This window comes from Puma concolor, chromosome A1 (genome assembly GCF_028749965.1).
Source record: "Puma concolor isolate L17-30 chromosome A1, mPumCon1.1.hap2, whole genome shotgun sequence".
Taxonomy (NCBI): domain Eukaryota; kingdom Metazoa; phylum Chordata; class Mammalia; order Carnivora; family Felidae; genus Puma; species Puma concolor.
Genome location: NC_141667.1, coordinates 85413290 through 85475431, shown reverse-complemented (window position 1 = coordinate 85475431; position 62142 = coordinate 85413290). Strand labels below are relative to the sequence as shown.

Below are 62142 nucleotides of genomic sequence, written 5' to 3'. Positions count from 1 at the left end.
AGCTCCTTTGGAAGCCTGATGAAAAATTCTAAACTCTCAGTCTATTCCACGATGAGCCAAACTCCAGGTCATGTATAAATAGTGGATGATGGTAATTACAGTGAAGGATCTGAGGTACTATTTATTTCTAACTAATAGCACCCATCAACTTCTTATTAAAGCCCTCTGTCTGGATGCTGAGCTGACTTATCTTACAACTAATTGTCTTTACAAGGAATCATGAAGTATATATAAAGTTTGGTAAGTAAAATCATCTAATTTGACGAGGGACAAATTAAAATGAAAGCATTTGTGTCATAAAATATACTATAGCAGCTTGGTTTCACGAGTGTCAAACGCAATTTCATAAATACACTGCCATAAACATCTTCTGATGAACTTTTTTCTTGTGTTAAGATGAAATTTATAGAGAAAAGCACCATCAAAAATTTTAAAAAGTGTTTAAGGAAGGGGAAAGACCCTTATTCTTTGATTTATTACTCTAAAATGACAGTGCAGATTAAAGGGGACTGCCACAAGCAGAGGTCATTCAAAGGCATTCCTCTTGTATAGTTACTCAAGTAAATCAAGTACAGAAAACTTACTTCCATTCTCTAAGAGAAACAAAGTTGAATCAGGCAGATAATTACATTTAAATGTACTCCCTAGAAAAATTCTCCTTCATCGGATTTTCTCCCTATTGTGTTTCTACCTTAATTTTATTTGTATTCAAATTTATTCTTCAAAATGAAATACTAAACACTAAATCTGGTCTATTAGCAACTAATGGAAAGCAAGCAAGGATTGCTATATTGCTTTGGATATTCATAGAAAGTAGGTCCGCCACATAGAGTAGAACAGGTTGTTTACTGTACAAGAACATCTAACAATAACTGTCAGAAGGCATGAAACCTAGCTCCCACTCCATGTGCCCTAGCAAGATGTTTCTGTATTTTAGACAAAGACAAAATTTCACCAAACTGGACATCCAGAAGTCTGTATTTGTCTAGAGGGGGTGACTTTTTCTACTTTGACATATGGTACACATGGATTATCAGAGGCCTTTGTGGAAAGCTCATTGTTTCATTAGTTTAAAAAAATAAAAATAAACAGGAGTTATAGCCAATCTCAAAAGTGAGTTTAAACTTGTTTGAAGTAAGGGGAAGGCCTCACCTCTAAATTACATAGAACTAGGAAATTTTGGAAGGAATGTCTTCCATAACTGCCTAACGTATAATGATGAGCCAATGCCATTTCCCCTTACCAAGGCCTCTTAACCAAAACAGTTTTACTATTTTGCAACTCTTTGCCTTTTTATGATAATAGTATTTCTGTTATATTTAAATTCTTTCCAAATGTTCACGTATAAATGAGTTAATAGCTTATCTGCATCCATACTTGGGCTTCTGATACAAAGTCACTTACTTCTTCTCTCATTGTCACAAAGATTAAAAATAAAACTGAACTAAGAAAACCTCTGTGGGAGAAGAGAATTTCTAGAATTTGCCAAAATTTTCAAAATGAAGCATTGAAGAACATGCTTTGCCTACTTCCTTACCTTATTGATGTATTAGTGCTAATCTTGCACTAGGTCAGGGTTAACCCCAAGAATAAGCTATTGAGCTTTGTAATATCTTTGTGGTCCTTGTCAATAATAGTGTGGCTGTGATTCTGGTTTCCCAGTCTCAATCTCCAATACTGTTTTTGTAATAAATACAGTAAAATAAACATGGGTAGTTACCAGGCCCTGTATAAAGTACTTTTTTGAAAGTTAATTAAATTTTTATTGACCACCTACTATGTAAAGACATTTGGAGTAAAAAAAATGGTTTTATTAAGAGTTGATTTTATAGATTTACCTATCCTTCCCTATCACATGAAGAGATGTCTAACACCAATATACTTAGTTTCAGCTCTATTTTCTTATGATAATCTCTCACACTCAATGATATAGATGTAGAAAATTATGTTTTCTATGGGAAACATTGGATATTTGAAAATCATCTCTAAAAATACAGAAACCTTTTATGTATTTGCTTATCTTCAGAGTGCTAGTGAATAACAGAAAATCACAAGAGGTATATGACGTATGGACTCCAAAGCAGTATTTTACTATAAAAGCATGGAACCCTGCTGGCATATGTAATTTAATGTGCACCATGCCTCCCCTAATTCAATCAGGTCTCTACATCCCTTCTTTTATATTCCAATTGGATTTCATGTGCTAAAGCCATCAAGATTTTCAGGATGAAATGAATGCTTGTATTAATCCTGCAATTTCCATTTAAAACACAGCATCGATTTGATTAATAAGGTTTGATGCTGAATAATTATATGGCAAATATGTAGGCTATAGGAAAACCACAGATGTGACCACCAGCAAAAGCCTTGTGGGAGAAGGAGGTCAAAGGGAAGCAATGGCCATGACTGAGGTGATGAATTCTTTGGCTTTTCTTTTATGCAATTAACAAGCAGGGCTTCTATTAATTTGCCACCTCCAGAGCCTTGACTGGTCAGATGTGTCTGGGTCAAGGGTCACAGGGGCAGAGTAGGGGTCAGCATCACAGCAGCCCTGAAACAAAATGGGAAAACTAAAGAAATCTAAATGATATGGCTGAGTATACATTCTGTAGTAGGGAAGGGATAGGACGAAGTGCATCTCCCTCACGTTAAGACTGCTGTTTTAGAATAATAAAAATGTTCTCTGCACATTTAATTCAAAGTAATCAATCTAAGGTGCAGTGGTTGAGCATCCAATAAAAGAAAATCAATGTGGTCTCTACAAGGAAAGACAAACAATGCTCGCTTTTACTAAAGGGATTATAGGTTAACATTTATTCAGTGTATTGTAATCTGATGTCAAGTGGTATAAAATCAAGCCAACAATCCATTACCACCCGTTATAGGCTAGGTGCTGATCTCATGCAAATTGACTTTTCGTAGAACTTATTAAATCATTTCTGTGTTCTAGCTATGAAACATTTTTCTATAGTGGCTGGATTCAGTAAATTTAATTTCACCTCTCAAATGAAAGTATATCAAAAAGACAAATATTTGTCACTTCAAAATTAAGGTTTTTCACAACTTTTTTTATGCTCCGGTCATTAATTATATAAAATACATATTATTTTAAATCTCTGTGTAAACAAAGTAAAGAATTTGGTCATGATACCGGACCTGAGTTATTTTTCTCCCCACTCCTCTTATTTCACTACTGCAAACATCATCATGCAAACTCGTCTGTTTTATAATACTTTGATATCAACTGTACTGCATTTCCAAATTCAGATCGAATTTAGATTTCTCTAGAATTTAAGAGAATAATTCATGTTACCAGTACTGTACAGGTTCTTAATTTGGAGCAATTTTTTGTAAAGTGAAAGTCTGTATTTCATCTTGTAGACAGGGTGAAACAGGATATTTTTTTAATAATATGCCTTATAAAGTAGATTATATAGCTTCATAATTTTTGAGTTAGTAATTGTTGAAATTATAATCTTAAATACAGGTAACCTAATTCATAAGTGTGTTGGTCTAGCGTATGCATGGTTTGCTTAGGCAATAAGGATTTATGGTGATTACTGCACCTTTCCTCTCAAAAACGTGGTGATCTTTTGAAGTATTAGAAGACGTTAGTGATCTTTCATTAAATGTAATAAAAAAAAATGGTCAGCAAACCTGTCAAAGTGGGCATTTTTTCTAAAGCAACTGTGCTTATTGTTAGAATTGGGGCCACTTTTAAGTGTGAGGAAAATCATTACCACATGTTTGAAAATATTGGTGATATTTTGCAGATTGCATTACTCTGTAGGCTGGTGCTACTTCAAAACATTTCAGAATTACTTGGTAGTAGAGAGGGAAATTGAATTTGACACTATTTTTATTATAAAAGCTAAGTTTAGTTTTACCACCCTTGCTTTGATGAAATCTTTTAGCTTTTTATTTTTTGGAAAGTAGAAGTTTGCCTATTCTGTATATAAGACTTAAAGACATGTAAAACCTGTTATTTTAAATCTTATCCACAAAATCTAATATACATATTGGTAAGCATATAAATATATATATATATTTATACACACACACATATATATGTAAACTACATTGTTATATTATTAAACTATTTTGATATTAGCATTTTTAACATTAAGATTTAAGAAATTTGTAAATTTCATCACAAGAATGGCTTCCATTATTATCTTTCTTAAATGTTGTGATTTTTTCCCTAATATTTAGATCAAAATATTAGGTCAAATTTATCACATTTACGTGAAGCAGTCTGAACTGACCAAAATTAAATCTTAAAATCTAACAATGACCTTGTAACATAGTTCAATTGACTAGCTATTTTTGTACAAATGTTGAATTAACCCTAAAACAGTAAATTATTTGTATTTAAATTTTTAATTTAAAATTTAATTGAGAACCAAATGAAACTTGAGTAAACTATGTCGAGATACAGTTACTTATATTCATACTGTGCATTCTAAACCTGAATTCTCTCCAGGATGTGAGTTTTACCAGGATTTTTCACAAGCCCTTAATTTCTTGTCGCATCTGTGTTAATAAGGTAGAAGCACTTGCTCACTTCTACTAAGCAAAAGCCACATTGGTTATTTTCCTTCTTCTCATTTTATAGCAAAAAAAAAAAAAAAAAGCTTTAAATAAATAAGAAGCAATTATATACCAAAAACACAAAAACAAAACAAAACAAAACAACAACAACAACAACAACAACAAAATGCAAGTGAGTCTTATGGAAAAAAAATTGGGTTCTTGTCATTTTTATTTGTAAAAGATTAGCTGGCTTTAGGGGATCTAAATAACACAGAATCACTTCACAACCAGAAACGACGAAGATATGAACTCTAGGCTAACAGTAATGGGAAAAATAATTTCAAACTGAAGGCAAAACCACTTCGTTTTGTGCACAATGTCTGAATGCCTTCCCCTGGACTTTAAATAAAAAATGGAAAACATTTTAGCAAATATAGGGAAGCCCTGAGTATATGGCACTGAGAGGCATTTTTGATGTTTTTGCATTTTTGTGCAGGGAGAGCCGTAAAAGGTTGCCAGTGGGGTATTGTAAAACCACAGTTAACAGTGAATTTTAGATAGATATAACCAGTTAAAGGTGATTGAATATCAAGGGTTGAGTAGTGCTTATTATAGCTGCTGTTGGGAGACTTCAATTCATTATTGTAACAGAATGAAAACAGCATTGCTGCTGTCCAGGACATGCTTGTAGTATTGATTGGGTATCTCCAAAGTCTTCTCTTAGGATGCAGAGTGCAGTCAAACATGCACAAACATCACTCAGTTCCCTTGATTCTGTCATGTGCTCCTTGTACCTCACACTAAAGCAGCCTTAAGACACAGGAAAATGCTTCTTTATTTGAAGGCAGACAGGGCTCTAAGCCTGACTCCAGGGGCTATGCAGATGTGGTGACCTTTCTTCCAGAGACCAGATTTCACACTCAAATTGTCATTACAGCTTGATTTTCCCTAGAGGTTCCCAGTCAACTTGTGTGCTCTCTCCATTAGGGTTAAAAGTCAGAGTGGCATCATGCCCACTTTGCATACTAAATAAAATGGAACATAAATAAAAGCAGGGAATGACCCTCCCTCCTGAAGAAATGGCATCATCCACAATGTAGCCAGAGGTAGTCAGGCCCGGTCAAAATTGCACAAAACCAGGATAAACACTTTGGCCAGAATTTCATAGGATCTTATGGCTCCAGCAGTGATCAGTTATCTAGCAGTGATTCAGTTACCTCTAAACTAGAATAATATCCCCTCCTTTTAATTTTTGGAAACAGTAATAACTACTGACTCAGCCTATGTGGATCTAGAAACCCTCTGTCTTTCTCATACCCTCTGGCTGTCTCCATAAGCTTAAGATCATTAATCTGATCGTTCGGGAACAAAAAAGTAAAAAGGAAAGAAAGAAAATTTTTAAAAATCTACAGCCTGTAACACAAAAATGAACTGGTTGGGGGCCTTTAATTAGAATGGCAAAATGTCTACATCAAGAGTATCCGTTTATAAAACAGTTTTGTTTCCTTTGCCTGTGTAGGTTGCCTCAGGACAAAATGACCTTAACAAAAGGCCATGATCTCTCAATTTCATAATGCAGCTCATTTTAAGTTTGTCTCATAAATGAAATTTGCAAAGAGGAAATTTCTCTAATGTCCCAAATGAATCAGCCTAACGTTGCAGAGATGAGAGGTAGTGTTGACCTACTGATATGCTGTGTTTGCCCCCATAGACCTATGCCAAGAATATGCTTTACCAAAGTAGAAGCCTTTCTGCTTAATTAAGTACCTCTTGATTTGAAATGCCAATGCAAACAGCTCCATTTTCTCGTTAAAAGGGGGAGAGATGGTGAGAACTGAAATTGTTCACAAAAATATTTCTTAGGACTTCAGGAAATCCCAGGATAGGGAATGTGAGAACAACGCAGGGGAAATCTCCATCCTATCAGACCTGTAGATTAAAATACCAGCAACAGATCTGAAGCTGGGATATACTCCAACATCCAAACACGAGATCTAGTCATAGTATCTGGATTTGGCATGATGTTTTTAGTTTTTATCTACAGGTTTGGGGCGATTATCTCATTTAAAATGAAGATTTGTATCTGAGTAAAGATGCAATATACCACAGTGATGTTGTAGAAAGACTGGCATCAGAAGACATGGGTTCTAGTCCTGACTCCAATATTTATGGTATAACCTTGAGCTAGTCACTCTCTCTCTTTGAACTTTTTATTTCTAATAGGCAAATTAAGGCTGACATATGCTTTGTCTATTTCTCAGGATTATTCTCAGATTACATGACCTAATTCATATGAGAGTTAGTTGGAAAATTATGAACATGATAGATAGATAGATAGACAGACAGACAGACAGACTGACCCTACTATTATCAGTTTGCCACTAAAAGTTAATGTGCCTAAAATGAACAAAATTCCTCTTGCTAACCTTTGGGCCAATTATGGCTTTCTAGCTCTCTTTTACCTTTTCCCCGGCTCCAAGTTTCCCAGAAACAGATTTTCCATCATGTGCCAAAACCATCTTTAATTAGATGATTCCTAAGTCAAGGTCATCCTCCCTGGTCTTTTCTCCAAACCTTACTCTCCATGGGGTTCATCTCCACATAATTAACATGGCATCCTTCACAACAACCTAACTGAAGAGGGAGATCCTGTATTTTTCCCTTTGAGTCAACACTCTGTTCATGGCTTTAAAACAAAACAAAACAAAACAAAACAAAACAAAAAACAAAATAAAACAAAATTATGATCTCTACTCTGTCCCAAACCACATTTTTAGCTTCCCTTCAATCTGAACCCTTTTATTTCATAGTAATGAAAACAATTATTACTTTTTTCTGATCACGTTCAGAATCACTAAGGTATTTTAAATATGTTTCTGGCCTGTCCCACTAGATTGTAAGCATAAAAGAAGAAGAGTGTGTCCTGTTCAGGCAGTGAGCTTAGTACTACAAATGCCACAATGAACCAATCCCAGCTTTATCATCATGGGATATACGCAGTCTCTGTATTTACAGTGAATTTAAAGATCACTCTCAACTTCCCACATGCTTTCTCAGGGTACATGGAGAGGAGCTAATTCACTCTCCTCCTCCAAAATGATTCTTGAGACTTCCCTGTCTTCCAAAGGCAATCTCATACATTATACACAGTGTTTAATAAATGAAAATTACAGTCTTATGTAGGACTTACCTCTGGTTATGCTCGTGATTTCTTCCACATTCTCATCTAACCCCACCTCCTCGCCCTGTCTTGTTAATGTAAACTGGTGACACCCTTGGAGAACAAGTAATTATCTTTTATTGGTGAAGGCCTGCTATGACCAAAGCCCCTAACACAGATGATTTCCATTCCTCACCACAGACTCATTTTTGCAAATGACAAAGTTGAGACAAAAGGGTAAACTAACTTTACTTATTCCATAAAGATAATAAATACCTGAGCTACGAATTCTTGAATTCTTTATCAGGTCATTCTGACTCTGAAGACTGTAATATATTCCCTCATATCTCCAACAGATTGGCTTTCTTCCCTATGTATTGACTTCTATAACCTCATTTTAGGGAACTCATTTTGACATAAATCTGCATTCTATGATGCCTCCAAAACTCATCATTGCTCACGTTCTAATTCATAATAATTTCCTGTGATCACATTATGCTTTATAGTTTCTCAGAGCACTTTTACATAAATGATCCCATTTGATGCTCATGGGAATCCTGAGGAACGCTGGACAGGTGTTATGCATTTACCATGAAAAAAACAAAACAAGTCCTTAGGTTGAAGGATTGCTCACATCATTACAATTATAAGCAACAAAATCATGACTAGACTTTATGTATTCTTCTCCACCTCCAGAGCTCCAAACTTATAGATTCACATATTATTATGTAGACCTATAATTGTAGTTTAGAAGTTGTTAGTACACATTTCATAGTCAAGAAGTTTAAGGGCTCAAAACTCTTTCTTTTTCTCCTAATTGGACTTAATTTCTTCCTTAAAACCTTATTTATGCCTGAGAGTAGAAACAACATAGTCACACAGGGAAATATAGGTAAATCCCTGATTACTCAGAAAACATTTTATGAGTAAACACCTTTGACTGACTCTCTTTCTACTCTGGGCCTCTCCTTCTTTTACTTTTCTTCCTTGGCCTGGTGGCCCATGTGCCCTCCTGACATAAAGTGCAGACATTTGGCCCAGGGTCATTGGTACCTGCTCACATTGGCATCAGGGAGATATGACTTAGCCAGCCTGGGATTTAGACATTGGCCTTGGGCTACACGGCATTGACTGCTTACTTATGAAGCTCTTCTGTGGCCACATAGTCCATCCTTTGTGTCCCTTTGGTTCCAACCCAACTTTTAGCCATTTCTCTGGACCTCTCAGAAACAACACAATTATAAGATGTCCTCTTGTGCTCCCCAGGGCTACAGGAGGCTTGAGAGCCATCTCATTGTCTTGAACCTTCTTTCTTTTTTTTTTTTTTTTTTAATTTTTTTTTTTTAACATTTATTTATTTTTGAGACAGAGAGAGACAGAGCATGAATGGGGGGAGGGCCAGAGAGAGAGGGAGACACAGAATCTGAAGCAGGCTCCAGGCTCTGAGCTGTCGGCACAGAGCCTGATGCGGGGCTCAAACTCATGGACCGTGAGATCGTGACCTGAGCGAAGTCGGACGCTCAACCGACTGAGCCACCCAGGCGCCCCTTGAACCTTCTTTCTTAAGAAGTAATGTCTCATTGCTGTCCTGCACTACTTTAGAGGACCTCAACATCAGGCTTTTTGCCACCCCAGGGTTCTTTTTTAGGAGCAAACTGTGAGTTTCCTCTGCTATCGAAGACTGGCAAACCCTCCAAGTGTTATTATCATCCAATGCCCCTCTTCCAACAAGCCTCCTTCAGTATCAACTGCATTAATTAATTATGTATTTTAACAAAAGTTTATATGGCACTTATTCTTTGTTCTAAATACTACTATTACAAACTCTATTTTATAGATGGGTATATAAGCCACAGAGAGGATACGTTACCTGTCCAGAATCACACAACTGGTAAAGAGCAGAACTGGGATTTGAACGTTGGCAGTTAATAACGATGGTTAGTAAGTGATTCACAGGAGTATATTAACCAGACCAGAGTAATGAGGACCTTAACAAGATGCCATTTATAAACTTTACTCAAAATGATCTCAGAGAGATAAAGTGCTTCACATAGACTAACTAGTGCATTATGCCTGCTTGGACTATTTGATGTCCCTAAGAACCTTTCTTTGTGGGCACGGTTCTATTTACATGTCAAGAGACACAGATGACTCTTTCAGAGCGAGAAATGGTGATTCTGTTGTATCATATTCTAAAATATAACAGTACCAAGGACAGGTATGCATTTCAATAATAAATGTTTTATATTTAAATTCAACATGGTCATGCAGATGATTACAGTATAGACAGCTCTTATTTAAGTATATGTTACTCATATTAGTGACAGTGTTTTTGGAAAGAAGAAATAAAAAGAACATTTCAGAGAATATATCTGAAGTTTTCTTCAATATCTTAACTTCAATATCATCTCTAACATTTTGTGAAATTAAGCTTAGAGTTGTAGATATGCTTCACAATGAAATTTCTTTTCCTGACACATGAAGCAATCTTTCTAGAAAACCAAAGCTTTTAATATACTTACATTAAAAAAAATCATCTATAATAATAGATAACTTCATCTTCTGAGTAAGATTAAGTTACAGGGCCAGAATTATCCTTCTATATGAGATAAACAAAGAAATGGACAGTTGTTTTCAAGTGATCTCTGTGACAGGAAACAAATGAGACAAAACTTTTGCCCCAGTCATGGCTGTGAGAGAGTTTCTGGCCTTTGGTGCAGATATGGGGAGCCCAGAGGAAGTCAGCAAATTCCCTGAGTTAAGAAGATGGAGGGGAGACACCAGGGAGATGAGGGCAGCTAAAGTTCACAAGACAGAGTATCACAGAACCAGTTCTCTTTCAAAGGGAACTGAGCAGAGAGAGAGCCTGGAGATCTGCAGAGGGTCTGCATAAAGTATTCTCTTGGGTGCTGAGCAATTCATGCTCTGAGGAAACCACACAAGGCTGAGGAAAGAGGCATCTGAGAGGAGTAGAGGTAACAGTGCCCAGCATGACCACAGGGCCAGGCTAGAAAAAACAAGATTCACAGGGAACTGAGTAGAATAGCTAGAAGGATCTTACCTCAGTAGTAGGGTTCCTTTTACTGAGAATTATCTGGGCTAATAAGTCTTAAATGAAAAACATCAAAGGACCAAACTGTTTCTAAGTAACGTAGCTGCATTACGGAACCAGACACAAGAATATTTATAGGAATTCAAAAATATCCAGCACAGAGCAAAGTTAAATTATGTCTGGCATCTAATGAAAAATACCAGTCATGCAAACAAGGAAGAAAATAAGACCCATAAAGAGGAAAAATAAACAATTGAAATCAACCCTGAGCGGATACAGATGCTAAAATTAACAGTGTATCATAACATATGTTCAAAAAGCTAGGTAGGGATATAAAGATATCAAAATACCTGACTCAAACTTACAGAGATGAAAAAAGGTTTAAAAATGAACATTGAGTGTTAGCAATCATTTGTAGGAACTGGAATTCTCATGCACTATTGGAGGGAATTTAAGTGGTACAATCATGGGGCAACTGGGTGGCTCAGTCGGTTGATCGTCTGACTTTGGCTCAGGTCATGATCTCATGGTCCATGAGTTCGAGCCCCGTGTCAGGCTCTATGCTGACAGTTCAGAGACTGGAGCCTGCTTTGAGTTCTCTGTCTTCCTCTCTCTCTGCCTCTGCCCTGCTTGTGCTCTGTCTCTCTGTCTCTGTCTCTCTCTCTCTCAAAAAAAATAAGTAAACATTTTTTTTTTAATTTTAATAATACAATCACAATGGAAGACAATTTTATAATGTGATAAAAAGTTAAAAAATATCTTCCATATGATCCAACCATTCCATTCCTGAGTTCATCTGAGAAAGTGAAAGTATATGTCCATGCAAAGACTTGTACACAATCATTTATAGAAGTTTTATTTATAATAACTCCAAAATGGAAATAATGCAAATTTTCATCAATATGTGAAAGGATAAAGAAACCCTAGTATATCGATATGGAATACTACTCATCCATAAAAGAGGATGAAGTATTCCTTTTCTCAACAAGATGGGTGAATTTCAAAATAATCGTGTTAATGAGAGAAGTTAGACAAAAATGCTGCATGATGCTAGTTATGCTAAATTCTGGGAAATACAAACTAATCTATAGTGACCAAACACAGATTTGGTTTTCTGGGTTCAGTGTGGAGGTTAAGATGGGTTGGGAAGAAGAGATTACCAAGAGCCAGGAGACAACTTGTAGCACTGATGGATATGCTCACCATCTTGATTATGATGGTAGTTTCATGAGTATATACACGTGTTGTAACTCCAAGTTGTTTACCTAAATATATTCAGCTTATTGTATGTCAGTTATATATTAATAAAGCTGCTTCTAAAAACCACATACACATAAAAAGAATGAAAGAAGCAGTTTCACATGAGAAGATTTTCTAGCACAGAGTAGGAACAGTTAAATTTGTTTCACCCTGGGGTGCCTGGGTGGCTCAGTTCATTAAGCATCCTACTTCAGCTCAGGTCATGATCTCATGGTTCATGAGTTCGAGTTCCACATCAAGCTCTGTACTGACTACTCAGAGTCTGGAACCCGCTTCAGATTCTGTGTCTCCTTTTCTCTCTGCCCCTCCCCTGCTCACACTCTGTTTCTGTCTCAAAAATAAAATAAACATTAAAAAAAATTTTTTTTAATTTGTTTTACCCTTCACCTCTTCCTATAATTTGCACTTGAGGTGTTAATTGTATAAAATCAAATTTCCTAAGGAAATTTGACAGTGAATGTGATATTATTTTCCACTATATTGAAAGTAAATTTATAGGACCATTCTTCTCCCTATTAAGTTTTTAAGGAAATAATCAAATGTGCTCAAAAATAAGTCATGCTCAATATTTTACATTCAGGCCTTTCCATCAGAAAATAATGACCTAAATCTCCATGATCACAATATATATTCAATGTCTATGCCAGAATTTATTGGAAAAATATAAAATGTAATTTAGTAACGTATATTTGAAGAAAAAGAAAATATTTTTAAAAAGTAGATGAGGTATAATTATAAGATTGTTGAGAAAATTTTGAGGTTTGAATATTCTTTTATGACAATTTTTTTCTATAATAGAGCATTAAAGCAATTTAGAATTTTACATTATCTTGGGACAATAGGCCTAGGCAATTGTGAAATCTTAGGTATGAAATGTCACTAGGGATTTTCATACTCTTTACCGGAAGATAATGTTGTGGAAAATGATCAGTTTCAAAGACTATTTCCAATGGATAACAGAATCACTTCTACAAGATCAGTGAGTATCCTATCATGTGAGAAGAGGCTCCTAATGCATTTTTCCTTCCTCTAGTCTCTTCTTCCTATAGTTCATTTTTCATATTGTTTCCAGACTTTCAGAAGTAAAGATTTGATCATGTCACTCCTCTATTCTAAAGCCTTCCATGACTGTGCAGTATTTAAGGCCTTAGAGTATGTGCATCATTATTTCCCACGATCGCCTCTCTACCTCCTATGCCTTCGAAGTTTTATCTACAAAGAACTTAGAAATATTTTTCTTTCGTTTATTAACACGTATGTATTAGTATTATTCTCATTATGTTTTATAAAGATCATTCCTCTGCTGTTTGGGGGAATTAATTGAAGGGGACTAAGAAAGAATAAAAGAAAACCATGGCATTAACCCTTGTGAGATAACTTCAGGTAATATCAATACACAGGCTGCTCTCCCCTTCCATGTTTCCACCTATGGACTTCCTAAATAATATTCAGACCCTATAGCAGCGTAATTTCATTTGTAAGTTTGGTTGTTTTTTTTTTTTTTCCCAATTGCCAAGACAGAATCCTTTTTGTTTTCCACTAGGCTCACTTACTCTCTCTATGTCTCTATACAGTACCTACCTCAGCTCAGAATAATCACTTCTGACCATGCTCTATTTTCCATGACCTTCTCACAAACCGGTATAAGGTGACTTAATATGTTGGTCAGGGTCCCCTTGGGAAATGCATGTCACACACAAAAGGAGTAATTGAAAAAGGTTTAACCACAGGACTCTTACGAGGTATGAATAGAGTTACATAAAACCAACAAGGGCTAGGGAAGCACCATTAGACAATCTTAAGAAGCTATTAGTCTTCTAGGCCTGCAGGGGCACGAGAAGTGAGCAGTTGCCAGAAGCCAGCATGAGCTATAACTACGAGGCCTCCTAGTAAATACTGTAGTAGAAGAATGCAGCCACCGACAAACTTCTCTTGAAAGGGAGCACAGAAACATAAATGCTGGCTTCACTCTCCCCTGACCTTATGAAGGCAAGGAACACTGGTAGACACACTCTTTCGAGGCTGACCTCCAGGACACAAGGAGGGTTGGACAGGTGGACAGTGGACCTGGAGAGTGAAAGCAGAGCCCCCAGAAGTTCAGTCCCTGGGAAGAGAATGAGTGATTGAATCGACAAGTGGAAACATGAATCCATACGTGGACAGAGAAGAGAAACCTACAGGGAGTTTGCATGTGGATTTTACTGTCTGACTGCACCAGGGCTACAATGGCAGCTAAAGATTAAATTCCAAGTCTCTGGAAAGTCTGTGTCAGTTCCTCATGAAGTGTTTTCTCGAGACCACTTGCACCAGATGGGGCACCTGGGTGACTCAGTCAGTTAAGCGTCTGACTCTTGATTTCCTCTCAGGTCATGATCTCGTGGTTCATGAGTTCAAGTCCGGCGTCAGGCTCCAGACTGACAGCACGGAGCCTGCTTGGGATTCTCTCTCATCCTCTCTCTCTGTCCCTCCCCCGCTCACGCTCTCTTTCTCTCTCAAAATAAATAAATAAACATGAAAAAGAAGACCACTTGCATCAGAATTGACTGGATTACATGCTACATCAGAGCTGTAGACACTATATCAGGCCTACTGAATCAGAATCTCTAGGGATAAGACCTAGAAGTTATTAACAACCTCCCCAAGTAACTCTGATGAATCTCTCTCTATTGTTTTGTTTTATTTTGAGAAGCACTGATCTTTAGCTTTTTAGAGTTATAAACTTCAGAAAATGGTAGGCAATTTTCTCCAGTTTATCAATTTACACTGGTTTTAACCTTCTTGATAAACTCTACCCCTTAGTTAAAGTGTTAACTTGGATCTGGAGAGAATGTGAGACAAGCAAAACGCTCAATGCAAAAACTTCCAGGCGCTGAGCCCCTTGGGGTAAACTGTCACTGAAATCAGAAAGAAATCTGCGCTGGAGAGGTGTCTTTCTTTGCTTCTTCTCTAACTGCCCAGAGTGTGTCTCAGGATGTCTCAACTCACCAGCCCTTTGTCACAAACAGGTGGTCTGGAACCAAACTTAGTCATTACTATGCACCCTAATCCCAGAGGCCCCACAGCCCTTAGACTAGCAAAGCAAGCTCATTTTCAGGAAGCTTAATGTTGGTGATATTTCATCAGATATTGGCAAGTGGCCTCCCTAACAAACACATCATCAGAAGCAATGTTACCGAAAGCAGCAAGTGCCAACTTGAGGATGACAGCCCAGCCCTTAACGGAGCACCCCTGGGGACTCGTTATGAGGTGGTGGGAGAGGAGGAGGAAAGCACTTAGGGTGGGCCGCATGTGTGAGAACTGAGACGGCCAGCCTCCCAACCGTGGCTCTGCAAACCTGTTCACTGACGAAATATCCAGGATGGGAATGAGAACTGTGTGACGTCAATATTGGAACATCAGAATCTGTCTCCTTTTTATCATCTAGACAGAAGAAAAATATGTGTGGAATTTTTTTTAATTGCTGGAATATAGAATCTATACTATCAAAGAATTAGCTTCCTCTAGTGATAATTGAGCCACCAATAAAATATATCAGATCTTATTAAACATATTTAGGCAGGATGTCCTTATGTGTCAGCTCACAGGAGCATGCTGAAGGCCGGTGAAATTAACTAGTGCTTAGGAATAGTTTTTAAAAATATTAGTGGAATACAGTAGCAATTATAATAGTAATATTAGTATTACCTGTTACATATTGAGTAGTTGCTATGTTCCATGTATGTATGACTTCATTTAATTGTTTTACCAACAACCTGAGTTTATATGTGTGATTTTTTTCCCCTATTTTACAAATGAAGAAACTGAGACTTAAGAAAACTTTGACTTAAATTGTCAGGATCCTATAGTTTGTAAGGGGAAGCGGTGGAGTTCTAACTGAATAACTACGGATCCTATGTTTTGATAAAAAGTCATTCTACAGCATTTGATATATATCACCTTTAACTTCCCAAATATCACTTCAATTCTAGAAATGTGGACACTCTTTTAAACACACTTTCAAAGTAATATGCGGAATGTTACATATGTAACAACTATGGAATAAAATCACGGCCTTGGAGTCAGATAATAATTATGGTACTAATTAGCTCGATGGCTTTCATATTCCTGAAATACTGCTGTGAGTTGACAGAAAGTGCACTGAATACCTGTGTCAGTGTAGATATTCGTCAAGTGGTGGCCATCATTTTCTGGATTGGGTAATCTTCACATTAAAACTCAAGGGGCCATTTTAAAAAGTAGATGCATTCACTTATATTTATTTATCAGCGAACTCACATATTGTCCTTCAGAGAAAAAGAATGTATTAGAATTCTGGATGTAGGAGGATCAGTCTTAGAGAATAATTTTTTTTATCTTAAAATAGATGTCAATTTACCTTCAAATTAAATCGTACTTTTACTCTCTAGGTGAAATTCTTAAATCTGAAACCACAGCTCAAGACTATGGTTAGAGAAGCAGCTGGGAAAAATGACTATGCCATGAGAAATATAGGGGTGCTCTTGGGATACTAAGGTGGAAGGAGATTCAGTGAAACAGAGCTGAGGAAGTCAAGAAGGGACTTTGACACAATGATGTTATTAACGTGGATCATGAAACAGTGGGAGGATGACGTCAAATGTGAGGAGAAAAAGATTATGACCCATGTATTGAAGTCACCAAAGCAGATAAGGGTCATTGGAGTTGGTAGAGAAGAGCAATAAAGATCAAAAACAAACAAACAACAGTTTGCTGGGTCTTTGAAGGTGCTGAAAAGAAGTCTGTAAGCAGCAATAGGAAGCAAGGAGGATGCTAATTACCTAACCCAGGTAAACCTCAAAGGCCAGTTTTTCTGCTCTTGGATTCTCAAGTCATGCCAGAGAGAGCTCTGTAACAAAACAGCCGGTTCTGTCACACGCTCAGCAGAAACCAGCCACTCACTGCCACTGTTCAATGCTCTAATTTGTCTCTAAATTGACTGAATTTGCATAAAGGTGTTTCATTCCCTCAAGAGCAGAGCCCCCACCCACAGTTATTTTCTGCAAATAATTTCACCTTCTACCTAAGCGAGATGAAAAACTAGTGGCAACGAGCTTCCTCAGTTCCTCCCGTTTCTGGTTACAAACCTCAGCTTCTCCCTCCATCTTCTCCTCTCTCCCTCCCAATGCAAGTAAAGCAATAACTTCAGGACTCCTGCAGTTGTAACCTCCTTCCATCCCTTCCACATCCTCTGAGAGCTTGTCCCCAGAGCACATACCTTTTCTCTTCTCTCCCTTGCTCTCTCACTCTCGCTCTCCCTCTCTCTCCCCCTGCCCTAGGTCCTCAGACTGTAAGACTGCAGACGTGCTAACATGTATGCTCCCATCACACTACCACCCTGCCCATGTGCTCGTTGACTGCTAGGTTTCTCACAAGCTCTTTCTTGGAAGAGGAGCCTCCATTTCCTCACTTTTCCTTTTGCCATTTGCTCCACTGATCCACTGAACTGCTCTCTCAGACGTGTAATAATAATCTGCCAAATCGAAGAAATTTCTCTTCCTTCCTCACCCTTAACTGCTCTGTGGAATCTTTTGCATCATCGCCCTCCTCCAGTGCCTTCCATGATGCTGTTCTCAGATTGCTCCTTCCTTAGGGGACTTGCTTTTGGGCTTGTTATTTTGTATTCCGCTCCCTAAACAGAAGTTGTTTCCAAAGTTTCCGTCCTTGGTCCCTTGACCGAGTCTATGTTCTTTCCCTGGCTTTTGCTATCATTTCTAAGCAAATCTATATGCTCACCATTACCTCCCTCACAAGCTTTCTGTCACTTCAAAACTCCCCTCTGATCATCTCCACCAAGACATCGCACAAACAACACACGCAGACTACGCACCCTTCTTGCCTCACCAAGGTCAACACTCTGGGCCTCTTGGATGCATAGCCCCTCTTCCTCACTTTGGAGTAGGTATGAAATCCTACAAATTCCACCTCCCTGAAATCTCAGACAATCACCTCTGTTTCTCTCAGCACTCTTCTCACTCTCTTTCATCTGGTAGCAGACAATAGTTTTTAAAGAATACCTTTAAAAGTTGGAATGCAAATTTTTAAGTTTGGAATCCTATGAATGGACGTAGGGTGGACAAATTTTCAAAACGGGGGTTTCCTCACTCCAACATCTACTTGGAACTCCCTTCCAGTTTCTGACTCCAGCCACCATAAACAGCAAACTTTGGGAAGTATTGCAAAGCAGAGAACATTCTTGAGATTCCTAGGACCTTTTTGTTCTTTACCTTTTCATCAACATTCAGAGACTCTCTTAGATTTTATGTTACCCCCTGGCTTCCCAGAATCTCAGCACCAGGACTGCCCTCTCCATGCACTGTCCCTGGCTGCTTCTCTAGTCCTTTTTTAATTGAGTTAAAAGTTCTTTTCTTTTTTCTTTTTTCTTTTTGCATCATGGTATCATAGAACGAGTTTGAGATTTTGAGCCAAAACGCACTAATATAAAATTCCACCTTTGCAAACTACTGACTCTGAGACTTTGGAGAAATAATATGTAATATTGCTGTTTGGGTGTTTGTTTGTTCATTTGGTTTTATTTTGCAATCTGTGAAAAAGGATGATGACACCTACCTGAGGTAGGTAAGTAACACCAACCTCACCTATTACCGAGGATCAAATGCAGTAAAATGTGTAAGGCACCTACCACATAAACCCTCAAGCTGATCTATTCATGTAATATAATGTCTGGTACTAACTTATGGTGCCCTTTCTGAAGCAACAATATGGTCTTTCAGACAATACCTGAGTGAAGGTGTGTTTCTAGTGAACCCAGTTGTCGGGTAAGAAGGTTCTTCCTACCACACTTCTAAATTTTTTTTAATGTTTATTTATTTTTGAGAGAGAGACAGAGTGAGTGAGCATGAGCAGGGGTGGGGCTGAGAGAGAGGGAGACACAGAATCTGAAGCAGGCTCCAGGCTCTGAGCTGTCAGCACAGGGTCCAACTTGAGGCTCGAACTCACAAACCACGAGATCATGACAAGAGCCGCAGTTGGACGCTTTACCAACTAAGCCACCCAGGCACCCCCCTACCAGCCTTTTGAAAAACTCCTATTTTGCCTCCATCTTTATCATGCCCAGGACAAAACTGATAGCTTGTTGTTTTCAAATCTGCTTATGAAAAAGATTCAAAATGTCATTTTTCTAACCTCGTGAAATCAGGAGTGGAAGCAACTTTGAAAGAACGGCTATGGCAGTCAGGTTGCCTGAAAGCCGGAGGGGTGGGTTTTGGGTGAGAGGTGGCAATGCTGTCAGACAGATGGCAGGGGACAAACTGAGAGGCACAAAGGATGGGCTGGCAGCCTCAGGTACCCCTTTCCCTTAGCCAAGATTCAGGGAGATTTGGGGGTGTGAAGAGGAGTGAAAACCCAGGTGGACAGTCTTTCTTAACTAGCACTAATTAATTAGTCTTGGCTGAAAAATTCCCACTTTGACATAAAAGAACACTGCAAATCATGCAGTGTTGTTTGTTCAAAGATCTTGGATTAGATTTGGCCATTACGCTGCAGTGGGCACTATGCTTGCCACTTTTTCATCTCAGCATTTTTGTTCGGAATGGGAGCATAGGATTCAGAATCTAGGAGCTTTTTACCATCAGTAAAATTCTCTGAGACTAATATCGATGTTTTTGAAACCCAGGTAAGTGACACTTGTGCAATTCTACCTTTATCACTTCCTATTTTTTCTTCTTCAGGATCATGTTCAAAACGTGATCAAAAATAGCAGAGTCTCTGGCACGGTGGTTGGGACATGGGCTGTGAAGCCAGATGGCTGTCTAATACTCTACCACTTACCAGCCATATAACCTTGGACATACCATTTAACTTCTTCCTGCTCTAGTTTGCTCATATATGAAATGGGAATAATAACACCAACTTCACAGGACTATGAATAAGATTAAATACATTAATACAGCTAAAGTCCTTAAATCATGTCTGGCAAATAGTTTTGAGTTCGCTCCTAGGCTGGCACATAGTAAATGCTATACGTAAAAGTGTTAGCTACTATTGCTGCTAGAAGCTGTCGGAGTAAATTCCACACGCCATATTAGTACTTTAACAACAGTACACTGATCCATCGTCTCAGAGGAGCTCATTCAAGTGTGCCAGATAAATGTCTAAATACACTTACTCATCAAACCAAACATGAATTTACTCCGTAAGTTGAAAGGAAGCACAATGAAAACAAACATTTTATTTTTTAACAGAAAATTGTTTAAGTTTTCGTAACTTGATATAGGATTAAAATAGCTTCTAAAAAAAGCGTTTGGCAGACTCTAATGTTGATCAAGTTCAGAAGTAATGTGAGAACAAAATAAAATGACTATTCAATGGAGTATTGATTCATTCAATAAGCAATTACCATATGCCTTACCCTGTACCAAGGTTTGAGGAAGACACACACACAAAATAAGACCAGTTTCCTACCTTTTTGGAGTTAGAATCCAGTAAAAAAACATGTTAGATAGATAAATAATTTTAAAATCACAGTACTGAGCACAGTGATAGTCAAGGATGCAATGATATGGGAACATACAGAAAGAAGTGATTTGTATATGAGGGGTGTATGGTGATGCTTTGGGGTTGGCTGCTAGAAAGCAAACATTCATCCCTACCCTTAAGTGGGATATCTGTTCATAGAGAAATTAGAAACTCATGACTTCAATATTCTTTCATTCTTACACTTAAACGTTTTTCAGTCAAGCCTGAGGAAAAAAAATATATAATAACAAGCATATAGGCTTGATCCCAAGATACAGAGCTTTCAAAGTCTTCAAATTTAGTAGGAAAAATTAATTATACCAAGGAATATTAGTTCATTATATTAATGCAACATTGTAGTTAATATCTTGAATGTCTAGGGGAAAAAAAATTGTAAAACTTTACCGGCACACCATAGACAGACCTTTGGGACAATGATATGAGAATGTTTTCCTTGGTTCTTATATTCTCCCTGAACTAATGTGATCTGTCAGGTCCCCATGTATTAATTAGTGCCACAGAAATACACAGGTGTTTCAGCAAGATAGGAAGATAGCTCATTCTTGGGAACTGTTCTCACGGGAACAAGTCACTCAAACCCCTTCATACAGCCATTTATATCCTCCCTGGTCAAGTGAGAGTGAGGAAGTAGAGATGGCTTCCTGGTCTCATTCAATATATTGTCCAATCATGATGAATCAGTTCTCTTCTTCAAATGAAAATCTGTAAGAAAGGAAGTTCAAAAACTGTAATACTACTTGAGTAGAACTAAGTGGATTTTTTTTTAATTTTTTTTTTTTAACGTTTATTTATTTTGAGACAAAGAGAGACAGAGCATGAACGGGGGAGGGGCAGAGAGAGAGGGAGACACAGAATCGGAAGCAGGCTCCAGGCTCTGAGCCATCAGCCCAGAGCCCGAGGCGGGGCTCGAACTCACGAACCGCGAGATCGTGACCTGAGCTGAAGTCGGATGCTTAACCGACTGAGCCACCCAGGCGCCCCACTAAGTGGATTTTTAGAATGTATAAATACCCTTTAAAAATTTCTTACACTCGGCAAGATGCAAAACTCAAAGTGTTTGTTAAAACAGCAGGTTTCAAAATACAACTTCAAGACATAAACTACCAGAAGACATAAGTACTTTCAGTGAGGCTCAGCTTTTTGGTCATCATCAGGTCTCAAACTCTGACACTTCTACACTAAGCGTGAGCTTGGGAACTTAGGGAGATAGAATCCTGGGTGCTCAATCACAGGAAATTTTGAGTCACACCCTGTGGTAATTGGCTCACCCTTAAACTAACTTTGGGACCATAGCTCAAATTATAGGTATCATAATTAAAATAGTCAGCTACCTGCCACAGCCAGTAAAGAAACATAATGCAAAGAGAAATCCCATCCATAATAACAAAAATATAAAATACAAAGGAAGAAATTTGACAAGAAGTGGGCAAGACCTAAATAAGAAAAACTATAAAATGGCATATATATATGATATATATAAGATATATGCATTAAATATATATGTATTTGTATATATATTTGCAATATATAATTTATATTATATATTATTTAATATATAATATTATATTATATATAATATTATATTATATAATTATAATTTTCATTATATGTTTGAAATATATACTTATATGCATTAAATATATATTTATATATTAAGTATATATATTAAATATATATATATTTTTTTTAAATAAAGATTTGAGAACCAAAGAACCTTATCATCCTCTGAGCACATTAGCTAAGGCATCATCCTTCTCTATACTACTACCCCTATTTCTATCTAAAAGATCAAATGCAAGAAAAAATCTTTGTCTGAAACAATAAACTGTCTTGTTTCTTTGTTTGCTTCTTTTATGTATTGGATACTAAAATAAGCTTGTGAAAGCAAATAATTTGTCTCGCATGTGTACTCATGTCTGGCACACTCATAAGAATCTTTAATATGTAAAGAGTTTTTATTAACCCAATACATAGGATGAACTCTTGTGCAGAAAAATAATTAAAAGCATTAATATATAAATAATAAATAAAATTGCTAAGAAGTGAAAACAGTTAAACTTCAGTAAATAGTCAAAGTATAAATTGAAAATGCATGGAATAGCATTTTGACCTCCAGTTTTTATGAATAATTTGGTAACACATATCAAATGAATTTTAATTTTGTATTTCCTTTGAGCCACTAATTCTACTTCTTAGGAAAGAATAGGAGATTTACCAAAAGAAGAGTATGTATAAGGATCTCCAATACAGAATTCTTTCTGATGCTAAAATGGAAAAACCACTTACATAACCACAAATGGGCTAATGGGTAAATAAGTCATGCTATGGCCATGTCAAGTAAAAATATGAAGCATTTAAACATTGTTTTCAAAGAATATGAAAAGCTTTGGAAAATATACAGAAAATTGATGACAGAAAAATCCCCCAAACAGAATGCAATACCGTCTACATAGTATTATCTTAATTTGGAAGTATGTACCTGTGTAAAAAAATATATATAAAAAATTGGGGGGGGGGCACAAACACACAAATTAGCAATGACTTTTAAGGGTGCTTTAAATTTTGTTTCCCTTCATATGCTTTTCTTTATAGTTCTTAAAGTCTACAGTAAAAATGACATTAATTTTAAAAGTCAAGTAAAGTTATTTTTTAATTGCCAACTGGCTTATTTAAAAATACAACCCAGGGGCGCCTGGGTGGCGCAGTCGGTTAAGCGTCCGACTTCAGCCAGGTCACGATCTCGCGGTCCGTGAGTTCGAGCCCCGCGTCAGGCTCTGGGCTGATGGCTCGGAGCCTGGAGCCTGTTTCCGATTCTGTGTCTCCCTCTCTCTCTGCCCCTCCCCCGTTCATGCTCTGTCTCTCTCTGTTCCAAAAATAAATAAAAACGTTGAAAAAAAAAATTAAAAAAAAAAAAAATACAACCCAGAACTTTAGCTATTAAGACTACAGAGGACATATAAAATGGAATGTTGTCTGATAAGTGTAGTATAATTGTTTCATTAGAGAAAATTCTCATATTTCTACCTACCTTTTAGGTTGAACCACATAATTTTTTTATATTGTTTTCTTTCTTTTCCTTTTTTTGGAACATTATGGTAGCCAATTTAATTTTTTCATAGGTTAAAATGCAAGTATTTTATTAGTATGCTTTATTACTATGGGCCCAAATTCTTGCTTTTGAAGGAAACAGTAAGCTATGATCCATGAACATGGATGGTAACTGAATGCTTGATTAGTCACATTAGAGATGTTACATTTCCTCAGCACAGAATCCAGATACCATCTTTCTTGATGTAAAATATATCCACTCTCAGGTTCTTGATGATAACAAAAGCATCATCCTTGAGCACTTAGAACACAAAAAAAGCTCAGAAGAATTTATTTCTCATGCCATAGACAGTTTTTTTTTTATATCACTCTTACTAGACCAACCTAGATATTGTTTTAAATGTGGATTCAATTAGATAAGTCACACATCAATAGAAAATTTACTTATCCTGTTTTAATACCTCACAGGCAGTTTCAACCACCAAATTATAGACTTCCTTCCAAATGTCAATGTCAATGCCGATTCTCATCTGAATTCAGTATAAAAGGCACAGTTCTTGCCACATTCACTTCACTCTACATAGCCATGCTTGGATCACGATGGTCTTCTCCAATCCATCCGTGGCAGCTGCTGGGATAAACCAAGATTTTTAAACATAAAACAACCCCATCTAGTAGAACCCAGGTTAAACCCACTTCTAATCATACAGGGCTTATGTTGTTCACCAAGTCTCAGATAACATATGTAAGATCATCCACTGGTTGGAAACCACAATTCGGAGATAATTTGAACTGTGCTATACAAATTTAAACACAATGAATTTGAAGGCAGCAATTTTTCTCTGGACCATTTTGAGATAACTCAGTTTCTCTTCCTGCCAGAATCCTAGGATCACCACAACAACCTTAAAATTGACTTCAACAGAGTCATCTTTTCAGTTACAGTGCCTGGTGTCTGAAGAAATAAACTCCTATTCCATGGATTTATATATAGTTTTTTCTTTTCATTTCATCAAAATAATAACAAAGGCAGATTCATCAGCGAAACTTTTCTCTAGAATGTTGGTGGCCCAAGTTATACAAACCCTACTGATGGTGGAAGTCATCCCAAGTGTACAGTGTCCCAAACTGGTTCTTCTAGAGGGTGAAGTATAAGGCAAGGATTAAGATGCTAACACGTTTTGGGAGGTGCTAGCCCTGGTGGTGAAGGTAACAGGAAAAGTGAAGCAAAGCAAAGCAAAGCAAGGTGGAATCAGGGCACTATGATGTGTTCCCACACTGGTTTCTGCTAAACGATGAGCCACAGAGATGGCAGATTGACTGAACTTTGTGTTATTTGGCACTCAGAATTTGTTTGCAAGATTTGCAAGAAGAAAGCAAGCCTTTGAGGAGTCACTGGAGAAGACAAAGGCAGGGAAAGGAATTTATGTGCTCAACACCTTCCAGTCTCCCTTTCCTTTCGGTCAAAGGTCACATCACAAATAGCCAACTCCTCAGATTCCAGGTTGCATCTTATAGCCTTCTGGTGACCACAAGGGAAGCCATGTAGTGAGGATTTTCATCTAAGTCAGAAAGTGGAGGAGAAAACAACACAGGAAAAACTCATTAATAAGGAAAAAGAAGGAACATGTAGCAATCTGAAAAGTGATCTGAGATTTGTGCCTCCAAAGACAGTGTCATCTCTAATCTTCTGACATGCACAAACTATAAGATTTCATGTTTAAGTATTTGCATTCCAAAACTGAATTATTCTTTGTGTTAACTGTATTAGAAATAAAGGAATTTAATATTGATAGGAAATGGAATCTAAATCAAATATCTTAATTGAGTAATAGTTAATATCTTAATTAAATCCCATATCTAAAAAATAAATAAATTATATCAGTAAACAATAATATTTTCATTTTTGAATAGAAAAATACAAAAGTGTTCAAAAATACTTTTTAAAGAAACTATAGAGAATCCATAAATTTCTATGAATCCTTTTACCTAAAATTATATTGTTCATGTCAAAATATAATTTTAAAGTGAAATTTGAAATTTATAAAATAAAATATATTGAAATTGGAATTATTGATGTGCTCTGTTATGTCACCTTTATTAATACCATAAGTAGTAATCAGGAAAAATCATTGTATCGTATCAATAAAATAAATCACTTTCTATTTTGTGCCTGTCAATTGTAATAGCAATACAATGTTAATTTAATAGAATTTGGACATTTTAAAAGGTATAAATAAAGCAATATAGTCATTAATCCATACTCTAACCAATTAAAACTTGTTAATATTTCATTTCAATCTTTTTATTTAGGCATACATATTTTACATCATCATAATATTTAAGTTGGTATTAAAATCCATGTATAATTTTGCATCTTTCTTTTTCACTTATCATTATATGTTATATATTATATTACATGCTAAGAATTTGCTCATATATTCATCTCTGAAAATAAAAATTTAAAGGGCTACATAATCTCTCTCTATTATACTGATATTCATAATGTTCTGAAGCATTCTCTTATTAGATACAAATTTTTTTCTGTTTTTATTATTAGAACTAATATTATAATGCACACTACTGTCTGAATTTTGATTATTTTCTAGAGATCAACTCATAGAAAGATAAAAAGCCAAAGAAAATTCATTCTGAGAGATTTATTAATCTATGTTGCCATGCTTTTTCCCAGAAATATTTTTTGGATTTGAACTCCTATCAGCACTGTATGAAAATGCCTCAGTGAAAAGGCAGGTCCCACAAATTTTCCTGTGACACTTAACAGAATAAAAGTCCAGTTAACGAAATATCACCTAACTCTAAATTTCCAGGCAAATTTAAGTTTTTCCCCAATCCACTAAAATCCTGGAAAGAGAAGGAAGAGTGAACTGAAAGATTTCTGGCTCTCCCTTTCATGGGGAGCGTTGTGGCTTTCTAGAAGCCTCTTCCAGTTAGCTGCCCTACAACCCTCCCTTCAGCACCTCTGTTAGTGGTAGTTCAGCCTCTGCAGTAACCCTGTGCCCCATAAGTGGTTCTGTTAAATGGCGGAATCCCTTGTGAGAAGACTCAGGGAAGGCTTCCTTCCTCAAGGCTCCCACTGACCCTTTGCACCACATGCAGCTGCAGCTGACTGTCTGCTGGACCCCTCTCCATTGCTGTGCTGTTTGCAGAGTGCTCCCTAAGGAGGGCAGTGGCCAGGCCCTATGGCCCTCAGATTCCAGGCAACTGTAAAAGTCTTCAAACACTTCTCTGGAAGGCAAACTTCACTTGAAAGGAGGTAAGAGAAAATACCATAAAGCAGTGGGGTCGGTGGGGGGTGGATTGTAGGAGCAAATAGTCCTTTTTATTTTTTCTCTTTCATGTCCTAGAGATGTGCGATGGGCTAAAGCTTGCAGAACCAGTTTCATAATCTTTTGGCATGTGCTACAGATATAGCTATAGCAACTTCTGATGGGTTATGAAAGGTTCTGGTGCATATGGAATTGAGACTTCTGCTTAGATTCCGAGACAACAGAAAGCATAACATTTAACATTATCCTAGATACATGAACAGTATTTATTTATATGTACATGATACTCCCGTACCTCTACATTTACGTATGAACATATTCAGAGTTTGGTATTGTATCAAAACAGATACATTTGGAGAGCGCGACAGATGAAAAGGACAGAGAAAAGTTGTCTAACTAAACCCCTACAGTATTTAAAGCCTAGGATACAACTTGGGATGGAATTAAATCCTCAATTTTAACTTTTGCATGTATTAAGTATAAGGTTTTGAAAGTTTATTCCTAGTATCTCTATCTGTAGCTACAACTCTCACTCATCATCTAGGACCTATCTGAAGATGTTAACAACCCCATGAATCTGTTCCTCTGGTCTCAGTTCTGATGAAGTGCAATACCACTTTTTAAGGATACATCTTTAGATACTGATTAAAGTTACAAAACTGGTATGAGAAGTCTTGAGGAAGCGTCATCTACTAAAATTTCTCTCAAGCTGCGGATGAATCCAGCTCAGATATCTAATTTTTTAAAGTCAAGAGAAGTATTTCCATGAGGGTCCAGCGCCTATAAGAAAATATCAGCGCAGGGACATTCTGAAGGTTTGTATCTGACCTTTCTTTGGTTTTAATCACTGAAGTTCTCGACAGCTTAATAAGTTGAAGGTGCTGGGTCACCGTCTAACTTAATAAGGCCCGCCACTGAGACTTGGTCACCTCTGATTGCTCCCATAAGTCTTAACACATCTGGTACACTGTCCTTGGGTGAGAAATGTTTTCCATAACTTTCCTCTTGTTCACTACCCTGCATATAAATTGTTTTTATTAACCTGAGAATGATACAGCACTGTATATTTGTGTGAGCTTTTGCCATTTTCAGCTTTATCCTACAGAAAGAGAGTTGATTGTTTTCTCCAAAATGGAATTAAACACTGTTTATCACCAATGTCTTCTTTTCTATTTTTCTACCCTTATTTAATATGGGTCAAACTAACCTTCAGTTTGACATGAGATTAAAGAACTAAACATTGTAACTAGACTCTTTGAGACAATTTACAACATGCCATAGTTGTGGGAAGAAAGAGCCAGATAAAAACAATACACCACTTCTAATGATTATTTCATAGGACAATATACACAGATGTAAATATCTAGGACTAATCAGTCGTATATGGAAATATATGTAGCTGGATGATTGGCACATTCCTTTGTCCAGAATGACAAATAAATTGATAGACAACCTATTCTGTTTTATTTCAGTCTATTTTACAAATCTAATGAAAGTCATATTTCTGCTCTCTTTACAATTTCCCATATGGATAATAGTAACATGAAAGTTGATCCAGATGGATAAACCTACAGTTTTATAGTATGGCATTATGTCTGTATCTTCCACCTTAACCTTAGCCATGGAGAATGCTTTTTAGGGCCATTATAGTTACATGAAGAAAATTGAGCATCTTTATAAAGAAAGTGGACCAAAGACAACATGACTGTATTTTCACTAGGAAAATTCGGCAGGTGGAAATAGTTTGTGCTGGAATATATCCTATCTCCATGAAAACCAAAATATTTGCATACTGAAGGCATCAGCCATCCCATCTTGGACACTTATCTTCTGATTTAATGTGATTTAATCCTGTCTAACCTGAAGTCATACACAAATACCACATTTTTCACATAGCATTGCATCAAAAATATGAAAAAGGAAAAATACGAAAAAGCTAGATAGTGTCAGAAAACAGCCAGCTAGTCATTCTATAGCACACAAGGTAAATACCAGTCTGGTTGTAATTCGGTCCTCTCCATGATACAGAAGTTAGAATTTCTCATGAATCAAGCTAATAGCAGTTTTGGAAGCAGTTAAAGCAACGTCTTAGTTGTGTTATTTTTAATTTGCATATTGAAATGTTGAATTAAAAGCTAAGTGCTCCCCTCTGTCATATGTCACTAATGTAAATCTCTACACGAAACAATGGTTTTGTCATGTCACTTCAGCCTTAGACGAAACTATTACTTACATTCTTTCTTCAATTACCTACTATAATTCCCTCATTCACTCAAAGGCTGGGGGCTCAGGCCTTTGGTTGTGGTTGTTTACCTTTTATTACTAAGCCACTCTTCCAGAATTTCCTTTAACTTCACATCACACAACTCGTTTGTAAAGCTTCATGTGATTCCAAAGTAAGATGCTTAAATTAAGATTTTAAACAGCTTTATCTGCTCACATGAATTTATCTACCATATACATGTACACGCAGATATCAAAAAAAATCTACCTGCCGTTCCTATCTCTCTCATTCAGGCAACTTCTCAGGCACCTGGGTGTCTCAGTCAGTTAAGCATCCGACTTTGGTTCAGGTCATGATCTCACAGTTCGTGAGTTCAAGCCTCGTGTCAGGCTTTGTGCTAACAGCTCAGAGCCTAGAGCCTGCTTTGGATTCTGTGTCTCCTTCCCTCTCTGTTCCTCTCCTGCTTGTGCTCTCTCTCTCTTTCTCTCAAAAATAAAGACTAAAAAAAGAAAAAAAAATTAAAAAGGCAATTTCTTATAGTTCTTCCCTATGCCCTATAAGATCATACTCTCTATCACATTTCTGTGAGCTGATCATTTAGCTATCTAACCATTTGCACATCTAATCATTTATTTTGTATTTTATATAGCACTTCCCACACCTGCACACCTTGTGAATGTACCTTTTGTCAAACTTTGAGGAAGCCCCACTGGGATATTCACAGCATCCTAAGGTTCTAATTTGCAGTCATACTTGTATAACGATCAGACCTCAAAGAGGCTCAAGACCTTCTATTCCATCTCTCACATTTGCAGCTAAGGAAAACACTCTAGGTGGCAAAGACAGGATTAAAACACCAATGAGTAGATTTCAAGTTCACAGCTCTTGCTGCAACAGCTTGCATTTACAACCCATAAGAACTGCTGTAAGTTAGTCCTCAGCAAATTAGCAGTCTTTTTTTTTTTTATTTTAAATTTTTTAAAACATTTATTTATTTATTTTTGAGAGACAGAGAGACAGAGAGAGAGAGAGAGAGTGTGTGAGCAGGGGAGGGGCAGAGAGAGAGGAAGACACAGAATCCAAAGGCAGGCTCCAGGCTCTGAGCTGTCAGCACAGAGCCCAATGTGGGGCTCAAACTCACAAACTGTGAGATCATGACCTGAGCCGAAGTTGAACATTTAACTGACTGAGCCATCCAGGTGCCCCATGCAAATTAGCAGTCTTAAAAATGTTAGTACTCTCTACACTACTGGATTAATCAGGGTTCTCCAGAGAAACAGAATCACTAGGATATATACAGATAGAAGTACCAGGTGATTTATTATATGAATTAGCTCACATGATTATAGAAGCTGAGACGTCCCATGATCTGCTGTCTGTAAACTGAAGAACAGGAAAGCCAGTGGAATATTTCAGTTTGAGTCACAAGGGCCGAGAATCAGGCCAGCTGATGATGTAACTCCCACTCTGAAGAGGGTGCACTGCTGTAAGTCCCAGAGTCAGAAAACCCAAGACCCAAAAGTTCCAATGTCCAAGGGCAGAAGATGGACATTCCAGTCTCGAGGAGAGAGACTATTTACCCTCCCTCTGCCTTTTTATTCCTTTTGGTCCTATAACCAATTGGATGATGCCTATCAACATTGGTGAGGGGACCTTCTTTACTCAGTCTGCTGATTCAAATGCACACTCTCATGGACACACCCAGAAATAGTGTTTTATTAGCTATCTGGTCATCCCCTAGCCGAGTCAAATTGATATAAAATTAAGTATCACAACTGCTCAGGTCTTCCAGTGGATCCCAAGCCATGTAGATATTTACACTGTGCTTCATAACTTTTCAGAATTCTCTGCCTCATTCTTTACCTCATTATCCCTCCTTATTTTCTCAGGCATACTTGATGACTTTTATTACATCTCTTGAATCTGCATTTGCCTCTTAATCATTCTCTTCCAGTCTACTACCGCCATTTTAATTTCATCTTCCTCCATTTAAAAAGTTTCTAAGATTCACTTCCCTTAACTTCTCAGAATAGTTACCTTCTGCATTGCTGTTGACAGATAGGATCATGCTTCTGATGATAAAAACCACAAATACTGTTAGTGCCTGCTATGAGTTAGCCACTGTGGACACATGGAGGATATGCATTAGGTACCTCAAATGCACACCTCACGTCCTCTCTGCCTCTCCTGTCTCTTGTCCTAGTGCCTACTACATGACTAGCTCTAAATAGACTCTGATCAACTCCATGCCTAACCGAATTTTATTTCATCTCAGACATCACATCTCCTTCAACTAACTATGGCCTTTGGGAGGGGAGGATTTTTTGCAAATACATAATGAAAAAAGAAACTTGGACCTCTCTGTTGGTGGTAGTTAAAACAAGATTTACACTCATCCCCTTATATCCCCACTTAAATTTACCTAAAGGACAGAATTAAAGGAAATCTCACTAGCAGGAAGAGATAAGAGCAGTATACTGAGTCATTCACCTAATGTGGAAGGAGAAGTGACCTGAAGTGTGGTTATATATGAACTTGTGAATAGTGGGAAATGCCTTGGCTGCTCAGTTATGGGCCAAAGAGTGCTCAGCATAGAGGAGGAGTTAAATAAGAATATGAATAGGATAACTTGGCTTGTAGACAATCAGCCAATTTACTTCCTCTGCTGCCACAGCGCCTGAGTGTCCTTGTGCAATGGGACTATGAAAAGAGTGGCCAGGATAAGCGGAAGCTGTGTGTGGGCTCCTTTTCACCAAGGCTAGTCTACTGCCACATCTTAATGTTTACCAGTAGCTAAGACTGAACCTAAGTCTGTGATAAAGCACCATTTCTTGAAGCAACTAGCCCCTTGGTGGCAGGTGCATTACATCAGACCTCTTTTCCCTTTAGGGATAAACAATGATTTCTTACCAGAATCTAAGAGGGGAATTAGCCAAGAGAAGAAGGTGCGAGAAATATTCCAGGTGGTTGTACCAATAAGAGAGAAAGCTTTAAGGTCTGTTCCAGTAATTGAAAATATTTAGGTGAATATTTACCAGAAGGGTGGCAACAGATGAGACTGAAGCAAAACAAGGCCACACGAAGAAGTCTTAAACACTTCCGGACTACAAAGGAATTTTTGAGTTTATTGTCTCATTGGTAACCTGAAAGAGGTAAATCTTTTTCAGTGTGCCTTTTTCTTAAAATAACATTACATTTTAAGATACCTAATGAGATTCCTGCATTTGAAGGCTGATCTGTTTTCAGCCCACAAGGCTCTTTTGCTGGTATTTTCTGCCTACCTCTCTACATACAGGCAATATTAGAGACCTGAAGAATATACTAAATACTTGAGACTTTTATCATAAGTGGCCTTCATGAAGCCACTCTATGAATTTCAAAGTAAGGAGGTATTTTAAAAGACATCTAGTTCAAGTTTCTTCTTGGTTTTCCTATTTTTTAATATCAAAAATGCACTCCTTTTCTTATAAGAAATGTAAAAGTAAAATAAAGAAAAATACCAAATTGAAGCTTTCATATATATTGAGAATCTGCCAAAATTGAGTTATAAGCATCCATCATTGAGGGATTGGAAATCTGATGTCTTCAGTTGCCAGACAGGTAAAGGACATTAGTAAAATGGAATTAGTATACAAGAGTAGAGAATGACATACAAATCTGAGTTAACCAGATTGAGTGTGCCTCTTTTAAAGACATTTTTATTTTTGTTTTTGTAAGTTTATTTTGAGAGAGAGAGCATAAGCAGGGGAGGGGCACAGAGAGAGAGAGAGGAGAGAGAGAGAGAATCCCAAGCAGGCTCCATGCTGCCAGTACAGAGCCCAATGTGGGGCTTGAACTCATGAACTGTGAGATCATGACCTAAGCTGAAACCAAGAGTCAGACACTTAACCAGATGAGTGCCCAATTTTAACCAGATGAGTGCCCCAACTTAACCAGATGCCCCAATTTTGTTCTTAATTGAGCTCTGTGTCTGTGGGCTCATGTGTGGTTTCTGATACATGGTACCAAGCTGTAGACAGGTGGTGGTAACCAAAATTAGGTGATCATCAAAATCATTGGGCAACCTATTAAAACTGAATAGGTTTCGAATTTCTGGGATCTACCTAAGTTTCTTATTTTAACATGAGTGCCTTGGTTTGCCTTGGCTTTGTAATTTATCTGTCTCTTTTTGGTCAGGGAAATCACTAATTTAGGTAAATTTGTTCAGCAAATAATTTATCTAAGGTTAAATATTTGTCAGGGACTGTTCCAGATGCTAGGAATATAGTAGTGAATAAGTCTGTTATCCTAATCTCATGAAGCTTACATTCTATGTAACATAATAAAAATGGGTATGTTTCTACTCCTAATGGCAACATGATAAACCAAATTCTGTTTATTGTATTAGACAAGGATAAATCAAGGTTTAAATTAACCATTTAATCAGAAAAGCTACTGATTCATCCATGAACAAAAGAAAACCATAAAATCACAATATTCTTTCATTCTCTTATTACTTCCTATATTTAGAGATAGCAATTCTGCTTGATAGTTCATTTATACAAGTCAGTTCTATAAATCCAGTTTTATAAAGTTATGAAGATAGAATAGCTTACATAAGGTTTATTAAATTAATGTTAAATTATTCATTGAATTTTCAATACTGCTAAAAACAGGATGAACACAAAACAAATAAAAAATGTCTAAGATTTTAGATTCCTCCATTGTCTTTATTCTATGAATTTGACACAACCTTACTACAAGCCTTCCCTTTCTTTTTTTTTTTTTTTTTTTTTTTTTTTTAAATTTTTTTTTTTCAACGTTTATTTATTTTTGGGACAGAGAGAGACAGAGCATGAACGGGGGAGGGGCAGAGAGAGAGGGAGACACAGAATCGGAAACAGGCTCCAGGCTCCGAGCCATCAGCCCAGAGCCTGACGCGGGGCTCGAACTCACGGACCGCGAGATCGTGACCTGGCTGAAGTCGGACGCTTAACCGACTGAGCCACCCAGGCGCCCCAAGCCTTCCCTTTCTTAAAGAACTCGCAGTGCCGTCTCCCATTTTGTCTTGATTTTTGAGGACTGCTCATAGGAGCTAGGTTTATCATCTAGAGCACAAAATAAGATAAGTTGTTTAAGAAACATATTTCATGGCCTCCTGCCATGGTAGAATTTTCCCCAGGAATCTTGCATTTTTTTCTTTTGAGTCACATCAGATAGTCTCTTCCACTTCCACCCTGGTCTCCTCCACTGGGTGGTCAGTGCACTGCTTGCTTAAAAACAGCTGCGGAGACAAACCACCCTAAATAACCTCCATTTTGATAGAAAAATTACAACTCTCAAGAGACTTGAGGCATTGTAGTCCTGACTTGCTGACCTCGGCCAACTGTTGTGGCTGCTCACAAATGAACCCACCAATGAGGAAATTAGAAAAAATCTGGAATGCGTTTCGTGGCCAGAATAAACTCATTCTAGAGGGAGGGAAAGACACTGTCCATTTTATTTTCCAGGGTAATGTCTATCACATGGAAGTCCTAATGAACACTCAGATATATTTTTTTTTCCTCCATTTTTGGCTGCACACTAATTCTGGTGGACACTCCTTCATTCAATGTTCTTTGTGGGCCAGCAGCTGCACTATGGAATTATTCTGGTAATTAAACAAGAATAAGATTTTTTCTTCTTTTGAAGTGATTAAAGTAAGTTCTTTAGATATCAAAGATGGAGCCATGTAGCATTGGATAGAAATATACTCTTATTAGACCTAGTTCTTTCTTCTCATCGATATTGTTTATTGGGACATTTTATTCAATACCTACTATTTGAAAGATACTAGGTAAAGTGCTTCATTTGTTTGTTTAATATTGGAATGTGAAATCCTTTGCTAGCTGAGTAATTCACAGCGATTGCATTATCATCAAGCTTCTTCCAGGAGATTACTGAATTTTTATTTAGGGAAGAGAATTTGTTGGATAAATTCAAATGCATAATATACTTAAAAACGGGGGACTCCATAATCACAAATGACAGGAGAAACACTCGAGTGTTGCCAGGGTTAATAACTCATAGGTTTCACAGGAACAAGTTTGTTTTTAGGTGGCTAAAGTACAATAATTCCTAATGATTTTTCTTTCAAATCTTTCCTGTAAGCATACATCTGCTGCTTTTGAGATTTAATTGTAGATACGGCCTACGCCGGCCAAAAAGAAAAAGATCTGTGCTCTCTTCAAAACACCTCTCATTTCACATTTAATCAAAGGCCTGACTTCATTTGATCTCAGTCCCACACAGCTATTCTTCACACTCCAACTTAAAGGCACTGGGCTTACAAAGTACAAGCACTAGCGTTTGGGGTGATGGTGAGGAGAAAATTTCCTCACAGTGTCGAGCATAGTGTGAGACTGGGGTGCTCATCTTCCTTACTGAATTGTTTGCCAAGGAAATCCAGCCCATGATAAACAGACAAATGTCTGAGATCACTGTGGCTCAGTCTCTGATGAGGCAGCTGCTTCCATGCTGTGTTTGTTGTTCCAGGATATTGTAAATACTAATATTTTATAAGCTCTGGTACAGTTTAGAAATGAAGCTCATAAACATAATTCACTAATTCCGAGTTTTCCAAAACACACAGCCTGGGACAATCTTGCTCGAGGTCAGCCTGTGGATTGGACTCTGAATTCCTAGTAGTTGCACTGGGCAGAAGACATTCGGGACGTGCGAAATCTCAACTGATCCGTCTTTCAGAAAGACAGAGCGAGTTTGTACTTACATACCCGAATCCAATTCCTAGGGACTTAACAGAAGAGGGTACCTGCATTTAAAACGTATAAAAAGTGTTATAACATGAAACAAGAGGACCAGCTGGCAGGACAGTTTAAGGGGGGGAAAAAAGTGTGTTCATTATTAAAGTCACCACGATTACTTGTTTTCTTCCCTAGCATGAACAAAGGCTGTGATATCATATTGCATGCAAAGCATCGATTGAGAATCTTCTGCTAAAACACTAAACAAACTGTCACATTTGTTTCTGAATTCTCATCCTCTTTGGCACGTTTTTGGATCTGATCTATATCAGCAGTCTCTTTTTCTCTTACTTATTTCTGTATTCTCAGAACCAAGGCTCCCCTGCTCTTTCTGAATGCTTTCCTTCCTCTCATCACTAACTCAAGTACCCTTTAGAGGTGCTGAGTTTTCTGCCCACTAACCACTTACGTTTGCTTTGTAAGAAAGTACCTATCTATGTAGTATGTTTAACAGTGTGCCTGTTTCCTAGAAATGCAACAAGAAATAAAAATGCCAACCCCCTTGTATATATTGGAGATTCGCTTGGTTAATTTTATTAGATAGCTTAGTGGATACACAGGCAAATGCACCAAGGACTGAGATAAAATCCACATCTTAAAGCATGGCAACCGATAAAAAACATATTGATGAATACATGGCTAAAGCAGATACTATGTGAGAGTAATAGAGTAGATGAAAATATTTTGTAAATTCTTTAGCACTGTACACACATTACCGCGATTGTTTTTCCTTTAAGACATCGCACTGAGAGTGAATTAAATAAGATGCCAATTGCCTATTAAAAACGTTGCCTTAATTAGTAGTTGGGAACCCCCCTCTTTGTATTAAAGGGCAATAATGATGGAAAGACCTGCTACATGTGGGATCTTTCTTTTCTTTATCCTAAGTTGGTGATGCTATTTGGGTAATAACTGATGAAAGGACTAGGGTGCCAACCAATTTGCAGTTAAGTGGCTAATTAAGACCCAAAGCAAAGCTGCCAGGAGGTTGGTTCTCCTACTGTAAAGTGACACATAAAAGCAATTAGAATGGGGCTGGCTTTGCTAGGACATATTTAAATTTGAACCAAACTTTGGGCCGGTTATTATTTTATGTTAATATATTCCTCTGTAAGACAGAATCAGAGAGGAAAGGGAATCATTTAGGACATAAAAATAAATTAGAATATGACTTGGATTCACAGGACTTCAGAAGTGAAAAAAAGCAAAACTATAAAATCACTTCCATGTTTGCAGTCATAACAGGGGCACTATATGTAATTAGCTTCCCTCCTCTCAGAGGAAATGAGACTAGGTGCATGGAGCACAGTCATCCAAGAAGAGAAAAGTCTCTTCATTCTTGGGTCTGTTGTCACCTGTCTGTCATACTGCATGAGTGTGACACCTAGCCCAGAACGGCAAGGTTTTTAGAATTGTTATATTTCAAATTGGGCCAAGCCAGGGTTAACATTTAAATATAGATGCTCTAATAGCACAGAGCGGAAAACAGATTCTCTCTGGGGTTAGAAAAAAGATTTGAAGTGGATGAGGAAAAGTAGAGAGAACTGGAGAAGATGGAAATTACAACACAAATTATCCACATGTAAGGGAAGGGTGGTTGGGGAGAGGAGACACCTTTAAAATCACAGCTCCAGTGGCACCTTCGAGTTGTGGGGAAGCACAGTCCATTTATACCTTGCCCTTGTGATTTATGATGTCACCATTAAACCCCCTGATGGCCTTATATCCTTGTAATTTGCGGTTGCCTAGCATTTTTTTCTACATACAACTCAATAACTCATTGTGTAGCTGTTTCGCACACACATAAACACACACATTAGTGTGAATATGGGTGTGCTGAATCTGTCGTCGATGGAAACCATGATTTTTGATGTAATAATGAGTTGGTTTAACAAAAGGCAAGAAATCACGGGCTGGATGCGTAGCCAGCATATCACCAGTGTTCCCGTGAGGCATCAGAAGGAGACAGGGCACTGCATGTTACCACAAACAGATTTCACTCCGACTGTCTCTCTACTCTTGTTAAGAATTAAAGAAGCAAAACTGTTTGGAAGGGGCAGCCAAAAATCATTATTGAAGGAAATCTGTGAGATTGCACAGAGATAAAGAAGGAAATATATTCAATTCACCTCAACATTATAGTAATAGGATTAGAAAATAACAGGATTAGAAATGAGACCTTCAGGGCTAAATTCTACTTCCCCGGGAGATCGCTGGTTGGATCTCTTCACCGCCCAGGGAATCTCTGCTTCCTTCTAGAGTGTCTAGTCATGGCCAGTAATCGTGACACCATAAATCTGAGACAGAGAAGGTTCTGGAACCTTTGCTTTAAGACTATAATACAACTAGTCATTAGCATTTCTGTGGGGGTGAGAGGTGGTTTTCAACATCTCTTATGTTAGCTTTTAAACTGACTTCTGTAATTATTCTCCAACGGAAACATGAATGCCAGCAACTTTCTGGGGAGTTATTTTTATTTCTATTTGAATATTTTAGCTACAATGCTGGATATGCACTGCTGGATCTCTGAGAATGCTGTTCTAAAATGCTATATTTATCAAATGACCAAAGAGCACATGCTGCCTGGATTAAATTTATCCCAAGATGAGAGGTTTTATCTCTAATCATCTGCTTGTTGACTAATCTGGATGCATCTTGTGCAGGTTTGATGGTTGAGACGTAACACGCTAAAGTGATCCAGATCTCTTTGTCTTTGCGTTCGCCTTCCTGAAACATGGAAATAATGAAGGTGGCTACCCTGAATTCATCACGCCTTACGGTAACATCCTCGTTGAATAAGGCTGCCGGTTCGACATGAGAAAAAGTGGGGTGCTCTTTTTAAAGCAATGTAATACATAAAATCACAAACATTTTAAAAAACTGTAGGATAGCTTTTCTGCAATGCATTTAAAGCCCGCATCAAGTGTAATTCTGAAGAGTATGTGTTTCTATGGAATTCTAGTCCACCTGTTCTGGGGCCCATGTCACATTATAAAATTGTTCTTTTCGCCTGCGTCTGATATGCTAGACTGTGATCTCCTTGAAAAAAGAAATATTTACTTGCCATATTTATATGCCTATCAGCCTCCCACTCAACTCCAGGCACATTGTGAGCATTCACTAAACCCACCATAAGAAAGGTTGACTACTTCCCTGTGTTTAAGACACTTCATGGTGAGCAAACCAGCCTTGTTTACCTTCAGTAACCTCTTCCATGGGACTGCCTTATTATTATTATTCTTATTTTTTGCATTAGGGTTTATAAAATTCTACATTGGGATTAGATCACGTGTCTTGCAGACCTGCTTTCCACAAAATGAAAAAATCAATACGAAGGATATCCATAACAAGCTCAATAACGCAGCCTTTCTCTTTGGCAGCTTTTAACGCCAGCAAAGAAAAATTAACGAATGAGGAACTTTTAAGATATAGAGTTCTGGAGTGAGCATAGAATCATTTGCGTTTCTACTATCCTATACTAGGGCCTATCAAAAATTGTAAGCAGCTTTTCTGCTGGCTACATTTTCCCCGTGGGTTATTTTCTTTTCTATTAAGTAATTCCTTAATGCCCAGGGAGTTAAAATTCTGTTGAAAAGAGAGTTCTTAGCATCTCCTAAGATTCAAAGCCTTCCCGCACTTTTTTTTTTTTGATCTTGAAGTTTTTAAAGTGCTGCCTGTATAGTTAAATGTGTCTTTCATGACATATTTATTTTACAGTATTTCTAAGGTTAAATATATTTGTGTAGATGTTGTATAATCAGAATCTTACTCTCAATCACTTTCCACCTCATTTTGTTGCATGATCTAATACTTTCGAGAAGCTATGCAAACTTTTGGCCTTTTATAATTCTCATCTCAATATGATATCATAGTAGTAACCAAAGAAAAAGGAAGAATTGAAAATATGTCAATGCCTGTTTATTTTTTTCCCTGAGGCTAAGATAAACATCATCTTTCCAATTTCCAGCCAACATTTTAGAGGTGCAGGGGAATGTCCATCAAAAAATGAGATATTTCAAACACATTGTGTGAACCATTTAATATTTCTTCACCAATGAAAGCATGCATTAGCTATGGTCAAAGCCATAAAAAATTTTTTTCTTCGTTTTTTTAAGTCTACTTATTTATTTTGAGAGAGGCAGAGTGAGAAAGGGAGGAAAAGAGGGAGGGGGCAGAGAGAGAATCCCAAGTAGGCTCTGTGCTGAGAGCACAGAGCTTCATTTGGGGCTCAAACTCACAAACTGTGAGATCATGGCCTGAGCCGAAACCAGACACTTAGCTGACTGAGCCACTCAGGCTCTCCTATTTTCTTTTTTAAATGAAGATATTATCTAATTATAAAGTATTCTTCTCTTGAGATTAGTATATAATGATGGGGAATTGATTCATTTATCAATTTTCCCCTCTCTTGCTTTTGATAAAAAATCATAGACTATGGTCTTTGAACCTTGGCTAATTCTAGTCATCCAATGTCTTACTGGCCTTGCTCAGGGTGGGAGTGGCTTTTGAAAATTATATGCTGCTCCTCAATCACAGTGATGTATTATATAAAAGCAACATGGTTTTAGCAGTTCGGCATTATAAAGAGAGTTGCCGGAATAGATATAGCATACAGAGGTGAATGTGTGTGTGTGTGTGTGTGTGTGTGTGTGTGTGTGTGTGTGTGCATGCGTGCTCATGCATGTGTATATAATCCTAAAATGAAGAGACATCTATTCTGCTAATAGCTGTGTACTTGGTCCCATCTACACTTTGATTGTACATCAGTTATGATGTGTCTCTTTCTAACAGGAAGGATACCGATTTTGATGAATAGCTAAAAGGTAAGATCATTCTTAAAGGTGTGAGTGATTAATAATGGCCATGCATAGATTTTTTTCTAAGAGTGTAAATAAAATATATCATTCACATGAAGGGCAGGAGTTTGGCAGAATGATTCATAGTGCATTTGAAAGCATAAAAAGTCAAATCTAGGGTCTCTTCTAAGTGTGTCAAAGAGGAAACTGGTTTAAACATTTGAAATATTCAAGTAGATGATGAAATATTTGAGTGGATGTATAGAAATTATATGCCTTACAGGGTACTAAAGACAGAACTAATGTTTTTAATTACCACCAATTAGACAAAACCAAACATTTCTCTTTTAGTAGCAAAAAAGAAATAGTATGACAGGACTAAGTGGATAAAAGAAGAAGGTGGCAGGTATATACCATGGCACTTGGACCATTTACTTCAATCCAACCAAGATTTACTACAGAACCATTAGATTGGAGGTTCCTGCGGGAAGCTGTTGCATTAACATAAAGCTTGGCTCTGACATGGTCAGCATCCATACCAAAGTACATGGGCCCTATTAAATTGCTAACTAATGCAAAAAACCGACAAAACTGTTATATGAAGATAGAAGAATTATTCCATATATCAAAGTACATTAACAAATAATCTATATGCTTGGTCTTTGTTTATTCTCTGCCAATGGTCTGGAGCTCATGATATTTTCACAAGTCACAAGAAAGCAAGCTTGTTGGCAATAAAGTACTATATGGCATGCTCTTCTATGACCCAGTACCCCAGAGATTGTGCATGTCACAGAAAGAAAAAGTCTCGGGCCCGGGGTCAAGATGAGATTCGACTTTTCTTCTACAAATCCTAGGTGAATGGAGGGTCACTAGTTGTGCCTTTCTCGCATGAAATGAAGGTGAAAAAATAGACTTCAAAATAAACTGCATAAAAAGGAACTTTGAGGACTATCTAGGGTCAAATGCCCATACCCCCTAGAGATAAAAACAAGAACCATCGTTTGTACTCTTTTAAGAATAAAGACAAGCTGATGAAGTTTTTAATTTTTAAAAAAATTTTTTACTTCATGCCTATAAAAGATTTTAGGAATGTAATTATCCTCATGTGATGCCTCTCCCTGTGAGGACATAGGGCATACATCCTGGGCGTGATAGAAGGCACAGTGACATTCTCTCTCTACAGTTATCATGGCCTTCCCCCTGTGTTCTTTGGCTGCCAATGTTCCCTGAAAGTCAGGACTCGTGTAAACAAGCCAGGCATGAGGCCTATTGATGGACAGAGATCTGACGAACACCTGACACCATCAGGAGCACGACTTTCAAATCAGAAAGGTAAAAACGTAGGAAATACCAAAGGATCATGTCATAGGTGAGACTTCACTACATTAAGGTCTTCACAGTATTTTTGGAAACTAAACTCCCTTTCAGAAAATCTAAGATATAACACGCTTTACTGAGTTGAATGCCACAGAATCTGTTATCCCCACCCTCTAATTCTCTCTCTCTCTCTCTCTCTCTCTCTCTCTCTCTGAAGACACATGTTGAGCATCATCCTGCCTCTGGGTGTGGGAGTGCAGATATGTGTGTACATTATAGGCATAGATATGAATATCTTGAACTTCCTGGGGTAGTAGGATTTAAAATCAGTTCAGTTCCCCTATTTAATACATTTCAGGATTTGGGAATTCTTGGATAAATGTTGAACATGTTGCTTATAATATACATCCAAATACAGAATTCAAAGTATAATTCTGTATTTAGATATGTGTTATCCAGAATAGAAATATTTGTATCTGGTAAGCACCCTAGTGAGACACTATCATTTGTTTTACTCTAAGTTCTAACTCCAAAGTGTAATGTCTGAGCTTAAATAAAAATTAAAGCATCAAATATCTCAGAGAAAGCAGGACTGGGAAGGTGATGCTTAGGGAGGTCAATAACGGTAGATGTATTAAAAAGGTTATACTATATTTCTCTAGTTCAAAGTTCCTTTTTAGGATATATCTATTTGGAGATTTCATAAAAACACATTTATGCTTTCATTTACCAATATTATTAAGTACACAGTGATCTGAAAGACAAATACCATTTCAATATAATGTGAGTCATACATAAATAATTACATTGTGGTCAATGGAAAAATGGAATATACTAATCAGACAATGAAACAACTACTTTGAAACTCTGTCAACAAATTTTGCTTTTTTTCTCTTGACTTTGCTTCCTGAAGGTGAGGGTAAGCAAGTCATTTCTTCCTTTGTTTTTCTCCCTTTGTTGGCTATGCTGCAACAGAGTAAATGAATCTGTATGGTTGTCTTCCTCATCTTGTGTGGCCTGGGTGATTAAAGACTCTGCTAATTCTCTAGATGCTTACCTAAAGGTATCCTTCCCAGGCTTCCCTTTTCCCTGTCCTTTAAAGGAATCTTCAGGGAGCAAGTGGATGCCATTAACCACACAATGAGTCCCGAGATGATTGTGCCTTCTTCCTCATAAGCTGGTTGTTGTGGCCAAGTGGCAAAATGAGACACATGGAATAAGAACCAGTTGACAACCAGATGCAATGCATATATTTGCAACATGAGGGAGATTCAAATAATTGAAGTGGTAAGACACACAGCCACACCTACTTTGAGTTTCCTCGAAGGGTACAGTCTCTGAGGTCTATCTCTGATTTCATGCCTTCTGTGGTGACAAAGAGGTTCGTTCATGTGCTTTTATTTTCCCTTTTTATCTTGCTCTGACCACCACCACCCCTGTTCTTTTCAGTTCCTCAGTTCCTCAATTCTTGCAGTCTGGAAAGACCCCATGTTTGCTTAGGTGAAAGACTTTCTATGCTGAGGTCCCTGACTATGGAGCCATTAATGGTTTCCAGATTTAGAACATGATTATTATTCTTTTGTTTTATTTTCTTTGACTTCTTCATTCTTCCTTCATTGCCAGAGTACCATTTGCAGATTGGCTATAGCCAACTAGCTCCATAACTTAGCAAATCAATAAGTTGTTCGCCAAATCACCAACAAAGGGACAATCTGGTAGGACGGTACTATGAAGAATTAGTCTCTTTCCACTAAAATCCACCTGGTTTTAGTCATCAATACAATATATTGTACAAAAGAGGAGACTATTCTTCCTTAGAATTGCAATTAGAGCCTCCATTCAGATTGTAGTCATACTTTAGTTTTAATTGCTTGTTTTAAATGTAATTTGTTGGATTCCTTTGACTCAAAACATACACAATCAGACTAAACAGGTGTTTTAGTGAGAAGAGTGTTTACAGAACAATTCAGGTGAGGTATTTCCAGATTGACTGGATGCAATTTTAATGACACAATCATCCTCAAGTGTGTGCTAACTCTTACTACATTCCAGTGACTTATTTATCAACATCACAGAGCGCAGGAGGATACATTTCCCTCACTTTAAATATTTAATATTGACGATTTGAAATCACTAAAAAAGAAGAAGTAAGAGGAGGAGAAAAAGGAAGAGAAAGAGGGGGAGGCAGAGGAGGAAGGTGAAATACTCCAGTGAAAAATAATGAAATTACAGGAATCATTCCAATGATGCTAAACTTTGCTTCAATTAAATTTAGTCCCTTCTACTTCTAACTCACAAGCCTTCTTTGGCGTCATCAGCCTCTGATATACTTTTCAGTGAGTTCCAAAGAATCCATAAGGTATAAAAATTCCAGAAAAATTATTTGTTGGAGACCAAACGTAAATAGATATATGTTCAGCATCTGAATGTTACAGAAAACTTCTCCAAAATGGCCCATATGTTCTTCTAGAAAAAGCAACAGTCCTGACAGTGAACCATGAAATATTCTGGAGGCAAATGGCAGAGTGCCAGTGTCTTAAGGGACAGCATTTTCCACTTTAAATAACAGACAAAATAAAGCTTTAAAATGTTCTTGGTGATATATGATTCAGTAAACCCTTCAAGGCGATATAAGGAAAACCTTTTCTTCTTAAGACTGATGTTGGAAAGAAACAAAAATTAAGAATTGCTCTGCCAGGCAGCATAAAGAATCAATTGGTGACTTTCTGAAATTCAGGAAATTCAATGAATCGATAGACTGTTAGGAACCAGGCCACACACACTGAAAGTGATTCTTTTTAAATATGAGATACCAGAGATAACAGAAAGCTCTTCTGAAAGCACGGAGCATAAGCATGCATTTAAAAGAAACTAAATTGTGTACTAGCAGGAAATGAAAATAGCTTATTTTTTAATAGGCACCCGCAAATGGGGACATTTGGCAAGGGTAAACCAATGCTTAATTGTAAGATAAGCAATTTACAGGTAAATATCAAACTGTATTTTTTCATTTCTCATTTGATTTTTGTCATTTCTAGTTCACTTACCCTGTCTCTAAAAATGGCAAAATCTCTATCATAAAATAATTTGGATTTAATTGACATTCCCCAAGGCAAGCAAGCTGGAAGTAGAATTCTTTTGAAAGCAAACACTTTTTGATGACTGTAAGAATCAAGTATAATCGGAGAATTTTTCTTGTTCATATTACAATAGTCTACCCATCTTTATGTAGCTTATGACACAAAAATTAAAATGTATAAAGTGGTCCTTTAAAAATTATAAATAATCAGTGGGACAGTTGGGTGCCTATAAAATTCTTTACATTATGATGGAAGATACATTAGACTGAAACATTTATTTTATCCACGGTTTTATTTTAAATTATTTAAATTACCATTAAGACATGTGAAATGTACTCAACTGAAATCATCACAAATAATTTATAGTTTTATTTTTCAAATAAGAAAAGTTACAAATAGGAAGTAAAGGAAAGCAAGGAAGCTTTATAAGATTTATAAAGGAAGCTTTATAAGATTTCCTAAGCAAATTGAAAAAATAATTATCATAAGAAATTAATCTTAAATTTAGAGTTATTACTAGGAAGTTTTTGGTTTCTTCCCACTATTATGGGGTTCATTTGTTGACTATTAAGCCATGATCATAAAACATGGAGAAAACATACAGTTTTAAATGTGTAAGTCAGTAATATCCTAGATTATGATTGCTCCTCATGGCAGAGTTTTAATTGTGTCTAAATAATTTGGGGGAAAAGACTCTTTTAAATATTTAGGACAATAAAATTTAAAACCTGGGCAAAGCAGGAAGATGATGCAGTGGGAATATCCTGAGCTCACCTTGCCCCCTGGACACAGAGAAACAATTACATGTATATAACTAACTCTGAAAACAACCTGAAGACTGGCAGAACATATCCTTCACAGCCAATAATAGAGAGAAGACCACACTGAAAAGGAAAGGATGTGCAGAAACACCATTGGGAACCAAACCCCAGCATGATTAACTACAAATGGGAGGGACATCACAAGCATGAAGAAGTGAGAGGATCAGACCTGACAGGGCAACACTGGCACTAGGGACCCACCTTGGGAAAACAAGTTCCCATAACATTTGGCATTGAAAATCATTTAGGGGAACCTGGGTGGCTCAGTCAATTAAACCTCTGACTTCGGCTTAGGTCACGATCTCACAGTTCATGGATTTGAGCCCCGCATTGAACTCGGTACTGATAGCTGAGAGCCTGGAGCCTGCTTCAGATTCTGTGTTTCCTTCTCTCTCTCTCTACCCCTCCCCACTTGTACTCTCTCTCTCAAAAATAAATACTTTTTTAAAAAAAGAAGAAAATCATTTAAGAAGCAGGAAGCTAAACTCAGAGAGTCAGAGGGTGATAGGATACCAAATCCCTGCCCTTAAAAAGCCAGAATACTAAATAATGGCCTGAGACATAGCACAGAAGCAACAGTGTGGAAAGCACCTGGGGTATACCCGAAGATTTATTAACTAATCTTAGAAAATGTGCCAAAGGGGCAAGGATATACAGGAGATTCCTTCAGGAATGAAAGTGCTGGTGGGGCACCATTTCTCTTGTCTTCCCCCAGTCTAGATAGCCAGACACTTGTGGAAGCCAAGAGTTAAAAATGAAAGAATTGAAAGAGTTAAATGAAGCAAACATAAATAATATGCTTGATAAAAAGATTCAAAGTAATGGTCATAAAGATATTCACTTGATTTTAGAAAAGAATGGATGAACTCAGTAAGAACTTCAAAAAAGAGACAGAAATATAAAAAAGAACAAGTCAGGGGTGCCTGGGTGGCTTAGTCAGTTTAGCATCTGACTTTTGATCTCAGTTCAGATCACGATCTCAGTGTTGTGAGTTCAGGCCCCACTTTGGGCTCTGCACTGGGCATGGAGCCTACTTAAAAAAAAAAAATCAGAGCTTGAGAAGTCATCTGAAATGAAAAATATGCCAAAGGGAATAAACAACATATTTGAGGGGGCAGAACAGATCAGTGAGCTAGAAGACAGAAAAATAAAAAGCAAAAGCTGAGCAGCGCAAAGAAAAAAGAATTAAAAAAAAAACAAAAACAAAAACAGGAATAGGTTAAGGGAACTCTGTGACATTATCAACCATAATAACATTCACATTTTAGGGATCCTGGACATAGAAAAGAGAGACAAGGGACAGAAAGTGTATTTGAAGAAATAGTAGCTGCAAACTTCCCTAATCTTTGGAAAGGAACACACATCCAGGTCCAGGAAGTACAAACAGCCTCTAACAAGAATCCAAGGAGGTCCATATCAATAAACATAATAACTAAAATGGTAAAATGCAATGATAAAAAGAGAATTTTAATTTTTTAAATCTTTATTTTTGAGAGAGAGAGAGAGAGAGAGAGAGAGAGAGACAGATTGTGAGCAGGGGAAGAACAGAGAGAGAGGGAAACACAGAATCCAAAGTAAGTTCCAGGCTCTAGGCTGTCAGCACAGAGCCCGACAAAGGGCTTGAACTCACAAACCACGAGATCATGACCTGAGCCGAAGTCAGATACTTAACCAACTGAGCCACCCAGAGGCCCCGATAAAAAGAGAATTTTAAAAGCAGCAAGGGAAAATAAAATAGTTACATACAAGGGAAACCCCTGAGGCTATCAGCAGATTTTTCAGCAGAAACTCCGCAGGCCAGAAGGGAGTGGCATGACATGTTCAAAACATTAAATAGAAAAAACTTACAACAAAGAATACTTTACCTGACAAAGTTATTATTCAGAACTGAAGCAAATATAAAATTTCCCTGACAGACAAAAGTTAAAAGAATTCATCATCATGAAACCAAACTTACAAAGACACACACACACACACACCAGAAAGAAAGAAAGAAAGAAAGAAAGAAAAAAAGAAAGAAAGAAAGAAAGAAGAAAAGAAAAGAAAAGAAAAGAAAAGAAAAGAAAAGAAAAGAAAAGAAAAGAAAAGAAAAAAAAAACTACAGGCCAATAATCCTTGATGAAGATAGATGCAAAAATCAGCAAAAATCATCAACAAAATACTAGTAAACCACATTCAACAATACATTAAAAAGCATTAAAAGGATCATTTAGTACAATCAACAGGGATTGATTGCAAGGATGCAAGGGTAGTTGCCTCTGGCAAATCAATCGATCTGATGTATCACATTAACAAGAGAAAGAATAAAAATCATATGATCATCTTAACATATGCACAAAAAGTATTTGACAAAACATAACATCCATTCATGATAAAAACTCTCAACAAAGTAAGTGGGAACATACCTCAACATAATAAGGGCTATATATGAAATACCACGGTTAATATCACACACAATGGTGAAAGACTAAAAGCTTTTCCTCTAAGGTCAGGAAAAATGATAACGATTTTTTTTTTTCACTACAGTATTAAAAGTCCTAGCTGCAGTAATCATCAAGAAAAAGAAACAAAGTCACCAAAATTAGTAAGGAAGTAGGAAAACTGTCACTATTTGCAGATGACCTGACACTATATATAGAAAACCCAAAAGACTCCACCAAAAACTACTAAACTAATAAATAAATTCAGTTAAGTTGCAGAATACAAAATTAATATTCAGAAATTTGTTGTATTTCGTGTACTTAACCAAAATAGCAGAAAGAAAAATTAAGAAAATCCCATTGACAGTTGTACCAAAAAGAATAAAATACCTAGGAATAAATTTAACCAAGGAGGTGAAAAACCTATACTCTAAAAGTTATAAGACACTGATGAAAGAAATGAAGATGACACAGCAAACCCTGGAAAGATATACTTAGGTCATGTCATTGGAAGAAATAATATTATTAAAATGCCCACACTCCCCAAATCTGTAGCCCCTTTGCTCCTGAGAATAGCAAGGCCAGTCACTTCCTGATCCTCTTCCGCGACTGAGCTGCCAGTTCCGGGCCCTCTACACGCTGTCCAGGGAGACAGAGGAGCTGACGAGGCTGGCCGGCTACGGCCCCCGCACAGTCACGCCTGCCATGGTCGAGGGCATCTACAAGTACAACTCGGACCGCGAGCGCTTTACCCAGATCCCTGCCAAGACCATATCCATGAGTGTAGACGCCTTCACCATCCAGGGCCACCTCTGGCAGAGCAAGAAGCCCATCACCTCCAAGAAGGGCAGCAGCACCCCCAAGTAGCCTCATCCCGGTGGTTCCCAGGGCAGAGGACAGCCTGCAGAACAATCAGTTGGCATTCCTGGGACTCGTCTGTCCCCAACCTTGTCTGGGTAGGGCTGGAGTCCCTATCCCCTACAGATTCAATGCAGTCTACAGATTCAATGCAATCCCTATCAAAATACCAATAGCATTTTTCACAGAATTGGAACACATAATACTAAAATTTGTATGGAACCACCAGACCCCAAATAGTCAAAGCAATCTTGAGAAAAAATAGCGAAGCTGGAAGCATCACAATCCCAAATTTCAAAATATACTAGAAAGCTATAGCAAACAAACAAACAAAACACAACAACGGTATGGTACTGGCACCAAAACAGACACATGTAGATGAATGAAACAAGATGGAGAGCCAAGAAATCAACCCATGCCTACATGGTCAATTAATCCATGACAAAGAGGCAAAAATATACAATAAGGAAAAGACAGTCTTTTCAATAAATGGTGCTGGGAAAATTGGACAGCTATAGGCAAAAGAATGAAACTGGACCACTTTCTTACACCATACACATAAACAAACACAAAATGGATTAAAGACCTCAATATGAGACCTGAAACTGTAAAACTCCTAAAAGAGAAAATAGTAACCTCTTGGACATTAGCCTTAGCAACATATTTATAGACATGCCTCTTCAGGCAAGGGAAATAAAAATAAAAATGAACTACTGAGACTGTAACAAAATAAAAGCTTATACACAACAAGGGGATCCATCAACAAAACAAAAAGGCAACCTAGTGAGTGGAAGAGGATATTTGTGAATGATATATCTGATAAGGGATTAATATCCAAAATATATAAAGAACTTACACAACTCAACACCAAAAAATAAACAATCTGATTGAAAAATGGGCAGAAGACATGAATAGACATTTTTCCAAAGAAAACAGCCAACAGAAACATGAAAAGATGCTCAGCATCACTCGTCAGGCAAATGTAAATCAAAACCACAGTAAGATACCACCTCACACCAGTCAGAATGGCTAATATCAAACAGGCAAGAAATAATGAGTGTTGATGAGGAGATGGAGAAAAGGAAACTCTTGTTCACTGTTGGTGAGAATGTAAATTGGAGTAATCACAGTGGAAAACACTATGGAAGTTCCTCAAGAAACTAAAAACAGAAATACCGTATGATCCAGTAATTCCATTCCTGGTTATTTACCCAAAGAATATAAAAACAGTAATTTGAAAAGATATATGCACTCCTATACTTACTGCAGCATTATTTATAATAGCCAAGATAAGAAAATAACCTAAATGTCCATCGATAGATGAATGAATAAAGAAGATACATATATATATGTACATGTGTATACATATACGTATGTATATACACATATACACACCATGAAATATTACTCAGCCACAAAAAGAATGAAATCTTGCCATTTGCAACAACATCATGGACCTAGAAGGTATTGTGCTAAGTGAAATAAGTAAGACAGAGAAAGACCAGTATCATATGATTTCACTTATACGTGAAATCTTAAAAAACAATAAAAAAACATACTCTTAAATACAGAGAAGAAACTGGTGGTTTCCAGAGAGGAGGTGGAGAGGGGTGGACAGAATAGATGAAAGGGGATTAAGAGGTACAAACTTCCAGTTATAAAACAAATAAGTCAGGGAGACAAAAAGTACAACATAGAGAATATAGTCAAAAACATTCTAACATACTGTTTGATAGCAGACTGCAACTACTCTTACAATGGTGAGCACTAAGTAATGTATTCACTGTCAAATCAGTCTGTTGTACACCTAAAACTAATATAACATTGTATGTCAATTATATTTCCATAATAAAAAATTAAAACCTAACGTTTGTAAGAAATAAAGCATTAATTAAAGCAATACATGTGATAGTCAAAGAAAAGTTGCACTTTCTACAGTAAATTCTGTCACAGGAACAAGATCGATGTGTATACTCCACAAATGTGAACAATTTAAATATATATCTAAATATATAGCAGGGAGCACCCAGTGAGTGACCAAGGACTATTCTGAATTTCTGAAATATGTCTTCTACCTTGTGGTTATATGGATATGTTTGCAGGTTACCCTATGTTGGCAACAGTAGCTCCTCCCCTAAAGACAACTTTGATTAGCCAAAGAACAATGGTATAGGTATTCAAGGTTTGAATGACTCCCTTGAAGTTTAAGTCTCTTTCTAAATTTTTTAAAACTCTATTCATATGCTCTCTTATATTAAACATATAATATAAACAATATCATTATTCCTTGATGTTTCGTGGCCCAACAGTCCAGAGCACCGTTAGCAACATTTATCACTGACTATGCTACAGATGTAGTTGTGCAATATATACTACTGAATTAAAATCATGCTGAGAATTTGAGGTATATGGCATCTATTTTCCTATTTCTTTTTTTACTCATAAACTGGGGGAAATTATACCAAATATGCTTACTGGAATGCTCTAGTTCACCCAAATTTTTCTTTGCAGGATGTGGATTTTATGGGATCCTAAATATGAAATAAACAATGGAGACTGAACCAGAACAGGCCTCACTAACTTCCCCATAAATTTGAGTTGTTTAACAGGGCTGACTTTGTATTCATTGTAGATGGTATGGTAAAACACTGACTTTTGCGTGTTTGTTGTTTTTTAAAAGAAGACTATTAGTATGGGTGTTCATCTGGCAGAAAATGCCATTCTAAGCCAAGAGTCAGTTGGTATAAGAAACAAAAGTGCAGTGTTAGGAAAACAGTGACTCTCTTCTGAGGAAACTAAGAACGACGAAGTTGAGAACTTCTTCAAAACTATTCTTGGGGCACCTGGGTGCAGTTAGACATCTGACTCTTGATTTAGACTCAGGTCCTGATCTCACAGTTTGTGAGTTTGAGCTCTGCATAGGGCTCTGCACTGTCAGTGCTGTCCTGCTTCAGACTCTCTCTCTCCCTCTCTCTCTGCCCCTACCTCACTTGCTCTCTCCCTCCCTCTCTCTCTCTCAAAATAAATCAAAAACTTAAGAAAAAAACACTATTTTTGACAATGTCTATGTTTTCCTTTGATATGTTTATCCAAGTCCATTCCTAGTTGTGAGGTGCTCTGGACAAATACTTTTGTAGGGTCTCTGTCTATATAAACAATTAGATTTAAAAAGTGTTACCAAATGTATGGGTCTGTATGAGGTAGAAATAAAGACTTAGAATAATGGGTAAAGAAGAAGTAGTTACACATTTGTTGTCCAATCAATAGATATGAAGATTCATCTTAGTTTCCAGGTATCATTTCTTCCTATGCACGTTAAGGAACGATCTCTTCATGTTATTTATCGTCTAATAGGTCATTTTTTAAATAATTTCATGCCTCACACTACATGAAAAAAGTAGTAATGCCATTATTATACATAAAGCCATAGCTCTTCACAATGTACTTGTATCGAAACAAGATAGATCTTTCTGCTACTGAAATTCCCTCACTGCATTTATTTGGTTATATCATCACTCATGACACTGCATCACCTAATGGCTTCACTGTGCTATCAAAGGTTTTAGCTGCACTTCATTAACGATGACCACACATAAATGCAAGTCTTATCCCTCGTATGCAGCAAAGCATGAGTTATCATTCATCTATCATTTTAATCTTACCAGACAGAATTTTATACTTTAAACATAGGATAACACATCTTCTAAATATGTCTTCCTTCAAAATCTCTAACCAAAATCATTGCATTTGTAGAATGTAATACCTTCCAGTGTTGCCCTCCACATGCTGCCACCAGTGGGGAGAATTAGTAAGAGCCCCATGAGCTGAGCAAGAAGAATGGTCCTATTCATCTAAGAAGTGTCCACCTCGTTTCCAACAAGGCTTATGGCTAACCCAGGAAAGTATGTCACCGCATCAATCACAGGCAAGAGTGAACTTTGATCAGAAGGGCTGTTTGGCAGTGAGAAACAATGTTCTGGGAAACTCTCCAAGGAGACAGGCACAGCCAGCCCCAGAGATGTGCCTGACACCCAGTACAAAGCCTGAGGCAAAAGGAGTAGGGTAACTTTCCTAGACTACAACAAAGTAAAGGGTGCTTGCTGCCACCCAGACACCATCTGGTGCTGCAGATCAGAGGAGACACCTGTTCTAAACGTGGACAGGTGAGAACTGACTCTGTGGCCCACATATACAGCTCAAATCTAAGGGTCACAGATGGACTATCAGGAGCCTAGAGCCCTGAACTCATCCTGTGTCCAAAGTGAGTAAGATTCACCCAAAATCTATAGGTCAGCACTGTTCTGTTGTTCAATCTCATGTGATCCCATGAAAGAAATACTGTGATCTGAACTCAGGGTACCTGGCCTGAATGACACTCCTGGATCCTGTAGGTCCTAGCCTCTATTCTATCTTTTTTTTTTAATGTTTATTTATTTTTAAGAGGGAGAGAGAGAGATTTCGAACAGGGGAGGGACAGAGAGGGGGGCGGATAGAGGATCCAAAGTGGCTCTGCACTGACAATGAACCCAATGGGGAACTCAAATTCATGAACCATGAGATCATGACCCGAGCCAAAGTTGGCCGCTTGACCAACTGAGCCACCCAGGTGCCCCTCTAGAGATGATCTTTAAAATTTGGTAAAAGGCATTTTAAAGTGCAGAGCAACCAAAGACACAGGTTAGAAAAGCAGGGGCTCCTACTTGCTGGTACTATATTTTCCTCCAGTTTTTAAAAAAGCCCTTAGATACAAGCTGGGTCTTCCTATAGCATATCCCTTTTCATCTTACTAATCATTGTATTTTCAAACATATTGCCAGAGAGTAGGCTACCCGATAACATTAGAATAGCCTTCCCGGAAACAGTCATGTCTTATATTTCTGCTCTGCTCTGTAAAACCTGGCCCAGGGCTAGTCACATAAAAGTCCACAAATACTTCTTGGTACATAACAGCTATTTACCAAATACAACAAATACAGTTAACAGGAAAACTGTAGAACTGCTAAACGAGAAGTTAAGAGTCACTGATACTATAAAGGTAATTGTTACTGGAAAATAAATTCATAGTCAGAGCAGTCATTCTTCATCATAGAGATTTCAGCCTAAAGAAAATAGTGCCATACACCAATTCTCTGGTTGAAATGAAAGGGCTGGGCTGATATTACATTTCCTAAAATTATTCACCAAATGAAGTCTTCTATTATTTCTCTTCCCTTTCTCTATTTGCATTATTGAGAGCATGCACATCTTCTTCTTCCTTTTTTACTACAACAGGTACAATACTTCCTTTTATGTTCAATTTAATACTGACCTTTCTCTATGACTAACCCTACTCCACAGTGACCTTTTAGAATTGAAGTATCACTTTTTATGTATGGTCTATACCACATTGATTCACACTGATATGTCTAGGAATATGCAAGAGCATTGTGGGTCTATATGTATTTTGCATATTATTTAGATACATGCATATGTATATATATGTATACATATATATATATATATGCATGTGCCATCCCCACAAGAAAATTATATGCTTTATGCTAATGAGCACATTGTTTATAAAGCATGAAGCACTTTCCCAGAAAGAGTAGGAGCTGAGAAAAGTCTCCTACATTTGATTAAACTTTGATTCCACCGTTCTACATCTGGACTTTGAAATCTTTTGAGAAGTTTGCTGCTTATTAAAATACACATGAGATTTAAGAGTGATAGGAATCAATAATTATCAATATCACATTTAAGCAAATCTGTGGTAATAAATGGAGTGAGAAATTGAACTAGTGTAGATTTTCCAGGTGATATAGGTACAGGTCCCAGGTGATACATTTTCTTCCCAATAATTCTTCCCCAGCACAAACCAAAATTATCACCAATCATCACCCACTACCTATCACTACTATAACCAGCACAACCAAAGATGCTCGATTATTAAGTCTTTGGGCACTGAGGCCACATATTAATCATATCTCCATCCTTGAGCAAAGAGCACATAGTAGTGCTCAAGAAATATCAGTTGGGGAATAAATGAAAATCTATATTGTTTTGCCTTCTTAAACTGATCCGGCTGTATCTGAGTCAGCACATCAGAGTTGGCATTGTAATTTCCATTTTTCCAGAAATTTTATCAGAAGTTGTGGGGTCATAATAATTACCTTGCCAAAACTGTGAACATTACACAGGAAATCTCTTCCATGGTTCCAAGGCTACACAGCTCACTTTACTCATTCTTCTCAAGGGAAATTTAGCAAGAGGATATAGGTGGCTTTTCTTTTCAATCATTGCTGTGGAAAAGATAAAACAATGCAATCATGAGTCACCTTCATTTATGAAAATATTACATCAAGCCCAACTGGAACAAATGACCTTATTACTTAGAAAAAGAAGAGATGACTGTGACACACTAGAAAATGTGTGGGTCAAAATTAAAAAAAAAAAAAAGGGAACATGCAAAATTTATAGTTTGTGGTAAAATATTAAGTCATTACAAAAATGCTCAGCATTACCAACAGTAAGTGGTTAGAAAATGGCCATAAGGTAGTTCAGAGAGTAAGACACTGTCATATGCTTCTTAAAATTTAGAACATCTTCTGAAATGTGGTAGCGTATATCTTACTTTGTGTTTAAGCTATATAAACACGTGGAATATAGAATGCTATAGCTTGTGAGGCACGTTCTGATTATACAAAAATAAAGAGCCACTGAAATGAAAGGATACTTTTCATCCCTATTTCCAGTTCAAAACAAGAAGGTAACCTTCCATACCATCAGGTGGATTCTGGAAGATAATTATTTTGCATGCTCAGTTCAGGTTCTTAATTCCAACGCAGCAGGTTACTACAGGTTTTAGAGGAGAAAGGAGCCAAGATACATAAACTTTATTGTTATCGTTGCCCATTTGACAAGATACTGCCCCAAATGAATGGACATTGGCCATTCAGATGGAAAACAAAAGCCTGTTTATCAGCTGGTTAATTGCTCTCAGATATGAAATAAGATTCCCAGCAGTAAAGCTCCCTCACACTTCCATTCCTCACCTGAATTATAAGCTATCTGCGAACAGAACTGTTTCCAGCAACCAAGTGTTTATCAGGATGAAGCACATCTGCCACAGATGACTGCTGACCTTTCAACTTTGGTCAGCACTTTGGCAGCCGGCATAGTCATAGGAAAGGGGGATGGATGCAAGTTTCCTGGCATTCTCATTTTCATCTTCCCTTGTGTGGCTGAACTCTGAAATGAGAAGGTAACTAAGTAAAGCCAGCACACTGCAAATATCCCTTTCGCAAGATGAGTCTGGTGAATGCACTTACTTCCCATCACATTTTCTAGATTGGGGAGGACAGGGGTTTTTTGCAGTTAACTCATCTTATTAGCTTCTTTTATAACTTACTGTATTAGCTTATCACTGGGAAAGAATATTCATTGTATAATTCTTCAAAAGAATGGTTACTAATACTAATACAATACTTGACTGCTAGATCATCCAAAAATCACCACAGAGGCTCACCATAACAATGGAAAGAGATTTAAATATAGGGCTTTGTGGGGCGCCTGGGTGGCTCAGTTGGTTGAGCATCTGACTTCAGCTCAGGTCATGATCTCACAGTCCGTGAGTTCGAGCCCCGCATCAGTCTCTGGGCTGACAGCTCAGAGCCTGGAGCCAGCTTCAGATTCTGTGTCTCCCTCTCTCTTTGCTCCTCCCCCACTCACACTCTGTCTCTCTCCTTAAAAAATAAACATTAAAAAATAATAATAAATAAATAAATAAATAAATAAAGGGCTTTGTCTTTCCTCTGTGGAATTTTTGGACAAGCTGGATAATCAGTAAAGGGTAATTTTAAAAAGGTAAATGTAGGAACTCTTGCACTAGCAGAGAAGCCTTAACTCTGATAATAAACCACTACTAAAAATAATACCAATAACAACTAACTAAATACTTTTAATAGATTCTGCACTGATAGCATTCTTATATCAATTTTCTGTTAACCTGTGGGTTTTCCCGCTTTTGCATAACCTCAGTGCACATGGAACACAGGTCTTACAAGGGAGCCTTCTGGATGCGTCTGCTTACCTGGCTCTGACTTGTTTCAGCTACAGAATAATGACTGCATTCATGCGTACATGTAACCCAGGCATACAATTTTAATAAATATTAAATTATCTCTTCCTCCATCTGTCTCTTCCTTCCTATAAGCAAATACCTGGCCATCTACTGGCCAAGGCTTTAGTGATCCTTTTAACAGATGATGCAGTATAAAGGCAATCCCCTGTGCTTCCAAAACTAATCATTGAATCAGAGGTTAGTAAAGAGATGGCTGCTCCCTAGTGACCCCTCAATTTCCTTTTTGGAAATCCCCTCCCTTCCTTTGTGTGTGAATTCCATGCCACTCCCTCCCTTCTACAAAAGTGAGGGGAGTCCAATCATTCTTTTTCCTGGAACACCAGTAGACCAGGAGGTTCTAACACCTTAATTCTGTCAATTAGATCTTCACTGCTAAGACATTGGGAGGAACTTGCATGACTCAAGAACAACTGTCCCCGTGATGACATTGTGACCACTTTATCTCAGCTGTTGGAAAGTTACCGTGGTAATCCTGTCCTTCCTGAGTTCTCTTGGATCACGGGCTGAAGCCTGGTCTACAAGTGTCCTGTTAATTGTGTGAGCCTCCAGCCTCACCTTCATATTCTTCCAATTAGTTCCCTTTCACTTTTGTTAACCAGAGTTGGTGTCTGTTACTTACAAGGAAGAACCATTACTGACATATAATGCATGTAATCATGAAAGACAGTTTATAAAGTAAGATAATAGACGTGATATTCGGGAATGGCATAGACAAAAATCCCAATGTGTTTTAAGACAGGAAAGTGGCAGTGGCATCAGCTAATCAGGAACGGATAGTAGAGATAGTGACACAAGGTTTCAGCAGGTGTGGTCAGATGGATGATAACCAGTGGGCAGGGGGAAGGGGCAAAATGTGCCTAAGGCACAATCAATAGATAACTTCGATGAAATGGGGATTATCTCAGAGTATTCTTCCTGCCACAAACATTTCTTTAGTATTTTCTAGTGTGGGTGCTGCTGGAACCCAGTGTTAACGTCAGGTACCTGCCCCTGAGGAGCACAAAGTCCAGTCTCCCTTCAAGTAGAGAGGGACACTCTTGGAATGGGCTAATAAAAGATTTTTGACTGCTGTCCCAAAGCTGTTCTCTGAGGAAGTAGTGTCTTCTCCAAAGTAAATCTTTGATGTCACCAAAGCATTATTTACAGGTGGAAAAGGGAAATAAATGCTAGATTTAAATAAATGCATTTAAAACTGTAATGAGCAGACGTTTGCAACCTTCAAGGGTAGCACTCCATGGAAATTGTGAGAATTTCTAGCTTCAATTGGTTTTCACTTTAACACTTGAAGTAAGTGTAAAAGCATTCATAAAAAAGATATATAACCTATATGTGAAGAAAAATTTAATTTTACCATTGTGATAGCTTTATATAGTTTTCTGAAAAATCCTTACTCATACGTCTGCTTCTTTCTGACAGATATTAGCCAGTTTTTATTATTTTTTTCCCTTCAGGACCCAGGTAAAGCAAAAGGGATTTCTATGGACCATCCTACTGTGAACACAGTTTATACCTTCTTTCTATATTTTGCTCTAATAATCAGTATTTACAATTTTGTTAAATGTAAAGAGCAACTTCCTACTTGGTAATCAAACCGAACCTTCCCACTGGAGGAACATGGGTGGCAAACAGCCATATGTACCGTAGTAGAACAGCTTCCCTATAGGGCATAGTTGAGGAGATACACGTGATTAATCATCTCATCTAGTACGAAGTAGGAATACCCACCATAGACTACCTGTGCATAATTCCAAGGGTTGCTGATGAAGAAAACTTCTCCACTTCACCCAAACTTGAAACAATTGTCAAGAGTGATGTTTTTTCATGGCTGGAATTAAACAGTGATGGCCATCTGGATATAATATAATTTATTGAGTCAATCTTGTACAGTTCGCATTTAGGTTGATTCTATTTTAATGACCTGGATTATCTGACCATTTACTTTGGATAAATTCCAAGCAGTAGAATCGTTAGTATCTATACATTTTCAATGTTTTTGACCTATAGGGCATTTAATTTTTTTCCTTCAGAGAAATTATACCGATTTATACTCAACCAGCGCTGTGCGAGTCACTGCTCCACTGTCTTCCGAACTGCAGTCCTGGAGAGCAGGTGGAGGAAGAACACAGTTGCGTCATTCCAGTTGTTGCATGAATATCTAACCTGAGTTTCCATCCTCAGACAGAAAAGTGATAAAGTTCAAATTGCTAGGTTTTCAAATCCCTCTTTCCCTATTTCTCAATATTTGTTATATTAAGATAAACATCTCCTTCATAAGTTTTAAATGATATAAATTTTCTATTTCTATTTTATTTCATTTTTCTATTTAATAAGCTTCACTAAAATATCACCACAGAGTTTCGCTTCCCAGTGTGAGTTTCTCCATTCAACACCTACCTATTCAACTATCTATCTATCTATCTATCTATTTATCTATCATCACTGTCATTTTTCTATTTATGCAAAGGGAAATTCAGAGTTTGGATATTTCCCACCTATACTCATCCTCACATCTGTGTCTGCTCATTTCATTCCTCTTCCAGAAAAGGCCCTTTCTCCTCTCCCAGACCTATTCTAAACCTCCTTTCCTTCAATCTAGAGTACAAGTCCCTGTGTCTGCCATGCCACTTCCCTGGCACCTGGCTCTCAGTAATTATTTGCTCAAATTCTCAGCCCTGACACTATATCATTATAAGCTACAGGATGAATATTGGCTAAATACAGTGAGTAATGCATTTAGGCTGAATAGATTTCAGAAGGAAAGCATTTATCACCTAATATTTTAAGAATGACTGTCAGCTGGGTATTTTATCACTTGAACACCTTTCTCTTCATCATCAAAGAAACTAACAGTTTTCATAAGAATAAATAGCACAGAAAATAATCATCATATTCATAAAATAAGTGAACCATTCTCTCATGATGATGATAATCTACATAGATTTTTATATTTTTAAGACCCTGAGTTTTTTCCTTGAACTCTTAACCAGAAATTGTCAAGATAGGGCTGACCTATGGGTCACTATTTTTCAAAATAATTGGAATTCCTCAACTGTATAGTGGGTACCTTATTAAATATAAATGAAATGAAGAATTAAATATCTTCATTTTGAAAAGGCTCTAGTATGAAGTAGTTACTATTCACTACATAATTCTACTTTCTGACTATCATTAAGAAAAACTTTTCACACAGTTACTGAAGAGTAATCTTTAATTTTGGGTCATTTGAGCTCTCCCCGAGAAAAAACTAACTAACTAACTAACTAAATAAATAAATAATAAACAAATAAGATAGAGACCTGTTCTTTTAACATGCACATATTTAATTTCATGTGTTAAAAGTTAAAAGTTGGCCTCTTGTTTCGTCTCACATTCAATCTTTGGCTCATATCAGTGTCCCACATAACTTCCATGCCCTAATAACCAAAAGCAATATTAGATTAATCTTGTATTCTAAAACAATTTTATCTGTGACTTTCAAGTTTCATAGCTATAAACCTATCGGTATCAATTATGACAGGAAGATTTTTAAATGTATTGTTTACCTTAGGAGATTTTTCATGAAGACCATTATCAAAGGCAGTAGAAATATAATCACTATAAAGAAAGACCATACAAAAATACTCTTCAGGTGTTGGATATAATCATTTCTGCTCGACCTTCTAAAATAAATATGCAAATGCTGCAGTTTAAGGTATACCTGCTATAAGTAAAAAATGAAAACAGAATTCAACAATCTTGTTCACTTACTTGTGCAAACACAGATTTCATATGCAACTGAGGAAAACTCTCATATGATCAGTTTGTTAAATAGCCTACACATAGGTTGCTTGAAGACTGACTTGAAGTCTACATAAGACGAGTGTTTCCTGTCAAGTACTCTGCATTTCTGAACTTAAAAGTAAAACAAAAGATGGTTCATATTTCATTGTGAAATATACAGCATTCTTTCATGTTCAACCTTTTAAGATTTTTTTTTTCCTTCATAGCAGGCAAAAGATAAAAGATGTAACAAGGAAATTAACTTTCTCCTGTTTTTCTTGTTTTATTTCACTTGCACTCTCTTCCTTCTCTCTTCATCTCTCTCTAAAGATTGGAAATGTGTAGTAACACCTGCTGGGGCGGTAACAGCAGTTGAGCTTTGCCTGAATAATGCCCTGTGAGTGCTTAGAGGGACACAGATCACTGTCTCCATACTCCTTCCGCTCATCGCATGGTTACACCTGGCATCAGAAGGTTGGCCACAATGAACTGTCTTCATGCCTACCATGGCAAGACCTCGAAACTTGGAGCTCTGGGCAGTGGTGTCCCTTCCGTAGCCCAGCGGAACTGAGAATAGAATCTTTGTCCTTCCACCACAGATGGTCAACCGACTGGAGTGTGCCAGTAATCTGAGAAGGAGGCCAAGCTTATTTTAATTACAAATTACCCCGTCACTTCACGTTTGTTATCTCTCTGTACCTGTAGTTCATGCAGCAGACAACTTAATACACATGATTTAAATAATCATCAAAACCTTCTCTGTTTCGGCACTTTCCACCTTTCTCTGGAAAGCCTGCACGTTTGTAGGGATTTATAACTGCAAGTGCCTGAAGTCAAGTTTCAGTTCTAGCAAATGTGGGGTAGATGCGACTTTAAAACAAACTGATCAGACATTGGAACAACAAAGACCGGAGGATTAAGGCAGTCTCTGAAGATGAAAGTGTAAAGAGATCTTGGGGGAAAATCGCTTGAGAGAAGCCTTTTAAAAATCAAACAGAAAAACTCTCATCAGTGGGCTCCTGCTTCTTTTTTAGAATTTTAGCAACATGTGCAAGGGGTTTTATTTATCAAGTCAGATCTCCCATTCTTTAAATAAAAAAAAA

General features: G+C 37.3%; 1 long non-coding RNA gene across 1 annotated transcript; it reads right to left on the bottom strand.

The window, feature by feature from the left end:
- Positions 1–24037: 24037 nt before the first annotated feature.
- On the bottom strand, positions 24038–60191 carry LOC147584278 (uncharacterized). The gene is made up of 5 exons (XR_015255293.1): positions 59006–60191; positions 56193–56388; positions 55311–55439; positions 25007–25129; positions 24038–24198 (listed from the first exon to the last, which is right to left on the bottom strand). It is a non-coding gene; the product is annotated as an uncharacterized LOC147584278 (long non-coding RNA).
- Positions 60192–62142: the final 1951 nt, after the last annotated feature.